Consider the following 72089-nt stretch of genomic DNA (forward strand, 5'->3'; position numbering starts at 1 on the left):
TTGACATTGTCGTAGCCTTTACTGTAGTCCAAATGGGATGTTTGTTGATTTTACACATATGGATTTCCTTTGCTTTAGATTTACCAAGCGCGTTGAACACATTTTGATCTCGTCGTAGCTAAGTTTTGTGTACATTAGTTTGCATCTCTTTCTTGTCAGAATGTTAGTGATTGAAACTCTTCCTCTCTATTTGTAATTTTTTAATAAAGTGCAAAAACAGACAACTGTATTATTTCTTTGTTAAGCTTTCGATCGAAAGATCTTTTGATCTAAAGATCTTTAGATCTAAAAACCCTCTATATAAGAGCAATGTTGTGTGATCACATAGCATCTCTCAAGTAAACAAGAGATGAGTAAGAAAATATAAATACTAGCAAAAAATTAAAGAATAAAAAATAAAAAAATTAAAGTTTTAATCAATATTATATGTAGTTAGAAATTAGATATAAAAGTTAATATTAAAAATACAATTGTTTAGGTCAGAACCAAGTGAATAGAGGGCCTTGAGGAGTCCCTTGGGTCTCTATTTGCTTGGTTTTGACCTCATGAAGCTTATGAGGCCCTATGCTTAAGATATAGCATTTTTAAGCCTTAAGATGCATCCGGAACATCTAAACACCTTAGCATAGCACTTTAAAACGCTGAAATCTGACGTCTCTAGCTCTAGATATAGCATATTAAGCATAGAGCCTCATGAGGTCAAAACCAAGCGAATAGAGGCCCTTGAGACCCATCAAGGGCCTCTATTTGCTTGGTTCTGACCTCATGAGGCCCTAGGCTTAAAATTGCTCTATTTTGAGCTAGAGACGTTAGATTTAAGCGTTTAAAGTGCTATCCTAAGGTTTTTGGACATTCCAGATATGTCTGTAGCTCAAGATACATAGTATATTAAGCCTAGAGCCTCATGAGGCCAGAACCAAGCGAATAGAGGCTCTTGAGGGGTCTCAAGGGCCTCTATTTGCTTGGTTCTACCTCATGAGCCCTAAGTTTAAGATATAGCATTTTTAAGCCTTAGGATGCATCAAAAACATCCAAAAACCTTAGCATAGCACTTTAAAACGCTTAAATATGACATCTCTAGCTCAAGATATAGCATATTAAGCTTAGAGCCTCATGAGCTCAGAGAGGCTCTTGAGGGGTCTCAAGGGCCTCTATTCGCTTGGTTCTGACCTCATGAGGCCCTAAGCTTAAGATATAGCATTTTTAAGCCTTAGGATGCATCCGAAACGTTCAAAAACCTTAGCATAGCACTTTAAATGCTTAAATCCGACGTCTCTAGATCAAGATATAGCATATTAAGCCTAAAGCCTCATGAGGTCAGAACCAAGCGAATAGAGGCCCTTGAGGGGTCTCAAGGGCCTCTATTCGCTTGGTTCTGACCTCATGAGGCCCTAAGCTTAAGATATAGCATTTTTAAGCCTTAGGATGCATCCGAAACATCCAAAAACCTTAGCATAGCACTTTAAAACGCTTAAATCTGAAGTCTCTAGCTCAAGATATAGCATATTAAGCCTAGAGCCTCATGAGGTCAGAACCAAGCGAATAGAGGCTCTTGAGGGGTCTCAGGGGCCTCTACTCACTTGGTTCTAACCTCATGAGTCCCTAAGCTTAAGATATAGCATTTTTAAGCCTTGGGATGCATCCAAAACGTCCAAAAACCTTAGCATAACACTTTAAAACGCTTAAATCTGAAGTCTCTAGCTCAAGATATAGCATATTAAGCCTAGAGCCTCATGAGGTCAGAACCAAGCTAATAGAGGCCCTTGAGGGGTCTCAAGGGCCTCTATTCGCTTGGTTTTGACCTAATGAGGCTCTAAGCTTAAGATATAGCATTTTTAAGCCTTAGGATGCATCCGAAACATCCAAAAACCTTAGCATAGCACTTTAAAACGCTGAAATCTGACGTCTTTAGCTCAAGATATAGCATATTAAGCCTAGAGCCTCATGAGGTCAAAACCAAGCAAATAGAGGCTCTTCAGGGGTCTCAAGGGCCTCTATTCGCTTGGTTCTGACCTCATGAGGCCCTAAGCTTAAGATATAGCATTTTTAAGCCTTAGGAAGCATTCGAAAAGTCCAAAAACTTTAGCATAGCACTTTAAAACGCTAAAATTTGACGTCTTTAGCTCAAGATATAGCATATTAAGCCTAGAGCCTCATGAGGTCAGAACCAAGCAAACAAAGGTTCTTGATGGGTCTCAAGGGCCTCTATTCGCTTGGTTCTGACCTCATGAGGCCCTAAGCTTAAGATATAGCTTTTTAAGCCTTAGGATGCATCTGGAACGTCCAAAAATCTTAGCATAGTACTTTAAAACGCTGAAATTTGACGTGTCTAGCTCTAGATATAGCATAGTAAGCCTAGAGCCTCATGAGGTTAGAACCAAGTGAATAGAGGCTCTTAAAGGGTCTCAAGGACCTCTATTCGCTTGGTTCTGACCTCATGAGGCCCTAGGCTTAAAAATGCTATATCTTGAGCTAGAGACGTTATATTTCAGCATTTTAAAGTACTATCCTAAGGTTTTTGGACATTCCAAATGCATTTGTGGTATTCATATTGTATTTTGAAAACATCTCCTATGTGTTTTCTCTCATCACACATCACATCACTCATTAAGATTCATGACATAGATATTTGTGTACACTTAAGTTGGCCCATGATGCAGCACAAACTTCATCTCGACATTGATGAGTGAGAAGTGCATCATATAAATGCAAAGGCATTATTCACTGCATGGTTATGGCACAAACCCTAACAAAAGAACATCTCAAACCTTGCACCCTGAGTGGTCAAAATACGGTGCATGAAAGCTCTTTCTAAGAGCCCAACCTCCTTTTTGCGACAACATATCTCCAACAAAACTGTAAATAATCAAATACCAAAAATGCTAAATGTTTGCAAGTGAAATCGACTGAGAAATAAGATCAGCCTCAATGGATAAGAAAAATTGGCTGGCAAAACAAGACATCATCTGGCAACAACCCATCCATGACTCTCACAAAAGGTCAGTTACAGTGCCATCCAGTTAGAGCAACTATAGTCCATAGAGATCGTACACACTTTATAGGAAAAATACATCAATTTTGTAACTAAGCTCATGACAGATTGGCAGAACAACTTTTCAAAATCCAGATGTAACGCTCACGCACGATCAAGCAAGATGCCATCCAAAAAGATCGGCTTAATAGCCCAAACAAGGTAAATAGTCATCACCCGAACATGTTGGAAGTCTGCACATGAAATCAATTAACAGCTGGCTCCCAAAACAACCCACCAAAGATAGTTGCAAATGGGCTCACAAGTGCCTGCCCAACGTTCACAAACTGGTCATCAGATTAGACCAACAAATTGCATAAGAGAGAAAGAAGCTGCATGCCTCTCATGTAGAGAGAACCATTCGCTGCTGGGATGCAAGGACTGCCTCAAGTACTGACCCATCAAGCAAGCAGATCGTGAATCTTCTCTCTTCTATGGGATCCTCGCCAGCTTTGCAAGAGACAATCATCCCTTTTTGGATGCTCTCACCAAAGAGGGTGACATGACGATTAAGCAAGATCGACTCTGCTCCACCCGGGGCATGTCTAAGCAATAACGGAAGGAGGGCATGGCATGTATGGCATGAAATGCTCTCCAATGGATCAAGTATGAGAGTTTTGCTGCAACAATGAGGACAATGTATTTGAGGCTTTCTTTGAAAGCGGACTCAATTCCGTCCATGCTGATGCTTGCATCGCAAAACACCAGTAGTGGGACCTTTAGATGGTGGCAGGTGGCCTCGAGAACCTGTTCCTTGCTGGCTCCGCTTGATTCTATGGGCATCCCATGCCCGAGTCGAGTTAGAGAAACATGAGCTTGGACTTGCTTGATCGAGCCCTCTACTGGTAGCTCAATCTCCTTTGGGATGATCAAGGCAGCGAGACTATTTCGTGAAAGAGTTAGTTGCGTTAGTATGGCTCGCTTCAAAGAGCTATCACATTGCACCAACTACTCTTCTAGACTCTGCGACATGCTTCTCATGTCATAGATGTAGCTACCAATCTCATCGTCTATTTTCTTGACAAATGTCTCAGCTACATCTAAATTGTCATGCTCTAGTGCTATATTGTCTTCCCCTGCTCCAACTATGGGTTGTAGGTCCACATGGCTCAAAGCTTGAATGCTATCTACGATGGGGATAACTTCATGAAGATGTGGAAAGTGCCTCTCAATTATCAGTTGAAGGCCATATATATGCTTACATTATGATCCCCAATCCGCACAATCGCAGTAGTTGGATTGCATGCTCACATGATACCAGTTTGAGGCCAAAGTAGTGCTAAGGACTTTGAATGCAATTGTCCTTCCTCTATACTTCGACGGTGCTTGGATCCGCCTCAAATTGCTTAAGAATTGATTCGCCTGCTGCTAGCTTGGCTGTATGTTGCTTGCTTGATCCAAAACGACTAAAACGCCTAGAATCAGCTGAACGATTGTCAAATTGGAAAAACATGAGCTCAACATTTGGCAACAACAAAGGTATACTCTCAAGCGAAAGAGAGCCGCTCTTACCAATCTCCTATTTTTTCTTGAAGAACTCGAGAAACGTTCCCCCAATATATGTCCCATGCATTGAATCACCCACCAGCGCATTCAACAAGACCAACAAAGACGTGTTTATCTTTGCATTTAGCAAGGTATACTTGACATATTGCCAAAATTGCTCAACCAAGTTTGTAGTATCCACATTCCCATGTTGAAATAGACGACCGAATCTTGGCCAACGGCTTAGCACATACATGTGCTACCATAGGAGCCAATGGATACAGATACATACCGTCAAATATTCTCATGTGCATGATACACCTACAATAGCTCATTGTACCTTGCATCAAATATATCCTCGCTTGTTGCATGCATCAAATTCGACAAGCGATTGTACATATCATCGTGCTTGTCCTTAGGGAGCTATCACAACAATGCCATGTGAGTACGGCAGTCAATTCGTAGACATGAGATGACATGAAGAACACATAAAAGAAATGACCTACTTGGGGCAAGAGGTTCTCAGCCCATGCCTTCTTGACATGAAACCAGCATAGCAAAACTTTGCATGCGACTTGTTGCCGCCTTCCATCCTCGTCTTCTCTCCAGCAAAAGGATCTTGATCCACAACCTTGAGGATGGCTTCGAGCTCTTGTTGGCTCTTATCAATGACAATGGCTGTGGTCCGAACGTCACCTAACCTTGCAAAGATCATCTTGAATGTGAGCTCTAGGGCCACCTTTTCCTGGCTGGTACCCACATCATTGCTGCTGTTAACCCTCACGGCTCACGGACACCCTATTACCTACGACGGACGTTGTAACCTACGGTGGAAATTGTATTATTTATTTGGTAGAGTCAGGTACCGGGCTTGTCGGTCCAATAGGAAAAGGGTAAGAGTGATCGCCGATGAGAGGCGCACTCTAACTGGAACATTCAAGGGATTGGTTGGCTAAGCATGGGCGCCCAAGTGTGAATGGGGCGAGCTCATATAAAATTCAACTAAACCTAAAATTCACTCATTTCTCTCATTTGTGCAATAGAAGAGTGCTCTTGCTCCATCTCCATCTCCATCTTCTTCTTCTTCACCTCCTTGTGTGTGTGTGTGTGTGTGTGTGTGTGTGTATGTGAGATAGATAGATAGATTGGATTAACGTCCACGGAGGTCATATATGACCTATGGGACCAAAAACACCGACATTACAACGATTCATTCTCAGTGTGGGCTGATACATATCAGTTAAGGACTGAGGGTCCATCAAGAGAGTAGGGTAGGAAAAAAGGAGAAAACAAACAAAAACCTGAGGGTCGGCTGTGGAGAGAGCTGGTTTGGGATTTCGGAATTCTTGGATGATCGTTTTGCCTCCTCGATAGACTGCCCATTTGCCTTGCTTACGCGCTTCATGCACCTTCTTAAGCTCGCTCGCTTTACTCTTGAGTTGATTCATGGTCAGTTCTTCTGCAATCCAAAGCTTGGTTTCTTTGAGAAGGCGGGATTGACGTAGAAACTTTACCCGCTCCTCTTTGTTCTTGAAGGTAAGGACACAATGCTCGGGACGTACATGACGATGTGTGTCATTGATCCAAGCGACATTCTCTGACTTGATGTTGACTGGCTCAATAATATTGTTGAGTTTGATGATTGCCTCTTCAAGGGTGTCCTCAACAGTGCACCACTGCAAGGGGAGCCCACCGATGCGTACCTTGAGGGCATTATCTTCTTGAGATTTTTGTTCGGAGATTTCCTTTGTTACACACGTCCTTACTTGGGCGATGGTTGTTGAGTGAACTTTGTTAACCTTTGCCTCTACCTCCTTTACATTGTCGGTGGTGAGGTCAGCCATAGAGTTGAATTGTTCTTCTAATTTGCTCAAGCGAGATTTGAGTTCAACGTTTTCCTCCAAGACTTGATCAAGAGTTGCTTGCAACTGCGTGATGCGATCAAGTTTGCTAGGGGCTTCCAGTACTGTTGCAAAGCTCGGTCTTGCTTTGGCGGGGGTCTTTGGAGTAGCCATCCCTGTGCTTGAGGAGATCGAAGGGAACCGACCACTGACTCGCAAATTCCGGAGGGAAAAGCCTTTGAGAAAGCTTGAGGCTTCACCCTTTGAAGAAGTTTTGAACTCCTGTCCTCGGCCGAGTATCTTCTGAAGGGCACCACAACCTGTTGTACTTCGCAGGGCTGAGGCCAAAAACAAGTGCCGGCACCACAACCTATTGTACTTTGCAGGGCTGAGGCCGAAAGCAAGTGCCAAAAATGCCTTAAAGCTTTTATGAATGCTAAAAGCTTCAACAAACCTTTGAAAAAGCTCTTGTTCTTTTACTGTGTCGTAACCTACAGGACAAGGGGTCTCCTGGCGGGCGTCGCAGGCTGCTGTACTTCGTAGGGCAGGAGATCTACTGGCGGGCGCCGCGAGCCAGGGGCCGAGGCCAATGTTGAGGCCATCGCAGGGGCTGAGGCCACTGTTGCAGGGGCTGGAACCACTTAAATGTGCGGGGCTGGGGCAGGCTTTGCCACAGAGCTAGGGCTGTTGAGGGGGGCTAGGCTCAAGCTTAACGCCTCCCCCAGGGCAGCCCTTCGCCCAAGGGGGGCTGAGGGAGACGATGCTAGGGTTACGGTGGACCTGAACTGCTCAGGCGAGAGAGAGAGAGAGAGAGAGAGAGAGAGAGAGAGAGAGAGAGAGAGAGAGAGAGAGAGAGAGAGAGAGAGAGAGAGAGAGAGAGAGAGAGAGTGGGTGATCGAGCATTACGAAGGCACGACGGCGGCGGAAAAGCGGTTGAGTGCGGCGAAGCGGCGGCTCCTTCTTCTTCGCGGTGAGGAATCCTCCACGAAGCAAGCGTAGAGCGGTGAGTGACACACCATCGCCTTCTTTGAGCTTACTAGTTTAGGCTTGTTGTGTGCTTGGAGCCATTTGTGGCTCGCACATGGTGTATCGAAAAGTTCCTTGCATTGACACGTGCGACATACGCGCACAACTGCATAACATTAGCCATATTGGAATCCCTATGCCATTTTGGTTTGGCAAGACTGCACCATCGAGTGGTAGACCATAAATGTTTGTCTTGAAAGTGCTATCCATGGCCCATGAGTTCTGATGAGAGAAACGAAGAGCGACTTGTAGCATCCACTCATCTTGAATGAGGAGGATAAATGGCCGCTTGTTCTCATCAGGGTTTTGGGGACTGTAAGGCTACACAAAGATTACCTGTCCATACAAGAAGTATACTTGAGGATGCATGCTTACCCATCCAACTTAAGAAGTTGAGAATGTAGTATTACCTTCTTCAATTCTTGCAAACGTAGAGCCTTTACAAGCATCGCACCCCATTCACTACCTACAAAGTTACCTACAATCAAAAGAAATGTTGGACCAAATGCTATCAAAAACTCAGCAGAGGAAAGGCTTCTTAAAAATTCCAATGGTAAGTTAAGTACCACGAGTGCACATTTGATGAAACAGCATTTGCACCTCTTTTGGTATCATAAAACATTTGTAGATTACACGATCCAGCTCAGATGCATTTGCCATGTGAAACCTTTCCTTGGAGATCGACATTTTGGTGACATGGCGGCACATCCCAACATCAAAAAAATCATCCATACAACATGCAACTACAGCTGAATGCACCGGGAAGTGGTAAAGGTCAGCACATGAGCTAGGTATGTGCCCAGTGTGATCGCCATGGACTGCGATAGTCACCCTATTACCACCAGGATAGTGTTGAACCACCACCCTAAATAGGCACCCGAACCTCTTGGACTACATCTAATACACAACATCTCTCTCCCTCTCTCTCTCTCTCTCTCACACACACACACACACACACACTCACACACACACACACACACACTACATGGTTCAAATCCATGTTGCCTTTGAGCTTCCAATCTCCTACAGAGTCTTCATATGATTACTGATTTCTCATTACCATCTCAGCTACCAGCCTCCCCTTCTTGTGCTCTCATCTCACCTTCGATTATTGATTCCTTATATAATCATTGATTTCCTTATCTAATCTCTAATTACACTGCATTCCCGCGAGGCAAATTTGAAAATGGGTTGCCCGCCCGAGGCTTATCCTGGTGGCCATCTTTTTGTAGCCATGTTGGCCCATCAGTTGCCACCTAGGACTCCACCTCAGCCCATTCTCGCCACGTTTCCAGCCCATGTCACCCTCCTGTCTCCGAGTTTACCTCCCGACACCCCCGTTTACCAAACCCCATCCAAGTTTACTTTTTTAAGCCACATGTAGCGCCCCAATGGCCTCAATCATGGCGCCCCACTTTCATGCCCTTGATCCCACCGCCTCCCGTGCCCCTTAGTGTTGAGGGAAAACATGTCATGGTTTTCAATGGACTAAGGATGCATAGAAAGGCTTATATCAATTGCCAAGAGTTTGTTCACAAGACAATGAAGACGCTTTTTATGTTTCTACTAGTAAAACGGCGACGCCTTCGGTGGCGGCATGGCCTCTCCTCAAGCTCTTTGCTCTTGGCAAATTTCATAAAAACAGATGAACATTTACTCTCTCTCTCTCTCTCTCTACACCGTCAAAGGAGTTGAAATCTAGTATAGCCGCCCTCTTCTGGTGCCCTCTCTCTCTCTCTCTCAGTCATCAGGGCTATAGGGCACTCTTTCATCAGTCCTCCTTCAAATTTAAAATGTAGAGGTAAATCTCAAAGTTTGTAGGTGGGATTACACTAAACCTTGGTGTTTTTCGAACATTTTCCTTTGTCTACATACTGGGTGGATTCTCTCTCTCTCTCTCTCTCTCTCTCTCTCTCTCTCTCTCTTTGTTGTCCATGTACTGGGCTCTCTCTCTTTCTCTAGCTAAAGAGACAAATAGAGCTCTCTCTCTCTCCTTTCCTCTCTCTCTCTCTCTCTCTTATTAAGAGAGAGAGAGAGAGAGAGGAAAGGAGAGAGAGAGAGAGAGAGAGAGAGAGAGAGAAGAGAGAGAGCTCTATCTCTCTCTATCTCCCTTTGTTGTCCATGTACTGAGCTCTAGAGAGAGAGAGAAGAGAGAGAGCCCAGTACATGGACAACAAAGGGAGATAGAGAGAGATAGAGATCTCTCTCTCCTCTCTCTCTCTCTCTCTCTCTCTCTCTCCTTTCCTCTCTCTCTCTCTCTTAATAAGAGAGAGAGAGAGAGAGAGAGAGAGAGAGAGAGAGAGGTACTGTATGTGTTTGAAATTTATAAGATGGACAACATTTGAATCTTTGCAAAAGTCATCACAACATATTTTCAAATTAACTTTGCACTAACATATATAGAGTAAGTGATATTTCCCATGTCAAAAAATATAACATGCGTAGAGACTTAAGATTTATACGCTCAAAAGCGTAGCCTACGACATGCCCTGCTGCGGTATCGAACCACCCATGGCCCACGACATCTACCAATCACTGGAGGAAGAGATCCTAACACAAAAACACGTAGGAACCAAGCACCGAGACTAAGATTCTGAGCAAACATAGCATTAATTGGACGGGTTCTGCCTAACTCTGCAATGGTGACACGTGCTCTGAATCCTCTCTGAATAGCAACCTGAATGTAGCACAACAAGCTCGGATCATATGAAGCATGATATATACCCACCATCAAGAATTCTGGGTAATATTGTGATCTATAGCCAAAAAAAAAGCTATTAATATAGATAGATATTTTGATACACAAAAGCTATTACTTTACTATATCAACATCAACATTGTTACCTTGCTACATCCAAGTCCTTAAGTAGATGAATCACCTGCATGACTGTGATTGGACCCCTCCAAGATGGTGGATCTAATACATAATCGTTGACTGTGAGATTTAAATTCTTTAAAGTATTGAAATGTCACAAACACACATATACAATATTTTACCTCGGACATGTCGAGGTCGTCTCCCTAGTGTGTAAGTCACAGAGGCGTTAGGATCCATCTTCATTCATACATATATATATACATAAAGGATTAGAAATTCATCAAAAAGCACATGAATCATAAATCTCTCAGCACTAATAAATCTTACTCAATTGTTTCAGTGAATATACCTTGCTTGAGGCTACACCATGTTTCATAAGAAGATATACTAAGCTTATAAATGACAAAGAAATAGTTGCGAGTGTCACCGTGCTTTTTTATTGGATGAAACATATCCAACCACGTTAAACCCCATGGCAAGGGGGTGGCAGGGGGCAGGTCAATTGCAACACCTCTTTGTAGACAATGTTAGAAGTGCGTGTTCTTTGATCTCCATATCTATTAACGCTTATTAAGTGACTATCACCAACCACAACCTTGATGGCAGAAGAGGATCTCACGCGAGACATTGCCACATACAGTTGACCATGGGTGAAAACATGTGTTGGGAGATACAATCCAAGAACTCCCAATGTTTGGCCTTGCGCCTTGTTGATTGTCATCCCAAAAACACAACGTAGGGAAAATTGGCAGCGTCTCAAATCAAAAGAGAGACCTTCTCTGGATCCCTTGAGAAAATCAATCCTTGGAATGAACACTGCATGTGACCCTGTAATGATTTTTGCTTCAATCACTTTGCTGTGGAATTGCTTACAAATCAAGCGTGTCCCATTACAAAGACCACTTCTTGGATCCAAATTGCGAAGCAACATAACTAGAGCATTCTGTTTCAATTGTAAAACATGCGGTGGAAAACATCCCCCAAGATCTAAACTATTTACAAACTCACTTGTGAATAAAATGCTATCACAATTTGATTCACACACTAAATCTGCACTGACATATTCCTTATAAGTACCAGGAAATTGTTGCAAGACCAAATTTTTTATAGCATCCACCTCCTTGTTCGTGGAGCCAAAATTGCTCTATCCTTGAAAAAGGTTGCATTGCAAGTCTGTGTTTCAAGGTCTCTATATATGCAATCAACCAATGCTTGCAAATTATTTTGTGGTAGCATCATGCAGGCCGGCAAAGCCACATTATCAAGTATGTCCCCATCACAAACATGGCATTACCAATGTGCACGTATGTCGCATGTGTCAATGCAAGGAACTTGCCGATACACCATGTGCGAGCCACAAATGGCTCCAAGCACACAACAAGCTTAAACTAGTAAGCTCAAAGAAGGCGATGGTGTGTCACTCACCGCTCTACGCTTGCTTCGTGGAGGATTCCTCGTTGCGAAGAAGAAGGAGCCGCCGCTTCGCCGCGCTCAACTGCTTCGTAATGATCGATCGCCCTCTCTCTCTCTCTCTCTCTCTCTCTCTCTCTCTCTCTCTCTCTCTCTCTCTCACATACACACACACACACAAGGAGGTGAAGAAGAAGAAGATGGAGATGGAGATGGAGCAAGAGCACTCTTCTATTGCAGAAATGAGAGAATGAGTGAATTTTAGGTTTAGTTGAATTTTATATGAGCTCGCCCCATTCACACTTGGGCACCCATGCTTAGCCACTAATCCCTTGAATGTTCCAGTTAGAGTGCGCCTCTCATCGGCGATCACTCTTACCCTTTTCCTATTGGACCGACAAACCCGGTACCTGACTCTACCAAATAAATAATACAATGTCCGCCGTAGGTTACAACGTCCGTCGTAGGTAATAGGGTGTCCGTGATCTGTGAGGGTTAACATGCCCCCCTTCCTGATGTAGATTCCGTCCTCGGAAGCTATTGAGTTGAAGCTTGTTATGTCCATGTTGTAGAGCATCTGGATTTGAATCTGCAAGGCAAAGTCCATGTTTCAGCAAGCGGAATTATATGGCCATAAATCATGAGGGGAATGTAAAGTACATGTGGAAATGAATAAAAGCAAGATTTATGAAATGTTAGACTGCCATTAAGGACAAATAAATCGCACTTTGAGTAAATTAATTAATCAAGAGTTTTGGGCTTATGGGTGAGTCTATCAATTAGTTAGCTATGACTAAGGTTAAAACAACTACTCTAGTACTAGCTAAGCTAAGAAGATTATCTAAATGCAAGATTCCCTAATTGTGCTTTTCAGCTTTGATTAGCCAACTAGCTCTCACAACTGTAAACAAAAGCTTGAAATGTTAACTGTAAGCTCGATGGAAGTCTTTTAAATGTCATTCATTTTTTTCTTTTTCTCTTTTTTACTTTGGTTCACAATTCATTTGACGTGTGTGCTTATTTTGTATGTCCGGGGCTTTTTGCTTCTCAAAGAAAAGCGCCCACACTGGGAACCTCTAGGGCTCTAGTACCATAGACAATACATGTGAGTGAAGTACCAAATCAAGCCATGATTTCTCTTCCATCATTAGATTTTTCATTTGTGGCACTTATGTTTTTTGCTTCCATTTCCTTTGTATTCTCACTAGTGTTTTTGTTGTTTAAGTGAGCAAGCTTCTCTATGCCTTAAACATTCCTAAGGTCTCAAATACTCAGATAACTTTATCAGCTAGGCCTAGTGGTCAAGTAAATGAGTTAACCTAAAGTCACGGTCTCCTAATCTCAAGGCTCATCTATAAGATTAAACTCTAGTTCCATCAACTTAAGCAAAGACAAATTTATACATCTATAATGGCAGATAACAAACATAACTATTGCACTCAAACAAACCATAAAAAATCATTATTAGCAATTATACATATCCACCAACATGAATCATGGAAAGTAGTACACCTGGAGGTATGAAGTTGCTCATTTCGTCTAAGCAGATGTCCTCAGCCATGTGGATGGAGATCCATATAAGTCCTACCTAACACATCCAAAAAACAAGCACTATACCTCTAGGAGGCATGTCAGTGTGAAAAAATTAAAACTCCTAGAAAACAAACTCAAAACACAATCCAGACCCCTAACCTACCTATTTGTCATCCCTTTTAGAATCAAGGAAAGAGGATATTATATAAACCGGGTGGCCACCCTAAGGCTAGGCCTCTATCCTCATCATCTAGATAAACGAAATCATTTTTCGTGAGTCCATAGTCTTCCTCGGTCTCTATTATTTCTTCTTCATCATCCTCTTGTGCAAGCGTGTTAATCAAGAACCTCGCGATGCGTGGATACTCATCCTGTGCAAAAGAATAAGCATGTGCCACCGGAGAAACATTCGCTACTGGGTAGGGATCACTAGTTATCCATAGACGTATCAGCCATTCTAACTCCTCAAAATTTTGCTCACGTGCAAGTCTCTCTACCAAATCCCATTCGCAAGAAAGTACAGGGTAGCAGATGTGAAACACTTGAGAAAAAGAGAAAGGGTACCTTTCATAAAAAATAGAAGCACATGCCTCTGGTGAACTAGCCATCTCTGAGAATACAAATAGATTTGGTTAGGTCTTTAAAACATGAGTTGTTTTTGTGTGTTGCTTGATGTGACATGGTGAATTCAGACTTATGTGTAGGATCTGATAGGGTGCTCTCTCGTTGCTAGTCGCTCTTGCTCTTTTACTTTTTTATCTTGTTTTTGTGAGTATAAGGCTTTATATATACATTCCCTAAGATTGGAGATTAAGAGGTCAGGGAGAAAGGTTGAGAGGGAAGCAAGTGAATGATGGATGTCAACAAACACTCCCCCCTTCCTTGGGTAGATCATACCGTTTGAAATGATGTCGTCACCCGTTGAAACCAGTTGTTCCAAGTTGTTATAGGTGAAGGCTTTAACCAATAGTTTTCGATCGCTCTATGCGTTTCATCTAGTTGCAAGGGTGGTAAGGTACTCTCCCATGATTTTATTTGCAACATCGTTGTAGGTGGTGAACTTACAACGGGAGGTGTAAACTCTTTCTTGCTTGTATGGATATGTACAATGGAAGGTGGAGGTTGTATCGAAGCTTCCATTTTCGTATAGGAACTACATGAAGAGTAAGAAGCTTCATTTGATTTCCCTGTTCCTAAGCTAGGTGGAACAAATCGTTCTTTCTTTGGTACCCAAACTAGCTCTGGAGTAGGTGTGTCGCATTCTGTGATTTTTTCCTTTCCACGATCTTCAATTTGTTTTAGAGCCACAGGATTGAGCTCACATGGGCCCGGTGGGCCCGGTGACAAGTAAGAGCACAATTTACGTTTTGGCACCCAGATTTGATTATTTCCTTCATAGTAGCCTTGGGTTTCCAATAGTTTTTTAGGAATCCAACGTAACATTTCTTTACATTTCTTGGGGCGAATGGGACGTCTCTTACCAGGTTGCGGTCTTTTAGCATTGGCTATGGTTGCTAAAGAAGCTTTAGGGACCCACTTGTATGTTTTCTTTGTTATATTAGGATGGTTCTTGTGTGTCTCAAGCTTTCTTTCAACTACATCAGTTGAAGCTCTAGAGAGTTGGGCTATGGGGACATATGGTTCAACCTCTTGGACATGCAATATTTTGGGTTTTATTTCCTTAAGAGGCAATATTTCAGGGACTACAGCTTGCGTGGCAGGGCTAATAGTTGGTTTCTGTGTTGTGACACCCCCTGTCCCCCAATCAATAGTGCATTTGGTGGCTATCATCCACGTGCGTCCTAGGTTTATATTACCCTCCATAGTTCCAACAGGCATGACCAAAAAGTCTTGAGCTACAACCCCATTGTCATAACTGACAGAAGTGTGACAGATTCCAAAAACCGCAGTTTTTTTATTGTTGACACCCTTGACTTGGATAATACTCTCAGATAGAGGTGGCTTCCCTAACTGACACCACACCCCATATGATAGCAGATTATATTTAGCACCCGTGTCTAATAAGGCGTTATATAGCACTTTTCCATAGGTGCTATTTAGCTCAATAGGGTATCGTAGAGGTGTGTAAGAGTCCAACCAATCCTCGTCGATTTCAACGTGGAATGCATGTGTGACTCCAAGGTTAGCCTCTCGTTTTCATCTTATACGTTGTTGTCGCTCCTTAGCCTCAGCTTGAGCTTGTATCTTCTTCAATTCTATTTGTGCCTTGGCTGCCTTTTTTGTATGGATGGCACGCAACTCCTCTCGGCCTACTGGATCATAGTATCTTTTAAATTTGCTCCCATTGAGGAATCCAATGGTTTCAACTCCATCAAGAGTCTCCACATGAATGGTTCCTTGTGGGGTGATCTCACATACTCTATATGGTCCTTTTCCCGCATATTTCAAATGTTTCTTTTCCTTACGCACTCCATACATAAGGACTTTATCACCAACATTGATATCATTGTTCTTTAGATGACGGTCAAACCATTTCTTCCTCCTATCTTTCTCCACAAGTGAATTTTTCACAGCTAATTGCCTTTCTTCATCTAGCTTTTCAAGCATATATAATTGCTCAACTAAGGGGTTACCATCCCAACCTTCTTGAGAAGCTACTCGAAGACTAGGAACGACAAACTCCCATGGCATAACCGCTTCTTGGCCATACACCATCGATATCATTGTTCTTTAGATGACGGTCAAACCATTTCTTCCTCCTATCTTTCTCCACAAGTGCATTTTGCACAGCTAATTGACTCTCTTCATCTAGCTTTTCAAGGATATATAATCGCTCAACTAAGGGGTTACCATCCCAACCTTCTTGAGAAGCTACTCGAAGATTAGGAACGACAAACTCCCATGGCATAACCACTTCTTGGCCATACACCATCTTGAATGCTGTGCAGTTAATGGCAACTTTATATGCAGTACGATAAGCCCATAGAGCTGATGTAAGCTTTAAATCCCAATCTGTGCGATGAGCTTCCACCGTTTTGGTTAAGATAGAGATTAAGGTCTTATTGGTGCTCTCAGCTTGGCCATTTGCTTGTGGATAATAAAGTGTGGATTTATGGTGAGCTATCATAAAGTTGGTAGTGAGTTCTTTTATTACTCCATTTATAAAATGAGTACCATTGTCACTCACAATCTCAAAGGGACAACCAAATCTTGTAACAATGTTCTCAAAGAGAAACCTGGCAGTTGACCTTGCATCGGCCTTACGTGTCGCCCTGGCTTCCGCCCACTTTGTCACATAGTCAGTGGCAACGATAATATATCGAGATTGAGTGCTACGAGTTGCCGGACTAATTGGGCCTACAAAGTCTAAACCCCATTTTTCAAATGGTTGAGTCACTTTAACAGGATGTAAGGGCATCCTATCCTTTTGTTGTGTGATCTTGTAACGTTGGCATTCATCACATCCTATCCTTTTGTTGTGTGATCTTGTAACGTTGGCATTCATCACATCCTATCCTTTTGTTGTGTGATCTTGTAACGTTGGCATTCATCACATCCTATCCTTTTGTTGTGTGATCTTGTAACATTGGCATTCATCACATCCTTTTGTAAAAAGTGATGCATCCTTAAATAAGGTTGGCCACCAATAGCCTGATTGCAACACCTTTCTAGCTGTTAGTTCCCCTGAGAAATGTCCTCCGGCTATACCATTTGGGCTTCTTGCAGTATGTATAAATACTCATCCTCACGGGCACAACGTCTAAGAATATCATCCTTCTCTAGCCTGTAGAGAGTTCCTGCAATGAGAGAGTAAGGTTCACATTCTTTTAATAGTTTTCGAGCTATGTCCTTACAAAGCTCTTTGGGTGGAAAACCATTAACTAGAAAGTTCACAATCTTCTCACTCCATTCATGTATGATTTCGACTAGGAATAGAGAAGTATCAGGCAATTCATCATCGACTCCAGTAGGGGCTTCCCCATTGGGTATGCGAGACAAATGATCAGCCATGACATGTCTTTTACCAGGTCTCACCACAATGGTAAAATCAAACTCAAGGAGAATTAACAACCATCGTGTAATTCTTCCCGTGGAACAAGGTTTATTTACTAGATACAACAAGGCTTCATGATCAACATAGAACACAAACTTGTTGGCCAGAAGGTAGTAGCGAAATTTCTTCACTGCATAAATCATACCTAAACCTTCTCGCTCTGTAGTGGTGTAGTTTCTTTCGGCATCATTCAATTGACGACTTGCAAAGCTAATGGGGTAGTCCAGTTTATGTTCTACTGGTTGAGCTAGAACACACCCAATAGCAAAGTTCGATGCATCAATATGCACATGAAAAATTACATTCCAATCGGCACTCGTAGAATAGGAGCGCTAGTCAAGGTCTTTTTCAATGACTCATAAGCATGGTCACACTCCGCAGTCCATTAGAACTCAATAAGAAGCTTGTACAAAGGACGAGCTATCTCGGCAAAGTTTAAAATAAACCGTCGGTAATAATCAACATGGCCCATGAACCTTTGAACTTCTTTATAGTTTGTAGGTGGTGGCAATTCTGCAATGGCTTTAATTTTGCTTTCATCTGTGGAAATCCCATTTTTGGACACTATATGCCCTAAAATGACTCCATGTTTAACCCAAAATTGGCATTGGAAAGGGTTTAAGGAGATGCGATACAATCTACACTTCTCAAACACTTTTCGTAAGAATGATAGATGTTCTTTCCAAGAGGAATAAACACAAAGGTCATCTAAGAAAGCTTCACAAAACTCCCTCAAATATTCTCTAAAAGCAGTGTTTATTAATCTTTGAAAGGTAGCCCGGGCATTGGTTAAGCCAAAAGCCATAACACGAAATGCGAACACTCCAAATTCGGTTATAAAGGCTATTTTAGCTTGGTCCTCCAACGCAATTGTGATTTGATTGTAGCCAGAGTACCCATCCAAAAAGCTATAAGCTTCCTTTCCTGTAACTCTTTCAAGCACATGTTCTGAATATGGCAAGGGGTAATGGTCCCTCCTAGTGGCGGCATTGACCTTCTTGAGATCCATGCACACTCTGAGTTTCCCATTCCTTTTTGGCACAATCACTATTGGAGACACCCATTCTGAGTGCTCAATAGGGTATATGAATCCGCATTCCACAAGCTTTTCAATCTCTTCTTGAATGATCTTTGCATATTTAGGATTCATTGGGTAGGGTCGTTGCTGAACTGGTTTAGCCATGCTATTCATGGGGATTGTGTGCTGCACCACGGAAAGTGGAACACCTTTTATATCCTGATAAGTCTAGGCAAATATATCCCTGAATTCCTTGAGAAGTTCTTTAAGTACACACTCCTCAGTCTCGGTCAGATCTTGGGCAATGAAAAAAGGTTTAAACTCTTCTCCTGGGTATGCTAACTGTATTTCCTTAACTATCGCTGGACCATCATAGACTCCATTGCTCCCATCGATAGGTTTTCTTTGAGCCTTTGTATACACAAACTTACATTCCTCTGTGGTATAGGATTTGAAATGTTCAGGTGCAGGGTGTAAGTCTGTGGGGTCCTGTTGTTTTGTGGACTGTGATTTAACTTCTGATTCCTTTTGTTGTTGAGCTAACTCTCAACTTTTGCTTCTCTGTAGCCTCTAGTTGTGCGATGTCAATGGGTTGTGGACTACACCACATAACGCTTTGAAGGTATTCACCCCAATTATCTACCAACTTTCGATGAGCATCACATGCCCCTATATAATTAAGCCATTCTGCGGTAGATTTCTTTTCATTTATTCTAGGACGCACATTTGCTCGATATCGTCGCCTCTTATATCTCTTACTCTTCTTGTTTAATTCTCGATTACGGTCGATTTCTCGTGAAGACTCACTAGATGAATCACTACTTGTGTCTTCTGCTCCCTTGGATAGATTATCATCTAGGTTACCACTGGGCCTTGAATGGTTTGTCCCCACATTTGCACTAAGATTTAACTTAGATTATTTATCCTCAGAGTCAATTTCAACTGATGATTCTGACCCCAAATCGTGTGGGCTATAGTCTTGTGAGGCGCTACTGGTTTCAATGCCAGTCACTTTCATCTTGTAGATCATCAGAAGCTATATGCATTGCTTCTAGCATGTTTAAGGGTACAAGTGGTGGTATTTCATCCCCCTCAGGTGTTACCCAGGTCGTCCCCCTATTTCCCCAAGTGTCTATGGTTGCTGCTAGGTGGACCCAATCCACATTGTCCAACTCAGTCATCCCAGGTAGTACATCCATATAAGGAGAATCTTCCCCAACATCAGTGTCCGCTTTACACGTGTAACAATACTGCAATGGGGCCGAGTGAACTGTGGTGTCAGATTTATGATCAATTATAAACCTGTTTCCTAGAGGATGTGCTCGACCCGTCACAAGATCCACTCGAATGACAGAATCTTGGAACTGCAAGTAGACATGGTTTTTAGACCAGTCATGCACCATTTTTGCTTCCCTCATGAAAGGACGTCCTAAGATGATCTCCGATGCCATAGTGTGTTTGGAGAAATCCATAACAATAAAGGTAATCCTTATTTTATGTCCAAAGACCTTGATCTTGAGATCTTCTAGCATCCCAATAGGTTTAATAATAGACCCATTGGCCATCTTCACTACTATGGTTGTGGTCGCAAGGTGAGGTCTTCCCATAGTTTCCCATCAATTTTTAGTCACAATGCTAACCCCAGTGACACCATCAAGGATTCCCTTCACAGTTAATCCCTTAGTAGTGATTGGTATAGTCGCATTAGATTCATCACCCTCAAAGTATTGTCCCAACGTGTTAACAGGTATTTCTATAACAAGGTTCTCATCTAGGTTCGGTTGTGGATCTATGTATTCCTCCTCTATTGGCATCTCCGCAGATCCATCCATCTGTGCAAATTGTGGTAGCCCAAACTTCAGTTCTCCATTGAGGAAGGCTCGAAGAGCTGAGACTAGCTCAGGGTCTTTATATAGTTTGGACATGATGGTGGTTCTAACTTCGGAAGACATGAAATCCATCAATTTGGAAATGTTTAACGGCACCTTTTGGCCTTGAGTCCCTTGATGTGGGGAAGATGGGATCTCCATTTCTTCGATAGGATCGGGTAGTCCCTCTGTAAACATTCTTTTCATCAAGAAGTGAGTACGCCCACTTTCCCATGACTTTAAGTCACTTTCTTCTTGGATGACACTAGGTATGTCCAAGGGTCTATGGACTTGGTGAGGTTGTTGTTGCGTAGGGAACACGGTGTCTGTAATCTGGATCTTCCTAGGTGCTGGTTCTAGATCCCTTTGGGTATCTTCTACCAAACTCCTTAATTGATTGACTCGCTCAATCTCCTCTGTAGGGTTTGGGTAAGTTCCTATCTTCTTTTTGGATCCTGGCCATTGTGGCTCATGAAGATCTTCCTTGTTGGTTTCTATGTTAGTGGTCGTTTTGGTCTCCATGGTTTCACCTGAATTAGAATCTTCTTCAGCATCGTTCATATATACGGGGTCGTCACCAGTCCCTATGTTGGTCTTTGAACTGGGGTCTGACTTCGCTGCTTTTTGCGATCTCTTTCTTCGTGTTTTCTTCTTTTTCTGAGATTGGGCAATTGATGCTGTGTCTCTTTCCTCAAGAATATAATTTTGTTTTTGGAGCATCGATTGTGTGAGTACGTTTACTGGTACCACGGGTGTACTTGGTGATGGCTCCTCGGTAACTTTAATCAAGTTTAATGCCGTGATCTTCGGTGCATTTGGATTATTTGGACATTGGGCAATCAAATGATCTATGCCACATCGATTACACCTGAGTATTGGCATTGTAGACGTGCTCGCTTGATTGGTTTGCATTAGTGTGGCGTTCTTTTGTAGCCTAATAGGACACTCGGCTACACGATGTGGACCTCCACACTCATAGCATTGAAGAGGTGGTCTCTTAGTGGTGTAATTGATATTTTGGCCTCTTGCCGCAAGAGAAGCTACTTGATATACAGGTTTGACTTGGCCTCAATAGTCCTCCATGTAGTATTGTGGACTTTCTTCAAGCACATCCATCCCATAGGCGATATTAGGATCTATATCTTCCTCATAGCCTTCCAAACAAGAAATAGATGACTCACAACCCACTTGATTCACAGAAGTGATTCTCGGATGTGGTGGTTGCGGTCCTAGCACTGGAGGTGGTAAGGGTGTTGTTTGAACAACATTTTGGGCCCTAGGGACCATGTGTTGTGCTGTTTGTTCAAGAGGTGGGGACGGCATCAAGGCAGGCACTCGAGGTGTGTCTGGGCATGCTAAGGTTAGTCTATTGGCCATCGCACGCTTAAATACTATGCAATCCTTAGCTTGATGACCATACCTCCCACATGCATTGCAGTTCCCATTGAATTTTACTCTAAAAGTAGGGCATTCAATGGTACTATGCGGTCCATATCATACTGAGCACCATTGCTGCTCCCTTCTTGGATACATATGATTGTTTTGCGGAGCACGATTGTCTCTAAGACTCTCTTGAATAGCCTTGGTGAGATCTGCTAAAGTCATCTCAGATATCTTTGGCTCCTTAGCAATAGTCTTTAGGGTCATTGGCTGATGCCCTGATGCTTGCGAGCTAATAGATTTAGGCTCAACAAACACTCTTTCTCCTTGAATCATTAAATTATCCTCCAATTGGATCGCATTGGTGGTGACTGCTTCCCAAGTGGTGATACCTCTAATGACTAGGCCATTGTAGATATCCTCATGTCGCAACCCCCTAATGAATCTATCAAGCAATTGGTTATTGTTGAAGCGCTCATTTGGATTACAACGAGAATTCAAATGCTTCAAGCAACTTATAAAGTCTCTCACCGACTCTCCTTCCTCTCGTTGGGCTTTCTGGAGCTGAGAGGCTACACCCCAAAGCACTCCCTCTCGTATGTATTCCTTTAAGAACAGTCTCCTAAGAGTAGGGTAAATCATTTTTTCTTCCACCCTTAGGGTTCTATACCAATCCCCAGCCTTTCCACTTAAGGTTAGGCTGAAAGCATTGCTCTTATGTAGGTCATTGTGTTCTCCTAGAGAATCACATATTTTTTCAAACACTTCGATATGCTTTCTCACATCCCCGTCTCCACTAAATTTTTGTGTGAGCTTGGCTATTTGTACTGCCTTACTTCTAAGCTCTCTATCAGGCGTGTTACGCATATTATCAGCAATAGATCGACCTATAGCTTAAGCAAATGTTGCCAAGTCACCTAAGTGAGCAGGTACCGTGGGTGAAGGCGCTCCAGAGACTACATGTGGAGTAGGTATTGGCATTGGGCTTGGCGCATAGGAAGCCCTTGGGTTCCACGTTGGGTACGATGTTGTGCCATGTGGTGGTCCATAGTTCATATGGGTGGCCCTAGGCATAACAGACATTGGATGTGACATGCTAATGCTAGCAGGTATAGTCCCATGGAAATAAGAACTTGTGTATTGTGGTTGTGGAGCATAGGTAGTTGAAACAATGGGAGGGGTAGGGACTACATGAGTATGTGGACCCATAGGTGCATACGATTGGTACGCACTTGTAGGTACTATTGCACGCATTGAGCTACCATGTAGTGGTGCTTTACTAACAAACGAGGTCCATGGTGTGTTTCTTGGCATGCCCATCATTGGGGTAGGCATGGTATCCGTGGTGTCATCCAGGGAAAGATGAGCTAGACTTGGAAAAGTAAAGCTATCACTTGTGGGCTCAGATTGCATTGAGACCCCTGGCGAAACAACATATGGGGGATCGATGGGACTCACTGGGGGAGTCTCCATTTGTGATAGAGTGGGTTGTTTCCCATTGCCCGTGTCTAAAAATCGCATAGGACCCGTCGAAGGTATGTTTATTCCTCGATTTTGCTTCTCGGACTGGATAATCCTATGGATGACATTGCAGATCATGTGTTGTTGTTCCTCTAGACTAGTGGCACTAGATGTAGATTGTACAACTTCTAACCAACCCACATGGTATGTGTAGCCCATGTATAGGTCGGTCAAAGTCTCCGTGTGTAGGTCATATTCCCAATTTTCATTGAGAAATACCCCGTCCAAACTTGGTGTACTAGAGGGTTGCCGTGAGGTGGATGCAATGTTGCTTCCCGTGTTTTGACTTTTAGTCACCGCTACCTTAGAGGTGACTTTGGAAGGTGGTAGCTCGGTAGGGCCCTCATTAAATGAGGTAGGTAGAATGTCCACGTGGACACTCTGAGGGAGTGTGGGGTCTACAGGAGATGTGAATGGTGATTCTACTTCCCCACCCCCTTGTTTACTTCACTAGCTGTAGGTTCAGAGCGCGTTGCTCTACTAAAAGTTTCCATCAAACGACTAAAAACACTAGTTCCAGGTTGTTGGGCCCAGCTAGGTACGGTTTCATTTGTTCCCTCGGGGCTTTGTGTAAGATGCTCTTCCATAATATCGTAGTCAGAGGAAGAGTCGCTAGCCGCTATATTTGGGTCTTGGGTTGCCCTACCTTGGGTCCCCGCCGAGGGCGTAGACCCTAGCGTGGAAGGATAGTGAGTACCCCCGTAAATCGAAGCACTAGCTAGTTGTTTGGACTCTAGCACACAACCAGAGTGTAGATACATGTGCTTTGGGTGCCCTACAAGTGTCGGCAAGTACCCTCAAAGGTTACTTGCTTTGTTTTGTGGGTGTTTTGCACCCTGTTTTCTACTTGATTTTTTCTTGTTTTTGATGTTTTTTTAATGTTATGATTTTTTTGATTGAAGTGTGTGATAGCTCGAAATGAGCGTATCACTTAAAGGGTCGCTGTGTGCTTTACAGCACAATTTTCGGGCATCTGACGTTCCGTTGGTCCTCCAAAATCAATTTTTAGCTACGTGTGAAGCTAAAATTCATTTTTTTAAAAGGCGACTGAGGCCTAGGCCTGAGCGTGAGCTTGGGTTTGGGTATGGGCTTGGGTCTGGGAGATATTCCCGATCCCGGTCCTACCTTTAGTTTTTTTTAATTTTTTTAATTTTTTATTTTTTTTTTTAAAAAAAGGATAAGGTCGCCGCAGCCTGCGCGAGAGCACACACACTCTATCTACCTACTCTTACACACTAACACACTCTATTAACTCTCACTAATCTACTTCCTACTTACTATACACAGAAAACTAACTACCTTAATACATAGAGAATAAACACAGAACCTTTGAAAACTCCATTAACAAAAAAAACACACAGTATAACACCAAATCCCTCTTCTCAACACACACACACTCCTTCCTTACCTTTCCTACAATAGAAATTGCACCACGGAGAAGCACAGAGTGCTACTCGAGCTTCATGTATGGCAACGGCGCCAAAAATGTGCGCGTATGTCGCACGTGTCAATGCAAGGAACTTGCCGATACACCGTGTGCAAGCCACAAATGGCTCCAAGCACACAACAAACCTAAACTAGTAAGCTCAAAGAAGGCGATGGTGTGTCACTCACTGCTCTACGCTTGCTTCGTGGAGGATTCCTCGCCGCGAAGAAGAAGGAGCCGTCGCTTCACCGCGCTCAACCGCTTCACCGCCGCCGTCGTGCCTTCGTAATGCTCGATCGCCCACACACACACACACACACTCTCTCTCTCTCTCTCTCTCTCTCTCTCACATACACACACACACAAGGAGGTGAAGAAGAAGTAGATGGAGATGGAGCAAGAGCACTCTTCCATTGCACAAATGAGAGAATGAGTGAATTTTAGGTTTAGTTGAATTTTATATGAGCTCGCCCCATTCACACTTGGGCGCCCATGCTTAGCCAACTAATCCCTTGAATGTTCCAGTTAGAGTGCGCCTCTCATCGGCGATCACTCTTACCCTTTCCCTATTGGACCGACAAGCCCGATACCTGACTCTACCAAATAAATAATACAATGTCCGCCGTAGGTTACAACGTCCGTCGTAGGTAATAGGGTGTCCGTGAGCCGTGAGGGTTAACAACCAATATCAAGTGTCCATTGCACAAACTCTCTTTCAATAACATTACTAAACAATTGGCCACTCGCATATTCTGTGTTAGATGCATGATTTCTGTACGTTGCCAAATGTATGAGTGGCACAAAGATGCATTAACAATGTCTTCTCTTCCCCCTTTACGCACAATATGTAATATCTGTCTGAAATCACCACCAAGGAGGAGAACCTTTCCACCAAACAACATGTCATTTTTCATGACATCTCTTCGTGTCTTATCAAGAGCCGCAAAAGCGTATCTATGAGCCATTGGGGCTTCATCCCATATGATCAGTGAACTCATTCGCAACAGCTCAGCAAGCTGGTTGTTTACTTTAATGTTACATGTGGACTTAGAAGTTATATCAATAGGGATCTTGAATCTAGAGTGTGCAGTCCTTCCGTTGTCGAGAAGTTGTGCTGCAATCCCGGACGATGCACATGCAAAAGCAACTTTGGACTCTCCATGTATCCGAGAGAGCAATGCATTGTAGAGATAAGTCTTTCCCGTTCCACCTGGCCCATCCAAGAAAAAAACAGTCCCTCTGCTCATGCCAGCTGCTTGTAAAACCCAATTGTAAGCTTCCCTTTGCCCAACATTGAAAGATGATTCCATTCGAGCAGACAATACTCTTAGTTCCTCTCTGTTATACATGAACTCTTCAGCAAGCACTCCATGCTCACTCATAATTTGTAGTGTGTGATCCACCTGGGGCATTCCAGAATAATCCGAGAGCATCTTTCCATAGTGTTGAAGCATTGTCTCTAAGTTTGACAAAGCTTGGTTTTGAGCCATGTGTTCACAGATATTCGCATCATTTGTACGAACCCTCATATGATATACATGGTCCTCAGAAAGCTCCTTACAGAAGTGATTCCACAATGCACAAGGATGTATTGGATCAAAAAAAACCAAAATGACTACAAACAGTAGGCGCAATTGTTGCCCTATTTGTTGAAAAGAAGCTTCTTCCAAACAAAGAAACCATTTGTTGGACGGGAAAGACTCACACACCCATGAAGTGCATGCAAACACTACCTAGATCAACATAATGTCAATCGAGGACACATATGACACGATAGGCACACGGAGGAAATCTCTTTAGCTTGTCAGGCTGAGACCATCCTACACATACAACACTCTAGAACGCCAACTAAACCACAATCAAGAACCTCACTGCCCTCAACTACACCACCTAGCCACATACACACATGCGGAAGGTAACTCACCTAATCATGCCAGATTCATACGAAACTTAAGGAACACCATCCCCTCACTAGGATACACCTGTCCCTAAGCTTCTACACTCAAAGCCCTCACTCTAAACCCATCTGCGGAAAACGCGTAGGATGACAGAGCCGAATTTCGAAAGTGCCCGAAATTGAAATTTATGAGTACCTATGCGTAGCTTATGTCGCCACGATTCTATAGACTACTAGCACGTAGAAAACAGACATCGTTTGATACACTTACGGTCACAAATAGCTCGTAGATGCGTCGGTGTGTGCGCTTCGTCTCGCGTGGAATGCTTGGCGTCGTCGCATAGCTCTCTTTGAGCCTACAACAATGGTGCAGTCGGATCTCTAATGGGTTGAGTGAGCCGGGCGTAGCGAGAGGATGAAGCTCACACTCACTCTCTTTCTCTCTCCCACATAGTAGACGGCAGCGCTAAAACTTGATTATGATAAAAAGTCCTCTTTACAAAATGACCTAGGTACCTTATATACTAAGGCTACCTTAGGTTTAACCAAAAATGGGGTTGAAAAGGTCAAATGGCTTTGTATTTACAATCTGGAAGTGCCATTGCACCCCGGCTTCTGAAACTAGAATAACTACTCATTACAAATGACGTTTATAGCCATAATCCGCAGCATTTCATAACTCACAAAAGATAAGACTTTGGTACAAAACTTGAGTTATGTTGTGTTGTTGACCTAGCGGTCAACATTCCCCCCTTCCGCGTTCATGTCGTCCCCGACATGACCTGATTGTCAATGGCGATGTTGTCTTTGCTGTCGTTTTGTTGTTGGAAAGAAAGTCTAGACTATAGCCTTTGCAGTAGCTTGTCTTGTTCGTCCAATCCGATGTACATAGTCTTCACATGATTAAGGAAAATCATAATTGATGACGAACTTTATGTCTTTCACATCCACGCTCTGAGCTGCAGCATCTGTTTCTGTCATTATAGGTCTACTGCCAGATCTAAATTCAAAAGAACCCAATGTCGTTTAACTTGACTCTTATCATCATGGATAGAGAAGGATCCATCCATCACTTGCTCTAGCAAATCTGTCAATTCAGAGTATTTGTGATTCTCAGAAACAACTTCTACAATCTGTAGAATTGAGTGATTGGCTTTCTGATCTTGTGAGCCAATGACAACTTTGTAAGGATTTTGTAGAAATTGTATAGCTAAACCCTTAACTTCTTTAGGCCAAGTTGCACTCCAATGCAAAGTCTGTCTGTCAGGCCGAATCCAGGACTTAATTATTCTAATTTGAGGTTCAAAACCCTGCCGAGCATTCGATGCGCATTATCAAGGACAAGCTTTTGCGATCCTCTGATTACCCTTATGTCTGCTCTTTGTCATTGAGGACTTCTTTGTTCTTGAGTTATGTTGTGTTGTTGACCCAACGGTCAACACTTTGCTGTTGTTTTGGCTTCATCTGTTGCACTGCTTGTATCTTTGTCGAACCACAACAAGAACTATGATCCATTAGAGCGGACGTCTATCATCGTAACCATTCATCTTTTGAGATCCTCTGATTTCTTTTATGTCTGCTCTTCTTCATTGGGGACTTCTTTGTTCCTGTGCAATCATGTTGTTAGTGTTGTCTGCAGCTTTGTCATTGTAGGCCATTCTTCGACTCGCCATTGAGGAGAAGTATGCAATGATCTAAAATTGGTGCTCCAATTCATTTGTCAATTGATTTGAGTAGCATTTCCTTATTGTTGATGTAGAAGGAATATGTACAAGAGGATGGTGATAGGTGTCCTAAGATTAGGGTCTAAAACCTGGATGACCAAAGGGAAAAAAACCCGGTGGGAAAAAAATGCCTTTGGTATACGCTCTTATTGGAGTTGAGTAGTTGAATGTGAATTACATGTTCATGAAAGGTGAGTGCTTGGGTGAAACACGGAAAGAGTGCCTGATGCAAGTGCCAATTATGGGACACTCTATATGCATATGAGAAATTTGTCAACAAAAGCATGCAATGTGAAAGAAGGAGATGATGGGTGTTTCGAGGAATAAATGTAGCACATGTGACATCAAAAGATGTCTCAATAGCTTCCACCTTTCCAAGAAGGGTTTTCGATGTAGAAGTTTCTCCACTCGTATCTCACAGTGCTCAGTAGGTGAGTGTCTTTTAGACCTTCTCCTTCACTTCCCCAGACTTAAGTACTTAGACTTCAACTCTTTTGCTCACCTATACCAGCATGAGCGACACAAGGTAAATATGCTCAACTCTTCCAGCTTGAGCAGTACCTAGAATAGCTAAGACGCTTAGACCACAGAGAATATTACTTGAAGCTTTGGTACTAACACCTCACTCATTTTGTGGCTTAGCTGCTCGACTCTGACTTGTATGACTTGTCGGTTGCATGTTGACACTGCTTTGTGACAAGTTCTTCGGCTGTTGTAGTGGCTGCTGAGACATACTTCGTGAAGTTTCATCGTTTTCCTGTACCTTCTTCTCTTTGTAGTGCTCACGCCTCTCGTCAGTCGTTTCTTCATGTGGATTATGGATTTTTTAAATTTTTTCTTAATAATAAACAAAGAAAATCTTAAAACAACTCAACAAAAGAAAAATCATTCAAATAGAAATCCAAATGCTATGTACACTATACACATGTCCCTAGGGGCTCATATATGGATTTTGTCCCCATACTCCTCTGTAACACTACTATGAGGGCATATACTCTAAATTTTGTCAAAAAATTATCACAATAAAACGCAAAAATTCAATGCATCTCACAAAACATTGCCCTCTAATAGTCATAATGTTAAGTCCGCATTCAGAATGCCTCCCCCCATCCTATTTGGAGTCATCCTTTACGACAGGGTATCACAAAGGGTATGTGTTGTGCTTGGGCAATTAAAAGTTGTGCCTATGCAGGCCTTGTAATGTAGCCCTATTATGCATACACAGTCAATGCATGGAAAAGATTTATGTTGTGCAAGATGTGGGTATAAGCAATTTGCTTATTGGCATTTGTTGGCGAGGCTTCCTATTCTAAGCAATGTAATGGTCTTTGAAGCTCCTGTATCGTTGCTTGATTGAAGCGACTTGCTCTCTTCTAACTATACTGTAATCGTAGGAAGTTTTTTGTTCTTCTTTGGGACCCATTTCTTTGCGATTCTTGGCTGTTTTGTTGCTGGATCTCGTTTGGGAACCCATACTTGTCCGTGCTTCATTTGTGTTTGAAGAGACTTCTTTGGGATCCACCTTTTTGTTGTGTGAGTCAACAGTGGTCTTTGCTTCAGCCCTTGTACGCTTGGTTGGGGACAGGATTCAGGCTTTGAAAGTTGATACCGTGGTTGTTTTGGAATCCAAATGAATTCCTGACTTTTTTGTGCTTGAATCAACTTCTTTGGAGCCCAAACCTGATTTGTGAAAGCTTGCGACTTTGTGATATTCTTACCCGTTCGTGCATGCTTCCCTTGTTTTTGTTTTGGTGTTGGATCTTGTGATTTGTCATTAGAGATCTTTGTCTCCTTGATCCATATCTGTTTTTGGCCGATCTGGCTTTTTGGTATCCAGATTTGTCGAGCTTTTTGGCTTTGACTTGTTGTCCTGTTCTTTTGACCTGTCATGGTTGTTGCGGAAGGGGTTGGTGATAGTGATGGCCTGAGTTGATGATAGGGGATTTCGTAAGATTCATCACTATCGCTACTATCCTCAGCAAGGTTGACTTCTTGTACTTTCCCTTGATTTTTTTGCTGGTAGTGGAAAGTTACTGTCTGTTTGCTCGTGGGTGGTAGTTTCTTGGGGGACTTTTCTAGCCCATTGATTAGAGCATTGTTAGCTCGTTGCTCTGGTCGTATTCCTCCTAGCTGAGTCTTTGCATCCTTATTAGGAGCCATGTATGAGAATGCTTATGGTGGCTGTGTCTTCACCGAGGACTTTGGAATCCACTTTTGATGCACTTTATTCGTGTAGCGATGACATTGATTCTTGGGTCGTTGATCTTCTTGAAGCTCGAAGTGTTCTACAGAGTCATAGAACTCGTCGTCTTCTTCATCTTTTGATTCTCCACATTTATTTGTTTGCTCCTTATGTCGCGAGCTTGTTGATGTCTGGTTCTCTTCGTTTTCGTGGATTACACTCACTGCAAAATAAGGAACGACATCATAGACATTTTCATCACAAAACTTTGTTGTGGGAGTATCCTCCACGGCGCACACGTCCAGAGTAGCCAAGATGTGTTCCCATCCAAAAGGCTCTAACTCTTCTTCAGGAAATGGTTCTGGGATATAGTCCATATCCTCTATAACCCTCTCTAGGATACATTCCTCGCGTTTCAAGCTACCACATTGTGAAGCTCCACACATCCACAGTTCTTTAGGCTTACCTAACCAAGCTGGAAGTTCTGATCCTGCAACTGTGGCGGAATCAAACTCCTCAACCGGTGTTCTCTTCACATCCCTATAGCTATGGTCCCTCAAGTTTATCTTTGTTATGGTTTCCATATGTCTCAGGTATATATGTTCATAACCCCAATCTTGGACCATTTTCAATTGTCGCATGAATGGTCTTCCCAAAATGATTTCATAGTTGTTCTTCTTGCCAAAATCGACAACAGCAAAAGTGTGTTCATATTCAATGCCACAAGAAGTAACAAGTACTTTTTCTAGCATCCTATGGGCTTTTCCTTGTGTCCGTCTGCAAGCTGCAGGGTCATTCGTGTGGATATCAAGGCAGGTTTTCCCCATTTTTTCCAAACCTCTTTGGTTGCAATGGCCACACCAGCTCCAATGTCAAGGATTGCCATGGTTTTTACACCATTGAATTCCACAGGAAGGGTGGTGTTTCCATCTTCTCCCTTGTAATACTCGCCTACCTTATTTAATGGCACTGGCCTAGTATTTAGTTGAGGCATTTCAAGCTCTTTGATGCCTTCCTCGATTTGAGTCATTGGGGTGTTTACACCAAATTTCTCTAGACATTTACCCACATTAGCCCACATGTTTGGTCTTATTCTGAGCAACTTAGCTAACATTATTGTACAGGTGACTGGGGTAGATAGAATATCTACTAGCCCCTTTGAATCGATGGCCTTGTTGGGAGACAGTCTCCTTGATGGGACTGTAACCACATCTGACTTGGTCTCGTACTCTCCCATGTAGGACGGTAGTGTTCTTAGCGAATGGGGTTGACTATCCATAGATTGTATAGATCCTTTGTCCCCCCAACACGATTGTACGTCTAGATCCATTTGAGATCCAGTCTCAAATTCCTCTATTGGTGGTAGAAACACTCCTCATTCATCACCAGTCTTGTCTACTCGTCTTCTTAGGTCATCAGCTTCATTGGCCTCTCTAACTTATTTCCACAATTCGTCAAGACCATCAACCTCTTTACAATCCTCAGGTATAGCTTGGTGAAATCCCTCGGAAGAGTTATCCGTGGTATTCAGTACTATCCTTGGTTCTAATGCTAGGTCTTTGAGGTTTGGTCTGTGCTCATGACTAGAATCTGGCTCTTTTACTTCCTGGTTTGGTGGGATTACTTGTGTAGGCATGACACGGATCACATCCTTAGGTTTTGCAACTGTTGGTTCTAGTAAAGCTTGGGCTGTTTGAATCATTTTCTTGCACATTTCAAACCTTTGCTTTTCTAGTTCTGTATAGGGATATGTCATCCACCTGTGTTCTTGGGTTTGGTTGTTTTTGAGCCTCGCATCATAGGCTTTCAAGAGGGCATCTAATGTCTCATTAACCTTCTCTGCCAACACAAATCCTCCTGAACTAGCCCTTCTCGGTTTCTCATCCGTGGATGGTTCTTCTAGAGCTTTAACCATCTGTGTAAGAGAAGGTGCCTCCTTTTCCTCATGTTGTTTTATCTTCTCCTGAGCTTCGGTAAGCTTCTCAGCTAGGGATTTTTGATCTCGTTCCTTGCGTGCTTTCATCCTAGTCTTTCTAGCTTTCCAACTATTTCGTTTGCTCTTGGTTTTCTGACTAGGTGCGTCTGTCTTTGTTCCATCATCTGTCTTTGGACTCGTGTCACTTTCCGTGTTCTTTGTCTTTGGATTCTCATCAGATTTCTTTTGAGCTTGTGCTCTCGTAACCACTTGAACTAGCACGAAATTTTCATTTTCTGAGCTACTAGGGAGCTGAACAATCCCTGATACATTTGTCATGATTTTCCTGATTTGGTTTGGGTTTTTCGGGCAATCGGGGATCAAGTGAGTGATGCCACACTCAAGACAATAGGCATTTACTTCAGTGATCTCCGTATGAGGACATTGTTTGACCAAGTGGTTGTCACGACTTTTGTGACAATCTGTCTCTGGTTGAGGAGATTCTTTTAGCATTTCCTCTTGGCTATAAGCAAGCTTTGACCTAGATAAGCGGCTATTTGCAATGAATCGCAATGTCCTTTCGTCCATTTCATACCTTCTTTCTTTCAAATGAAACCCAGGAGGTGGAGGTTGTACCGGCCTCACCACTCCATGTGTTTCTCTCACATTTTGTTGCTCCGAAGGGTAGTACCCACTTTGGTTGCTATACCACATTGTAGCTGGTACTGGTGTTGGTTTATTTGATGCTTCCATCATTGGCATGTATCTCATGTCTAACTGCATTCTAGCGCCTGGCAGCGAAGGTTGTTGTCCTAAGACAAACTGTGGCCTTAAATCTCCTACTGGTCCTGGCGCATTCTCTCACCACTCCATGTGTTTCTCTCACATTTTGTTGCTCCGAAGGGTAGTACCCACTTTGGTTGCTATACCACATTGTAGCTGGTACTGGTGTTGGTTTATTTGATGCTTCCATCATTGGCATGTATCTCATGTCTAACTGCATTCTAGCACCTGGCAGCGAAGGTTGTTGTCCTAAGACAAACTGTGGCCTTAAATCTCCTACTGGTCCTGGCGCATTCCCCGTAATGTATCTAGGTGGAGTAGGTGCCTCTGGAACAAGTTGTACATACCTCTCCCTAGCATTTTCCATGCTATAATAGCACTCTTCCCCTATATGGTTCGTCTATTTTCTCTCAATTTCACACCACTTCGGCTCTCCCGAATCAGACCTTACAAGAGGAATCAACCTCTTGACCAAGTCGTCGATAAGCTTTTCTTGATCAATAGGTGCCGTTGGCTTGGCAATGGACTCACTTATCTATGAAACACTGTGCTGAGAGGATGTGTCATCTCCTTGACTCTTTAAGTCCTTTTCTTTGTATGCCTCACAGTTATCCACTAGATAAAGAGCTTCTTTGATCAACTCGTTTAGCGTCATCCTCCTTATCATATGCAGATCCTTCTGAAGGCCCTCATCTCTCATTCCCTGGATAAAGATCAGCATCAGTCGAGCTTGCGTAGGTAATTCCGCTCTCGGACAGAGCTTAACATATCTCTTGAGCCGTAATGATACTTTGTGTACTGATTCATCCTCTTTCTATTTGAATCTATGGATTTGCGAGACCGTGTTGTGAGCAATGCCTTTTGGTGAGAATTCTTCAATAAACTCCTCAAACAGCTCATCTAGGGTCTCAGAATCCCATTTTTCCACCGGGTCGAACCATGTAGCTGCATCATCTTCTAGAGTCAATCCAAATCCCGCAAACTGTGTAGCAAAATCTGAAACTTCCTCTGCTCTAATCACTCTTCTAAAAGCCGTTATGTGATCTCTCGGATCTTTATCTCCGGAGTATTTTCTGTTAACCCATTTCTGGACTTGGGATGGTCTAATTCGTGGATTGTCTACAAGTCTAACCAGAGACTCTCCCAATCCTTCTTTAGTTATCGCTCTTGAAGGGAATCCTAGTGGCTCTCTTCTTGGAACTCCTATAGGAATTCTCGTGTTTGGTGGAGGTATTTGTGGTCCTTCATTGACCAAATATCCACCTCTTTCTAGTACAGTCTGTGGATTTGTGCTTTCTACAACTCTGTATTCTCGTCCATACTTGTCGACAACTATAGATCTCCATTGACACTCGACTCCGTATGTGTAGACATATAAGAGCTTGTAATACGTTATCTCTTCTAGGTATGGATCTGAGCACCTATAAAGATTGACCTCATTGTCGTCAATGTATCTATATAGTCCTTCACTCTCATGACCAATCATCCAAACTCTCTCAACAAGATGGGTCTTTATCAATTGCAAGTTTGGAAGATCCATTGTGGGAGGATATTCCTCTATCGTCGGGATCTCCAAGCTTGTGTAAGCTGCGTTTGAATCTAGGGTAGACATGATTTCTAGGCTTAAGAGATTTTGCTAGGTTCAAGTGGACTTAGTCCACTGTGTTCAAGTGCTTTGGTTAGGGAAAAGTCGAAACTATGTCCAAAACCGCAACCGTTTCGTCACAATTCTCGCAAATTGTCGCTTTTAGACACCCCTAACTTGTGGATGAATTTTGAGGCCTCAAACGATGTTTTTTTCAAAGTTGAACTAAATGATTGCTGTAGGCATACATTTAGTTCATGTTTTGCTCTAAGATCTGTAGAGCCACTCTTAGGCTACGTTTTGATATAAAAACTTATCCGATCCGATACCGTTTGTGAAAGTTATGGCCAAAACAGTGAAATGCAGTTTCCAATTTCAATTTTAAAAGAAGATTTGGGATCTCTGTGACACTGCGAACACTCCTGTATGGTCAAAATTACAGTTGGACCCTAAAACTGGCCTGGACACATCCTACGCGTAGTATGTCTATATGCTCTGAATTTAACAAAATTTGGTCCAGAGACCCCCCTTAAGTCCAGCAGCACAATGGTATGCTCAGCATCTTTTTGCTCAGAATGACTTGAAATTTTCACCCCAGCTTCTCCTTGATGTTCTGATCACAGTGGTGTGCTTATAAGTTGGTTTGGAGTCCTAAATCAAGCTGGAGACATCCTACGCGTAGGATGTCTTTTTGCTCTGTTTCAGCTCAAACTTGCACTGTAGCTTCCCCTTGATGTGCTTAACTCACAGCTATTTTTACTTTTTGATTCTGACACCTATAGGTTGGTCAAATACTCAAGAATTTGCTCCAAAATCCTAATGTCTGTTCTAATGAATTCCCAAGTCAAATCAACTCCAAATTGGACCAAATTTGACTAGGAGGCTTGCCTAAGGCTATACAACACCCTGCTATGTCCACAGTTTGAATTTGGCCTCTAAATCATGCTTTAGAAATCCTACGCGTAGGATGTCTAACTGATCAGAATTGCCCCAAATTTGAACCTCAGACTCTCCTTAAGGTGCTGATCACAGGGGTATGCTCAACATTAAGTTTGAAGTGCAAAATCACACAGAAGACATCCTACGCATAGGATGTCTTTTTGGCCTGTTTGACCCCAGACTTGTCCCACAGCTCCCCCTTGATGTCAGTAACCCAATGCTATGCTTTGATTTTAATTTGGATGTCAAAAGACCCCAAAACTAGCTGTTCTTGCCTTTTTCAGTAAAAAATGCTAAAGTCTGCTTAAAACCCAATTTTCTCACCCAAATGAGCTGAAAACTCTCACATGCATTCAATACAACATTTAGAACATGCCTTTGGAGTAATCCTATGGCTTGGTCTCAAAAATTATGCCTTGGACACAATTTGGTGGCAATTCTCGTCTTTTGGCTTTGATCTGTCAAAATTTGGTCAAATTTCCACTTTGCAGGTGAAAATAGGGTAAAACCTACCTTCTAAACACACTGGTAACCTCAGATTTTCAAAATTTCCACCAGATCACCCTGTAGACATCCTACGCGTAGGATGTCTAAAGCTGATTTTTTGAGACTGAAGTGTCCCTAATGCTTCCTTATGCTCTCAGCAAGTGCAAGTATGCTTCACAATTGCAAAAACATGCAAAAATCACTCAATTTAAATCTTTTCTGAAATTTTGCGTTTTCTGACTCCGCCTTTTGGCTTTTGGTCAACAAAAATAGGGAAAAACACCCAAGTCAATATGTTACTAGGGTAAAACCTACCCTCTAAACCCACTGGTGCAGTCAGAATTTTCAAATTTGGTCTCCAGAACCCCCTTGAGACATCCTACGCGTAGGATGTCTATGTTTACAGAATTGCAGGTTTTCTTCACAGAACCCTTGCAAATGCTCTTTTATATGCACAACATCAGTCAGTCATACTAAAATATCCACAAAAGCTTGTTTAATGCATTTTTACCCTCAAAAGCACACTTTTCCGTGATTTCAAATGCAATCAAGCACTTTAGCAAATCATTCAATGCTGAATAACTCTAGATCAGAATCGGATCACTTACCTAAAGCTACTCCTACAAATCATATGGGGTTTTGCATCTATGAGTAGAAAAACGCTTCACTACCACACACGGACTAGTAAACGCTTTTATCACCTCACAAATCACTCGACCACCAACAACTACTCTAAACCACAAATCCTAAATAAACCTATCTAGTCGGAGACCCTCGGCAAGACACACGCTTCCTGGCTATCCACTTGATCACGGAATATCCTCTTCCGGATCCACTTAAGAAAAACGCTTTCTTTAGCCGAAACTAAATCAAGCAACCATCACACGAGTGTTAGTAGGAAACCTACTTAGGTCCTTGTGTCCCTGACAACGGCACCAATGTTGGACGGGAAAGACTCACACACCCATGAAGTGCATGCAAACACTACCTAGATCAACATAATGTCAATCGAGGACACATATGACACGATAGGCACACGGAGGAAATCTCTTTAGCTTGTCAGGCTGAGACCATCCTACACATACAACACTCTGGAAGGCCAACTAAACCACAATCAAGAACCTCACTGCCCTCAACTACACCACCTAGCCACATGCACACATGCGGAAGGTAACTCACCTAATCATGCCAGATTCATACGAAACTTAAGGAACACCATCCCCTCACTAGGATACACATGTCCCTAAGCTTCTACACTCAAAACCCTCACTCTAAACCCATCTGCGAAAAACGCATAGGATGACAGAGCCGAATTTCAAAAGTGCCCGAAACTGAAATTTATGAGTACCTATGCGTAGCTTATGTCGCCACGATTCTATAGACTACTAGCACGCAGAAAACAGACATCGTTTGATACACTTACGGCCACAAATAGCTCGTAGATGCGTCAGCGTGTGCGCTTCGTCTCGCGTGGAATGCTTGGCGTCGTCGCGTAGCTCTCTTTGAGCCTACAACAATGGTGCATTCGGATCTCTAATGGGTTGATCGAGCCGGGCGTAGCGAGAGGATGAAGCTCACACTCACTCTCTTGCTCTCTCCCACACAGTATACGGCAGTGCTAAAACTTGATTATGATAAAAAGTCCTCTTTACAAAATGACCTAGGTACCTTATATACTAAGGTTACCTTATGTTTAACCAAAAATGGGGTCGAAAGGGAAATGGCTTTGTATTTACAATCTGGAAGTGCCATTGCACCCCGGCTTCTGAAACTAGAATAACTACTCATTACAAGTGACGTTTATAGCCATAATCCGCAGCATTTCATAACTCGTAAAAGATAAGACTTTGGTACGAAACTTGAGTTATGTTGTGTTGTTGACCCAGCGGTCAACACCATTCATCATCAACTTGCAGTAATCCTCGTGCATTGCATGTTTCTTTAAATGTGTCATATACTTGTCCGTTGAAGGTTCTAATATCCTCAAAAGACTTACATCCTTTGCACATGTTGAGTAACATACGCAAATAGTACAAATCTCCAGCATTGGGAACAATGTGGTACATTCTTCCAATCATGTCACCAATCTGTCTTTGAGTCCATGTTCTACTTGCTGGCTTCCAAACCCACTTTGTTGGGAAGTCTATGTACAACAGATCGTTGGCCTCTGGATATTGTTGATTTGCAACAAACCACTCAGTGAGCGTTGTCTTTTTGTTGACCTCTCCCTCCACCACACTCTCTACAGTCGCTCTGTCTTCGCTGAAGATGACTTGATTTTGATGAGGCAAGTGAACTTGGAGCCGTTGTATGTCAAGTTTCTCATGATGCATGTGAAACCCAAGTATACGCCAGATAGCCTCAGATGCTGATACATATCGAGCATTGAGATAGTTTGTAACTTCATTTAGAAGCCCTTCACTATCTTGTAGAACAACAGTGGCCCTGATATGTCCCTTATACACATACTTGTAGAGATATTTCACAGCGGATATAGTGGAGCAAACCTCCACATTGATATGTGCATTGTACCTTATTGACAAAAATGGATTGTATGGAACAATCCATTTATTACTCATTTGCACTTTATTACGAACAGTGTAATTTCCATCATCCCTCCTCATGTACGTTGGGTATCCATCCCTAGCCACAGTAGTCGATGCACTGAAGCTTTGAGGATATTTAAACATGCACTTTTATCTTTCATACATGGAGCATTCTTATTCAAGTTTCCACACGGGCCATGCACATTACACCGACTGATAACATCATACAAATGTGGAAACATTACTTTATCAAGAAGCTCCGCACACACAATCTTATCATAATGCAATGTCTCTGTTGGCTTATGCTCAGATGCAAGTATCAATAGAATGTGAAGCCTAACTTGGTTAGGGCCAAGAGAGCGACTGCCCCACCTAATGCTTCTTGTCCATCAGCTCCATCCCTCTCTCTCTCTCTCTCTCTCTCTCTCTCTCTCTCTCTCTCCCCCCCCCCCCCCCCCCCCCCCCCCTTACTCATGTGTAGGCATATCCCACAATGAGTGCACTCCAAGAGACGACATCCCATAGATTAAGCTCATTGAAAGCACCTTTTGTGCTTTATGAAGTGCATGGCATTTGGCATACATGTCGACCAAGGCAATGCTAGAATTCAAGGTTTTTACACTAAATTTCTCTACAGGTTGTAGGTTTTCTCAAGTTCAAATTTAAAATTTAAAGGTAAATACCAAAATTTGTAAGTAAGATTACATTAAACCTAGGTTTTTTCTAGCTCTACGAGCCCCACCATCATCAGAGCTCATTGATTAAGCTCATTGAAAGCACTTTTTGTGCTTTATGAAGTGCTTTATGAAATGCTAGGGTTCAAGATTAAGGAAAAATCATATTTTAAACATAAAAAATTCCTTCCCTTGAATTTTCTAAGGGAAAATTTTAGAAAATTAGGCTATCATTTGAGTTTTTACACTATTTTTCTATATTTCGGGGCATAATTTCTCCTTTTTCCCTTGCCTTCAATCGACATTTTTAAAATTGAAAATGGCACGATATTAAGCTGACTCCGACCGAGACACACACACACAAAGGCTCTCTCTCTCTCTCTCTCTCTCTCTCTCTCCCCCCCCCCCCCCCCCCCCCCCCCCCCCCCCTCCTCATGTGTAGGCATATCCCACAATGAGTGCACTCCAAGAGACGACATCCCATAGATTAAGCTCATTGAAAGCACCTTTTGTGCTTTAAAGTGCATGGAATTTAGCATACATGTCGACCAAGGCAATGCTAGAATTCAAGGTTTTTACACTAAATTTCTCTAAAGGTTGTAGGTTTTTTGAAGTTCAAATTTAAAATTTAAAGGTAAATACCAAAATTTGTAAGTGGGATTACATTAAACCTAGGTTTTTCTAGCTCTGCGAGCCCCACCATCATCAGAGCTCCGTATCAATGCAAAATAGCGCATATAAGCTCCTCTTCCGCCCTGTTTATTTGTCTGCTGATCCGTCGATAATGAGTTGTAGAGCAATGCCTCAATTCCTCCTCCTCCTGGCTTTTGAAACTGAGTTTTCCATGTATTTTCTTGGCTTCAAGCCTAGTTCACCCCCGTAAGTAGATTGTTTTTGTCATGTGGGATTACATTAAACCTAGGTTTTTCTAGCTCTGCGAGCCCCACCATCATCAGAGCTCATTGATTAAGCTCATTGAAAGCACTTTTTGTGCTTTATGAAGTGCTTTATGAAATGCTAGGGTTCAAGATTCGGGATGTGAAACCGAGCGGGCTCCCGCACGCGCGCGCACACACACACACACACACACACAAAGGCTCTCTCTCTCTCTCTCTCTCTCATGCCAAATGTTGTGCATTTTGGAAAGCACAAAAAGTGGTTGAGAAGCTTCCTGTGTACGATGCCGTCTCTTGGAATGCACTGATTGCGGGATATGCCTAACTTGGTTAGGGCCAAGAGAGCGGCTACCCCACCTAATGCTTCTTGTCCATCAGTTCCATCCCCCCTCTCTCTCTCTCTTGTCTCTTCTCTCTCTCTCTTCTCTCTCTCTCTCTCTCTCCCCCCTACTCATGTGTAGGCATATCCCACAATGAGTGCACTCCAAGAGACGACATCCCATAGATTAAGCTCATTGAAAGCACCTTTTGTGCTTTATGAAGTGCATGGGATTTGGCATACATGTCGACCAAGGCAATGCTAGAATTCAAGGTTCTTACACTAAATTTCTCTACAGGTTGTAGGTTTTCTCAAGTTCAAATTAAAAATTTAAAGGTAAATACCAAAATTTGTAAGTGGGATTACATTAAACCTAGGTTTTTTCTAGCTCTGCGAGCCCCACCATCATCAAAGCTCCGTATCAATGCAAATTAGCACATATAAGCTCCTCTCCCGCCCTGTTTATTTGTCTGTTGATTCGTCGATAATGAGTTGTAGAGCAATGCCTCAATTCCTCCTCCTCCTGGCTTTTGAAACTGAGTTTGCCATGTGTTTTCTTGGCTTCAAGCCTAGTTCGCCCCCGTCAATAGATTGTTTTTGTCATGTGGGATTACATTAAACCTGGGTTTTTTCTAGCTCTGCGAGCCCCACCGTCATCAGAGCTCATTGATTAAGCTCATTGAAAGCACTTTTTGTGCTTTATGAAGTGCTTTATGAAATGCTAGGGTTCAAGATTCGAGAAAAATCATTTTTTTAAACATACAAAATTCCTTCCCTTGAATTTGCTAAGGGAAAATTTAAAAAAATTAGGCTATCATTTGAGTTTTTACACTATTTTTCTATATTTCGAGGCGGAATTTCTCCTTTTTCCGTTGCCTTCAATCAACATTTTTGAAATTGAAAACGACACGATATTAAGGTGACTCCGACCGAGACACATTTTTCCCAAACATTGGTGCTTTGAATAGTGCCAATTTGTTGAGCCCCTACCGATGCTTTGCAAATGTTCAAGAAAAATCATTATTTTAAACATACAAAATTCCTTTCCTTGAATTTGCTAAGAGAAAATTTTACAAAATTAGGCTATTATTTGGGTTTTTACACACTCTCTCTCTATTTCGGCTGTAATTCGCATGCGCGACGATGCGTGATAGTCAATAGGCATGTGGGCATTGGTTGGCAGGCCCCAAATAGGCCGATAAGGTACACCGTACAGAGTGCGCTCAAGGGCCAGGACATTTTCCGTTTTGTTGGTCGTGCGACCTGCGTAAAGGTGCACACACACACACACACACACACACACACACACACACACACACACACAGAGAGAGAGAGAGAGAGAGAGAGAGAGAGAGAGAGAGAGGATCTGTTGGCCGTGCGACCCTTTAGCTGGTCTCATAGGTCATTTTGGCCTTCCAAAGACGTTTAATATAACATTTCATTTCATTTCTCGGTGCAATACTTTCTTGAGCAACGTCCAATGACGATGATTTTAGTAAACGACGATGCATCCAGACATTGTAGATTGTATCAATTTTGGCCTTCCGAAGACGTTTAATATAACATTTCATTTCATCTCTCTCTCTCTCTCTCTCTCTCTCTCTCACTCACACTCACACACACACACACACCCACACACACACACACACACACACACACACACACACACACACACACACACACACACACACACACACACACACATATTGATAGACAATCAGGCTTCTTATCAAAACTTGCCAATTTCTTTATCTTTGGAGATATTTAATCTCAGAGCCAGGGCCATTTTAAGCTTCCCCTTTTCTTTTTGTACACAGACAGGATTTCCTTTTCTTTTTGTTCATTTCATTTCTCTTTCACTCTCTCTCTCTCTCTCTCACACACACACACACACACACACACACACACACACACACACACACACACACACACACACACGCACGTTTAATATAACATTTCATTTCATTTCTCTCTCTCTCTCTCTCTCTCACTCACACACACACACACATTCATTTCATTTCATTTCATTTCTCTCATTGCCGGCCTGGAGTCTTGGACTCTGAACGGACTCCCTCGCATGACCCTGCACCACCCGTCCACGTGCCCCAAACACCACCAGTAGTAGTTCATTTCTCTCTCTCTCTCTCTCTCTCTCTCTCTCTCTCTCTCTCTCTCTCTCTCTCTCTCTCTGAGACCTTCTGGACACAGGGAAGTCGCCGCAGGCAGTGCATGGCTAAATAAAACATTTCATTTCATTTCTCTCTCTCTCTCTCTCTCTCTCTCTCTCTCTCTCTCTCTCTCTCTCTCTCAGAGACGTTCGATATAACATTTCATTTCATTTCTCTCTCTCTCTCTCTCTCAGAGACGTTCGATATAACATTTCATTTTATCTCTCTCTCTCTCTCTCTCTCTCTCTAGACACAAGGCAGTCGTCGCCGGTAGTGCAGGGCTTTAGCAAAGCGAGCTAGAGAGAGAGAGAGAGAGAGAGAGAGAGAGAGAGAGAGAGAGAGAGAGCTACGCAGTACCTGCAGTCGGTGAGGTGAGGAGCCGTAGACGTCCGTGAGGAGCCGATGCGCAGGTGAGGAGCCGCAGATGTCCGTGAGGTGAGGAGCAGATGTCGCAACGTCCAAGTGAGGAGCCGCAGACAGTGAGGAGCAGATGCGCAATACCTGCAGCCGGTGAGGTGAGGAGCAGATGTCGCAACGTCCAGGTGAGGAGCCGCAGACAGTGAGGAGCAGATACGCAGTACCTGCAGCCGGTGAGGTGAGGAGCAGAGCTGCAGTCACCGCAAGTGTTGAGGAGTGCAGCCGGTGTGGAGGAGCAGCAGTAGCTGCCACAGGTGATGAGGACGTCTCTCTCTCTCTCTTGAGGATGACGAAGCCACATGTGATGAGGACGTCTCTCTCTCTCTCTTGAGGATGACAAAGCCGCAGGTGATGAGGACCTCTCTCTCTCTCTTGAGGATGACTAAGCCGCAGGTGATGAGTACCTCTCTCTCTCTCTTGAGGATGACGAAGGTGATGGAGCAGGACCTCCCCCCCCCCCCCCCCTCTCTCTCTCTCTCTCTCTCTTGCCCGCTTTGATCACCTCCTTGCCAAGCGTGCCTACTCAAGAGGCGACTGGCGGTGAATTTTCTAAAACTTTTGTTTGAACCTTCTCAGCATGAGCCCGCCTGAGGCCTCACAGCTTGACACGTGGCAAGGGGGGGAACCGGAATTCCCTCCCCCATTATCTATTAGTATAGATAATTGTGCCAAGAGTTTCTATAATTATGTCAGTTGCCAAAAGTTTGTCCATAAAATCGGGAATATGCTTTTTATGTTTTTATAATTGTGGGTACAATTGCAATTGGTGCAATTTTGTTGCAAAAATTAGGTAGATGCTACAAGCCTATCTATTTTGATAGCAAGGTTATAAGCCCAAGAGGCATGATCTAAACAAAAATTGAGGAGTGGGTTATGACTTTGGTGTTTGCATGCAGGAAGTTTAAAGTCTACCTTATCGTTCATAAGTTTTATGTGCTTACTTCCAATAATCTATTGCCTAAAGTGGTTCTACATTTAAAGCCAAAGAAGCGTATCATAAAATGGGTATTGAATCTACATGAATTTGAATTGGAATTTAAAATTGATTATACTAGCATGTCCAACTTGGTGGAAATTTTGATGAACAGGGATGCTTCTATAGATTTCTATGTGAAGCAAAGAGAGAACAGGATTGTTGAATTTAATCAAAGCTTGCTGAAAAAGATATATAGGAAGGAGACTTGGTGATAAAATATAAAATCTGTTTGGATTTTACTCCCAAAAGAAATTCAAGAAGAAGTGGTTAAGACCATACAAGGTACAAAAAGCTTTTCCTCATGGTACATATCAATTGGTTAGATAATTGTAGCATCGGGTAAATGGATTTCGTTTAAAGTACTATTTTGATAGGATATTGCTTTCTAATTTGAGTTAGGTGCAATTAAAAGGGGTGGGTAACCCACCTAATGGTGATCTTTTGGTAGCCATGAATAAAACATTGTATATGACAGAGTACGAGGGTTTTCCTCAAATAATAGATTTTCTTAATGGTATAGTTTTTAGGTTCAATAAATAGGCTTGTGGTTGAATACAAATGCTCAACAAGGGGGTTTGGCAATGCTAGTTCAACTTAAAGCAATAAGGGCTAAAGGGATGGGAAGTCTGTTTATGGATGCAAGTAGAAGCACGAAAATGGGTTTCAATGCATTGAAAGCAAGTGCAATCAAGGGAGATCAAGAGGTGTATGGTATATGTGGTTTTTTTAGGTCGGAATGTTTGATTCGGTCCTACATAAATGGAAGGTTTGGAGGTAATCAAAGTATTACGTGGCATTTGATGCACCCCCCAACTCTATCTTTACATCTCATCAAGCAAAGCTATGGTTGTATGGAATCAAGTTTCAAGTATTCTCCCCAATTTGGGCTTTACGACTCTCGCTTTGGAGTCCAAATAAAGAAGATATGGCCATTTGAATTTTGTTCCGAGTCTCGATTTGATATGATTTGGCCTCCTTTGGAATTCATACATTGATTAAAGGATTTTTTCATCTTTTTGGAGTTTCAAAGAGTATTGTTGGATGTGAGTCTCAAGATGTGCTTAGACCTCTATTTTCACCAACACAATTGTGGACAAATTTTTCTCCATCAGAGGATTGTTATCAATTCATTTATTTTGGACAATCTCAAGCATTTGAACTATGCTTTGTGATTTCACATATGTAAATATTAATTTGATTCTTGTAACCAATTCAAATAGAGAAAGAAGTTCACTTTAACTACTATTTTAAGAGAAAATAAAGTTTTGTTTTCTCTTAATTTTGTGGTGAAAACACTAAAGGCGAGTGAGCCACAAGGCACACTTATTACAGATGGAAGCAAGGAGTTAGCCAGTACCTCAACTTTGAGGCTAGGCATCTCATTTGCGAGTATAGTGCAAGGTCTTAATACTAAGAAAACTACTAAAGACACAACAATTGAGAGATCAAGAGCGGGAAGTTATGGTAAATTAAAGGATGAAAAAGAATGGTTAGAATGTGAGCTGAAAGAGGCCAATAGACACCTTGAGAAAGGTTCAATCAGTAACAAAAGATCTAGCTTAGAGGTTGAGAAAGGTGAGAAGTTAGATGAAGGGCTGGCAAAATGAGCCTATAGTGCACTAAAGAAATCTCTTGCTCAACAAGTGGAGGTAACGGATGCTATCACAGTTGCAATTCTGTCAGCACTTATTAATAAGAAACAACTTTCCATGCAAGCTAAGCTTACGCTTGTGTTTTGGTTTGGTTTCAGTGGAAGAATCGCGAATAGATATGAGCTAATTCAATGGATTTATGGTCCACAAATTCTAGGGTATGGGGGAGCAATTGAAAATAATTCTAACCTAGCCAAGGGCTTCTGCTCAGTAATATTCAAGGAAGAATCTGATGTCTCAAAGATCCTCGATAAAGGTCCCCTTGTATCTAACAAAACAATTGTTTGTGTGGTTCCTTGGGAGCCAATATTTGACTCAACAGAGTCTCTCTAGGGGATTCATCATGTCTGGGTTGGGTTTGTGGGTTTCACTTACTCCCTATGGACAATAGCAGGATGCTTTCCAGTCAGTTGGGGACCGCTCTGTTTGTTCCTCGATAAAGGTCCCCTTTTATCTAACAAAACAATTGTTTTTGTGGTTCCTTGGGAGCCAGTATTTGACTCAATAGAGTCTCTCTAGGGGATTCATCTTGTCTGGGTTGATTTTGTGGGTTTACCTTACTGTCTATGGGACAATATTAGGGATGCTTGCTAGCCATCTGGGGACCCCTCTATTTGTTCCTAACAAGAGGGGTCTAGGTAAGGCCTCCAACATGGTTTGTATAGGCTGGAGTGTGTCTAGGATGCCACCAAATATCATGGTGGTCAATGTTTGAGCAAGGCTCTTAAAAGTTCCTCTCAACTTTGGAACCTACTTTGGGGCATGCTTTGAATGTAACAAGTTTGGTCACTTTGCCAAGGACTACCTCATGAAGACTAAAGAAAATACCAATCACAAAGCACAGGATTCCACCATTAGGGTTGACAATCAAGTCCAAGCTAGGGAGGGACCTCATGCAGAGAGTGAGGAACAAATGGAGGAGAACCAAGAGGCAAGTCTCGAGGAGGGAACGTAGGCTATGATTTGCAACAAAGAATACATGAAAGTGCTAGGGAAGTCAGTGGGGAAGCAAAGTCTTACATAGAAAATCCGTGTAGGTCACGGGACTGAAAAGGGTTAAGAGGGTGAAGGCAGTGGCAAAAGAAATCAAGACGGTGGAGGTGGCCACAAGTGCTTTAAATGAAAAGGGCACCTCACCACTCCACGATCCTTTTAATGGGGGGACTATTGAAATTCCTCTTCACAATTCCTTTGAAGTGCGACAAGAAAGGAAGTCCCCAGACTCTGAAGAGCCTCCAACATCTCCTATGACAAGGGTTGTAGAGTGTGGACAAGCTTCGGATATTGAGGAGTTCTTCCCTCTCCCCATGATCTCCACACTCCAAGTGTTGTCTTGAATGTGAAGGGCATAAGAACAAGAGAGAAGCAAGAAAAGCTTTGTCAATGCAGGAAGAGGAGAAAAGATAAAAATTGTCGGTGTTTGCAAGAACACCACCTTGATGCCTCAGTGTCAAGAAAGCAGTCACTCAGTGAGATGATTCTCTTTTACAACTCTACTCTTGATGGTTTTAGTGGAGTGATGACAGGTGTCCATAGGGATCTAGAGCCATAAATTATTTTTCAGCACCCGTCCAGGAGGGCCCTAGGGGTGTATATTACATTACATAATAATCAGCTCACTATTGTTACCATCTATGCCCCTAATTATTCCAAAGTCAAGAAGTTATTATGGAACGACCTCTCACAACTACTAATAGAGGGGGAGTTTTGCTTGGTGGGAGACTTTAATATGGTATGTTCTAGACAAGATAGGTAGGGGGGCCCTTCAAGCATTCTGGATGGAGGTGAGCAAAATAAATGGGTCACCTCCAACGATAAATGGGCTCTGGTTGATGCATGGAAGACTGGCCCATGGAGGGATGACTTGAATTCACTTACCACAGTGTTCAATCTTTGAGTCTGCTTCCAGACTTGACATTCTATATTTCTCCCACAGCGGGGATTGGGTGCCTTCTTCACTATTTAATCAAGTCCTTTTGAATGAAAGTCTTTCATATTATTTTCCTCTTCTTGGTTCCTTGGAATCTATTTTAGAAGAAATACATCAATCGCAGGGTGCTAAGAAACTACTAATCACTTATCCAAATCTGTTTAAATGTGCACATTTTAAGGCTTTAGTGTCTTGTGACACGGAAGAGCTAAGCCACAACATCAACATGAAAAGGTCAGACTCCTGGAAAAGATTTAGTAACAAGCAACTTTCAACCTTCAAATCCAGATTTGAGGAGCTAGGCCAAAAGAAAACGCAAGGCAAGTCCTCTGACCAAGAACTCATGGAATGGTTGAAGATCAAGTAGAACTTGCATGAAAGAAAAGTGGAGGAGATTCTCAAATTTACAGGCCAAGGAGAGGAGCGTTAAGAGTGAGGAGGCCAACACAAACACACTGCTCACAACTATCAAGGTAAGAGAAAGATAAGCTACCATCTCTTCTTGGATTGACAACCAAGGAGTTCAATCACCAAGCCTAATCATATGGACAAAATGATATTAGATCACCTCAACCAAATTATTGGAAAGGAGGACTCTCCCTCTCCCACAATCCAAGAGGCTAGGTCTAAGATTTTTGCAACCACCTAGACATTAGTGGACTCTGATCATGCAAACTACTTGTCAATGCCCTTTAGCTGGGATGAATGTTGGATGACTCTCAAAGGCTGGGAAACGAGAAGTCTCCAGGATGGGATGGGATCATGGCCGAGTTTTGCCAAGAGTTCTGGGAATGTGTGGGCCCGTCTTTCTTACATATGGTCAACAAGGCATTTACCAAAGGTACGCTTAAATTAGATGTAAAGAAAGGGATTATCAAGCTCATTCCTAAGCAAGCAGCTTGCTCTTAGCTCAAATACTTGAGACCTATCACAACGTTGATGGTAGTGTATAAGGTAATAGCTAAACTTATTGCTGAAAGAATGGCACATGTGTTAGCAGATGTTATCTCTCCCCACCAACATGATTTATTAAAGGGAGATCAATTTATGATAGCATCCTAGCAACCTTGATAGGTATGGAATATGGGAACAAGGATGAATCTTACTGCCTTGGACCTAGATAATGTTAGGCTATGGAGGATGGTGAAGCCTTGCAGCCATGGCGTGGAGGGAGAAGGTGCAAAAAACAAAGAGAGAGAGAGAAGAGATGAGAGAGTCAATGCAGCTCGTGGACAAATAACGCTATGATTCATTATTTCCTTTGTAAATATATACATAGCTAACTTTAGCCATGCAAAAATGCATGCAATCTAGAGATTTAACTGATGCTATAAAAAGGCATGTTCCCATGGACAGTTGGGCTTGAAAACCTAACAATCCCCCCCTCAAGCCCGAACTAGATAGACCCTCTCATGATACATTGATACCTCGAGTTTGTGGTGTACTCTTCAACCGTGAATTTTAGGTTCTCTCACAACCAAGGATTTCTGGTTTATCAATAACCTGGTGCTATGATAGGAAACCCCCCTTGAACAGATAGGGTGTAGGTCCAAAAATTAGCTACCACTAAATGGAGTTTTTGGTTCACTGCCAAACCTTGGGTTTAAGGTGTACCCAATAACCTCATGAGAAGTGATAACAAAATGGGACTTGAGAACAAAAACTGATAATTAGGGAGGTCTTACCACTCATGTGTGGCAGTGTCTAGAGCCCGTACAATTTATTTTGACTAAAAACATGAAAAGAGTTTAACTAAAGAACGTCATTGTCAACAGAATATTGCAGGTTCGCTGTCTCCTTGAGTCATATGAATTTGATTTTTATCCTTTTGAAAACATCTGTTTGACGGATGATTTTGTTTTACCACAAGGAACACAAGGATTCTTCTTGAAACAGTCTTTTGTCTGAATATTGTTGCATCCACAAATGGCGCAACATCTGGTACTATTGATTGTCGAGATGAAGCTGAGGTAGAAGCACAATTAGTGATTGCATAGGCACTGGAAGTATCAGAAGAACTGATGGGTGATACTGCATTGGAGACTATATATGCACTCGGAAAAATAGTAGAATTGGTACTAGGTACCCTTCGTTCTTCTTCCTGCAAAGAATTGATGATACCATCCAAGGAGGGCAACGGATCTTTCTCCTTTAAAACAGTAACAATCTGATGAAATTTGTCAGGCAAAATTTTTGACAAAACGGCTATGAGATCTTCTTCTAGTAGTGGGGCTTCGACATAAACAAGTTGAGTTTTAATACTCTTCATCCGGTTAACTAAAGATGTAATACTTTCATCAACACATATAGCAAAAGAATACAACTCCATCTTTAGACTCATCATTGAAAATTTAGCTTTACTACACCAAAAACCTTCTCTAGCTGTACCCAGGCAGCGCTGGTAGATTGCATGTCATCCAGATAATGAATAAAATCATCTTCGAGAGATGTTAGAATTATACCTAATGCTTGCTTGTCCTTGCATTGTTGCTCATCAGATAATGCTCTGGTAACTACAGCGGATGTGCCTGATTCGTCGGCTGACAGCAGCTTGACGACGCTCCACAAATTCTTGTGCATTAGATATCCCTTCACTTTGATTTGCCAAGTGTGGAAGCCGGATCCATTAAACTTATCCACTTTCAATGCCATATTGACGCTCCACAAATTCTTGTGCATTAGATATCCCTTCACTTTGATTTGCCAAGTGTGGAAGCCGGATCCATTAAACTTATCCACTTTCAATGCCATATTGAAGCGCCTTTGGTTGGGTCCAATTACCATTGCCAAGCCAATTGAAGCATCTCAAGATGTTCTTGAACCGGTAGTAGTTTGTAGCAGTTCGCCACACCTTTGCTTGTCAAAGTTGCGAGTCACTTTTAAGATATGCTTTTATTTTAATGCCGTTCGGATTGTAGCTTGTAAATTCTGAGCAACAACTTGCCAATATACTGCAATTTGGAAATTTACAATTTGTTGAGCTTGACAGATAACTTCGAAGATCACTTGCTAGTTGACGAGCGCCGGACTGCGGGGTGTGAAAACCCTCTTGCTTGAAGGGTTAAATTATGTAGGACATCTTTAAGTAAAGACAGTGTGAACACAAAACCAAATAAAAACAAACAAGATCTCTGTGGCAGCGAATACAGACGATGCAAGCCAACTACGCTGAACGAGTTTTGCTCACCGCGGGCTGAGGAGCGCGTAGTAGCACGCAGTGATATGCATGCTTAGGAGACTCGTTTGATGTTGGTTTTGCAAGGATCTCTGCACGAAGACAGGATGGATTTCCTCTCTGCAAGCTCCAGTTCCTGCGAAGCGTTTCGAGTTTTAGGCCCTCGGCAAAGCTCTGATACCAGGTGTTAGGCTACGGAGGATGGTGAAGCCTTGTAGCCATGGTGTGGAGGGAGAAGGTGCAGAAAACAAAGAAAGAGAGAGAGAGAGAGAGAGAGAGAGAGAGAGAGAGAGAGAGAGAGAGAGAGAGAGAGAGAGAGAGAGGAGAAGAGATGAGAGAGTCAATACAACTCGTGGACAAATAACACTACGATCCATTATTTCCTTTGTAAATATATATATAGCTAACATTAGCCATGCAAAAATGCATGCAATCTGGAGATTTAACTGCTGCTGTAAAAAGGCATGTTCCCATGGACAGTTGGGCTTGAAAACATAACAGATAAAGCATATGATAGAATAACCTGGTCATTTGTGGATGAATCTTACTGCAATTGGACCAAGATAAAACATACGATAGAATAACCTGGTCATTTGTGCAAGACATGCTGCATACCTTGGGGTTCAATCCATGAATCTATCAAGCAGTCGGTAGTCTTTGTGAAGGTAGATCCTCTGAATTGCTCTTCAATTCAAGAATAGTTGGTTGCTTTGATGTCAAGAGATTTATTCTTCAAGGATGCCCATTAGCGCCACTTTGGTTCGTAGCTTGCACCCACCCTCTAATTGCTATGTTGGAGCAAGCGATGATAAGAGGAGAGCTTAAAGTGCTTCAAATCTAGAATAGTAATCAATTGTTGATTAAGAATTTTGATGATGATTCTTTACTAACTCTCCAAGAAGAAGGGAAAAACGTTAGAAAGGCACTGGGGTTAGTACATGTGTTTCCCACAATGTTTGGGTCTCAATGTAACATAGAAAAGTCAAAGATTTATCTCTTTGATAGAAGAAGACAATTTTGATTCCTCAGGGTGGACTGGAGAAATTGTTAAGAGAGGTAACATATTTTGACACTTGGGGGTGCCTATCAGGGAAGCAACTGCTCACAAACAAGATTTTGATTGAGTTTGAGCAAGAGTTAAAGTGTTATTAACACCTTCTTTATCCCTTACATTACCTTCACATCACCATTCTTTCAACTATCCCAAAAAAATTGGAATGCCTTTTTGAAAGCAATCAGGGGGTTCTTATGGAGAAATAAAATTGACAGCAGGTAGACCGTGTCAATGGGGTTAATGGTCGGCTATTGCTAAACCTAAGGCTCATGGTGGTCTTGGCATTCTAGACCCTATCACTCATGTTTGGCATTATGTGCAAATTTTTTTTGCATTCTAGCTAATTTAGAAGGGAGCTAGGCTTGTATGGCAAGGGAAATGGCTATGGAAACCCACATGGAGTCTAAAGGCGGGCTTTGGTTCAACCTTAGCATACAAAAAAGGCTTATTCCCCCATTTGATGTAAGGGATAAATTAGACAGATTTAGTGGGAAATTTATCAATAGTGTTATAAAGCTACAACTTCACTCATGTGGAAGGAAGAGACCAGGTACAAGAAGGGAATGGCTAGGCATTGGTCTCCTTGGGGATCGATTGTGGAGGGCTTGGTCCTAAATAAGCATTGGATTGAAATAGCCAGGAATCTCAAAAAAAAGGGCTTTTTGAAATATGGATGCTTTTTGGGATTATCAGAAAGGGGACTGGCAATCCTTGGAGCATCTAAAGCTGAGTAGCAAGCTCTCACTCCACGAGGACATCCTCATCAAAAGAGTTTTGGAAACTGTCTCAAGCATAACCCTTTATCCCTACTCCACACTTGTGGATTGGAAAGCTTGGAAGTGGCGTGGAGAAAGGCTTTTTAGTTCACCCAAGACTAAAACTATTCATGAGAGATGTGCATTACAGAAAATTGGATCGAACACCTCAACAGAATCTCGGCCAAAAAGTGAACAACAAGCAAATGGAGCCAAATAGTTGGAAACATTTGCAAGGTCAAATGCGATGAGAAGGACAAATTTTTCCTTTGGAGAGTGCTTTTTGGGTCATGCCAACCTGGAAAAGGGCCAAAGCAAGAGGCTTATGTGAAGGCACCTATGTCAAATGTAAACACCCAAATGAGACCATCACGCACCTATTCTAGGGATGTCCTGCAATCAGAGGCTTCACTGGCTCAGTTTGTAGATGGGTGTACATGCATTCCAACACTCCCTTCTCTAGATGCAACCTTGCATTGGGCTCTAGATTCATCGATAATAAGGATCTCCTGACAAACATTTGTAGAGTAAGAGCTATGGTATGAAGAATAGTTTGCAATCCAGAAATGCACTACTCTTTCAGAAGAAGTGTGAGACTTTGGACAAAGAACTGGTTCTGGAAACTTACTGATGGAAAATCCTTACCATAAGAAATCAGCTGTGCAAGCTCCACAAGAAAGAGCATAAGGAATCCGTAACGAGTATTTTAAAAATTTACGGTTTGTATATGGTCAATGGTCTCAAATCCCTCGGGGGGATTTGCACCCATTGTATGAACTTTTTTGTATATGCTGGAAGTCCCTGTGCAAAGGATATGCCAGGGTTTGCATGTATTATTTTGAGTTAATTCAAATCTAGCTCGAATGAACATTCAAAAAAAAAAAGCAACACAAAATAAAGCACTCACAAGGTCGCACACATGCAATTTTTTTTAATCAAACATGCTCTAGAGACTTCACGAGCAAGATGACCAATGTAGAAGCACTAAAAGGACATGACATAAAATGTCCCTTTCAAATCCAATGGAGCCCTCAAAAGCTTCATTAGAGAAATGATTCAAAAGTTACATTTTTGGCTCTTTTGACTGTTCTCTACTTCTATCAATCTTCCTTTGTACCCTCTCTCTCATCTTCTCTAAATTCCTTATTTATGTCAAATAATCTATTTCTTCTTGTAAAGCTGAACCAATTCATCAAAATAAGAGGTGAATGAAAAATACTTACTCTATTGATTGAGGGGGATGGTAGGTATTCAATCTTGTGCTGAGTTGCAATCTTTGTTCTGGTGTGTAATCTGCAACTTGTCTAGTTTCAACATCAAAATTTGAAATAGTTACCAAAATTCTTGATTTAGGCGAGCTTCCCACTTTAGCCAATTAAAAATACAAAATACAATCTTTTGCGAAAAAGAGAGAGAGAGAGAGAGAGAGAGGGGTATATGAGTATGCGTGTGTGTGTGTGTGTGTTTGTGTGTCCATGTGCATCTATGTGTGTAACCTCTCCAATGAGGAGGTGGGGCTCTTGGTCGGCCGGCCCAAGACACACAATCTAACAAATAGCCTTGAATACAATCGCACATGTATGTGAAGGATTTTACATTGTATCGTTTTGGTTAGATTATCTATTTTCCATAATGGCATTTGATTTAGATGTGTTCTTTTTTTTTTTTCCAAAACTCACAGTTGTGAGTGGTAATGCTAATCAACCAAAAAAATGTACATGACACGCCCTGCTCATAACTCGAGCCAGGGCACCCAAGGATCACAAAGACAACCCACCATAAGTAACACCCAAAAAGAGACACAGAACTTACAGAGAAATCCCCTCTACCGGACATGAAGTACATCGGCTAGTAGGCTGGGAGCCACCCACTAACCAAAACTGAAAAAGGAATATCGTTGCAGCTAGGGGGAGCTTGGATGCTCCATCACCACAAAGCACAGGAAGAACCGCAACAACACACCAATCCAAAGCATGAATCAACCATCGTACATGCCTTTGAGGGGGGCCAAGCACCTTCTAAGAGCACGGGAGAGAGCTCGAGGTTGACACGATCAAGTAGGGAATGCCACCCCCTGGTTCGACCTCCTCCAGGACCCATGAAGAGAAAGGAGCTTTGTTGTACGCACGCTCAAACGACTATGACTCCAACTTGTAATCAACATAGCTAATGATTGGGTAATCCATTTTTAGTTTTGAAATTTACATTGTGTTCCTCTCTCTTTGCTCTTTCATTCACGTGTAAGCATTGTCAGTTTTATTGAGATTCCTGACTACGTGTGTGTGTGTATGTGTGTGCACACGCACATACGCGTGCTTGTGTGCATACATGGCATGTGTGTGTGTGTGTGTGTAAAATTATCATTCAAAAGAAATGAGAGGCTTGAATGTTTCAATATGCCTATGTGATCACCTTGTTCCCTTTAGTATGAAAATCAACAAAGATAACCATAAGGTATGGTCTGCAATTGAATTTGGTGAAAGCTAGCAGCGAATACATACTTTCCTTCAACAAGTAACTTGTATCTACAAAAGGAAACACAAACAAAACATGGAGAACATGGCTCTAGAGGTATACATGGACACACACACACACACACACACACACACACACACACGCGTGCGTGCACGCACATATGTGTGTGTATTAGTGTGTACATACGTACACACACACACAATAGGAGAAAGTGTGTAGTAGCATCTAAGGGAACAAGAACTAGAGGGGAACGAGCAATTTTTAATGAGCGCTTTTTGGAATCGGACGAGCAAAAGAAGGAGGACACCATTCATGTTAAAAGCCATTAGTACTTACAAAGGCCTCATTTGCCACGATGAATTGTATTCATTAGAGTATGGGCAATGTATCATTGTTGTTTGTAGCATTGCTTTAATAAACACAAAGGAAAGAGAGACAAACATATGATGGATACAGAGGCTATTATCAACTTTCTACTAGCATGGGGACTAGCATCGATTGTATGAGAAAAGAAGAGTATGAAAAATCCAGGAAGCTTAAACATAGGAACATATGTATAAGTGTATATTTAGAAGTCTCAAAATATTACCAAGGTTAATATAATCAACTCACAATTGTGACTACTGCCAAAAAAGAAAAAGAGTCTATTTTTTAATGTTAATCAGTCCAATTGAAAGATGTACTCTTTTTTAAAAATTTTGTGAGTGATAAAGCTATGTATCAAAAATTTCAAGTGAATTTTCTATGATAGCTACATAATCCATGAATTCATAGATTGAGGTCTAAGCCATATGTTAATACATTTAAATTTTTAAAATCTTCGCAAATGCCGCTACTAGAAACAATATGACCTCAATAAGAACTCTCACTACGATGAAACTTTTGAGGGCTCCGTGGGCTCTCAAATTGCTTGTCTTGCTCGTAAAGTCTCCGGAGCATAATTGTTGTCAAAAAAAGTTGTGCATATGATGCACGATTTTAAGAGTGCTTTATCTCGTGTGTTTAGCTCCAAAATAGACAAAGTAACTTCTTTTCTTCAAAAATAGTAGTTGAAGTAGATTTCTATCTGCACCATCGCAATATTTCTATTTGCACCATCACAATTCAGGACAATTGTTTCTCCATCAGAAGATTGCTATCAATTCAGACAATCTTAAGCATTTAAACTATGCTTTGTGATTTCACATATGTAAATATTCATTTGATTCTTGTAAACAATTAAAATAGAGAAAGAAGTCCACTTCAACTACTATTTGTAGAGAAAAGAAAGTTCTATTTTGTATTTTGGAAGCAAATATAGAAAATAAAGCACTCACAAGATCTCACATTGCACACATGCAGCTTTTTTTTATCAATCATGCTCCGGAGACTTCACGAGCAAGATGGACAATCTAGAAGCACTGTGAGGAAATGACTCTTTTCAAAGCCAATGGAGCCCTCAAAAGCTCCATCAGAGAAACGGTTCAGAAGTTACAATTTTGGCTCTTTGACTGTTCTCTACTTCTATCAATCTTCATATGTACTCTCTCTCTCTCTCTCTCTCTCTCTCTCTCTCTCATCTTCTCTACATATCTTATTTATGTCAAATAATTTATTTCTTCTTGCAAAGCTAAATCAATTCATCAAAATAAGTGGTGAATGGCAAATACTTACTCTATTGAAGATTGAAGGGGATGGTTGGTATCCAATCTTGTGTCAAGTTACAATCTTTGTTTTGTATTATTTTTGTTGTTTCTTTCATGTTTGGCGTGTAATCTTATTGTTGAATGATTAATTTGTTGAGTTTACTGTGATTAATGAGATTCAAATCTTGTTAGGAGTGTTTGGGAAGGACTAAGAAATTAATAAACGTGTGTGTGTATATATATGATAAAAATATATATATATTAATGAGATTCAAATCTTGTTAGAAGTGTTTGGGAAGGACTAAGAAATTAATAAACGCGCGCTTGTGTGTGTGTGTGTGTGTGTGTGTGTGTGTATATATATATATATATATATATATATATATATATATATATATATATATATATATATATATATATATATATATATATACATATATATATATAGAGAGAGAGAGAGAGAGAGAAGAAGACGTGCATATGAAAAAAAATTAAAATAAATAAATAAATAAATATATATATATATAGATGGATAGAGAGAGAGCATAGAGGGAGGGAGAGAGAGAGAGAGAGGGGGGGGGGGGGGGGGGGGGGGGGGGGGGGGGGGGAGAAAAAGAAGAAGCGAGGGGGAAAGAAGAGGGTCGAGGTTGAGATAGATGGAGAGAATGGGGTTGGGGAGACAGAGGCAGTGGCTATGTGGGATAGGCGGTGGCTCACGTAGGAGAAAGATAGATGGAGAGACTGGGGTTGGGGAGACAGAGGCAGTGGCTATGTGGGACAGGCGGTGGCTCACGTAGGAGAAAGATAGATGGAGAGAATGGGGTTGGGGAGACAGCGGCAGTGGCTAGGTGGGGCAGGCAGTGGCTCACGTAGGAGGTTGTCAATGAGGTCGAGAGTAAGTGTGTTAGAATTGGAGCCACTCATAAGCACAAGTAGGAGGTGGGGCAAGTCTACAAAGAGATGGTTAACCTTATTTTGAAAGTCTTTATTAAAAGTAATGTATACAAACCTATATAAAGGGTTGAGCTAGATAAGCTTTCGCATGCATGTTTCATGCATATTGGAGTTCAATTGAGTGATTTCTATTTAGCATGAATTAAGAGGATGAATCCATAGTGTGGATGACTTGATTTACCCAAAAATCCCTATATCAAGTGTTATCAACTTTTGTTTTAGTGGCTCACACAAGTTGTGGGCTTGTGCAGGCTATCAAACTTGTGAAGGCTTCCCCCTTTGATCTAATGTCTCTCTATTCTAATCTATATTTTTGTGTAATGTGAAGACTTATCTAGGTTTTGTGAGAAATTGCACAATAGGGTGGGTTTTATGCTGTGTATATGTTTTGAAGATAAGCGGGTCTTAGCTCCTCATGGAGCTAGTGTCAACCCTTTTACAAATATGACTAGAATGCATTCTGATATGCCATCCCACCCACCGGTCCTTGAGGAGAGTTCCATCTAGGAGTAGAGTGCCGTACCAATTTTGGGCTCTTGGGAAGAAGTGTGACAGCCTCGTACGAGCAAGGGAGGTTGCTCCATGCTTTTGGAGCAAGTATCACCTTGGATAATGGAAAAAAGAGAAGTACTACCCATTTTTCAACACTCATGTAAGGCATCGATGGAGAATTAACAAGATTGTCGTGCACTCTCCCACCATTGTTCCTTTAGTTTGGCGAATAGCTAGTGGTACTAAAATATAGGGGAGGAGGCTCGAGCTCTAGTGGCTGCTCGTTTTGATATTGGAGTGAGTTTTGTAGACCTAACAAAAGCTCTTAAAGATGCTTCAACTATTGCAAACAATGTAAACCCTACTCCACATGCTAGTATAGAGGAGAGATCATCTTACATGCCGAGTATATCACTCGCTTAGTATGCACAAAGCACTCAAGCATCAGTACTTTCAACTAAATTTCTCAGTGGTAATACCTTTGAATCTATCATACAAGCGATACATGAATTAGAGTAGTGTTCAAAGATAGGAAACATTTGAATAGTCGAAGGAAGTGGTTCAGGTCCTCATTCAAAAATAGCCAACGTGTTTTTGTTATGAGTTCCAGTAGAGAGTCAGACTGAACAAGAGATATATTGCATGTCCATATATCTAATACGTCTTTCTTACAGTGCTCGGGCAAAATGCTAACAATATTATGCATATCCATCAAGCAAAGATACCTCAACATATCTTTTTTTTTTTTTTTCAAAACTCACAATTGTGAGAGGATAGTATTAAGAACAGAAATATACACCAATCCTCAAGCTCAGACCGAGCCTTGAGGGTCAAAGGATACCTCAACATATCTTAACAGACATGCTTACACAAGTAGTGAAGAGCTAGAAGGGAGACTATATGAATGCCATTCGATGTGATTCCACTCGTGCCTCTAATTTTTGTTTCTATCATGCAAGTTATCGAAATGCCTAAAAATTCGTTACGAAAATTATTTTCATTTGAGACACCATCTAACCGCATGTCTTATTTTTGTTTGGTTTGTTATTGTATTTAATTTGGTTATAGATAATCCAGCTAGTCTATGTACAAGGAATATTGGACCTACATGCCACATGTCTTCTAGTTGATTGGTTTGCTCGACTGGGTCCATCTTGATGTCACTAGTGTGGCCGGTCGCCTTCGGCCGCCCGCCCCCCCCCCCCCCCCCCCCCCCCCCCCCCTCTCTCTCTCTCTCTCTCTAGTTGCACGCGCACTATCCTCACTGTTGTCGAAGATGCAGAGCCACACTGCCGGATGAAGCAAATTGCACCACCTGGCCCCCTGAATGTCTCTCTGCTTAATACATAGAATATACTAAGTTAAATTCAGAACTCGTGTCAATATTGTCATGCTTGAATAGTAAAAGATTAATTTTCGATGCAGGGTTGTTGGATGTACCCTTGCAAGAAAATTATGTGCATGCATGGCTCAATACAGTCTATCTGTTAATTATGAGATTGTGAGACACGTAGTTCATTGTTTAAATATGTGATAGATAAGTATACAAAAACTATTTAAACAATGAACTAAGGTCACTAAGGCTACTAAGGCTTCACTCTCACAAGGATCTTGGAGGTGCTACAGGGTCTTGAAGGGTTTCAAGACCCTGAAATCATTGTGCACTTATGTGCCCTTGTGGAAGACGTAGCGGTTGTATTTAGCTCGACAACCGCTACGTCTTCCACAAGGGCACATAAGTGCACAATGATTTGAGGGTCTTGAAACCCTGTAGCACCTCCAAGATCCTTGTGAGAGTGAAGCCTTAGTAGCCTTAGTGACCTTCGTTCAAGATCCTGATATTGAGCATCTCTGAGCAACATTAATTATGAGTAATAGAACATGACATAGTCCCCCCCCTCCGCTCTTTTATATAAAGGCTATGGGACAAAGTCGAGGGATCATCAACGGAGATTTAATCCGTTGTTGATCCCATCTCCATGATGACAAAAAATTTAGGCTCCCCATCGTCGCGTCGCGTCATGTCTCTAACCCCCAACCTCCCACTTAGCACTCCCACTCCCTATCCAACCCATCTATGGAGACTGACTGAAAGAATGGTGACAACAGTAATGAAATTGACGGTCGGGGTTGAGGGGCAGGATCACGAGGCACACTAAACCTGGCCAGCGAAAAAACGAGGTGCGCTGCCAAAAAAGCGATGCGTATTAAACTTGGCCAACGAAAAAAACGAGGCACAGTGGGAAGATTTGAACCCGCCACCTTGTTGTCCGAGCTTAAGGTCACATTGGCTAACCACTTCACCCACGCATGCATTGTGAATCCACAATCGTTTTTACAACATTATATTGTAAGTTAACATGCATTACCCAAACTGTCCAAGTTTAATTTTTTATTTGATTTTTATGACTACGATCATTTCGATTTTCGTACGTGAGCTTCTCCGCCTTTAATCCCATTGCCTCCCGCTCTTAAATATGGGTGTTACTTAGTGGTGAGGCCATAAGCACCAACATATCTAGTCCTTACGTGAGACTTTGGTTTTCCTATAAATGTATTTAACTTTGTGCACATTGTTGTTGCAAGGGAAGCACTACACCTATTTATTTATTTTTCTATATTCCCTCCCAATACCTCCAAGTGTCCTTCGTAAAAATTATGTCCTTTAAAAAAACCCACATCATTTAATTTAATTAAAAAAAACCCACATCATTAATTTATTCACAAAGTTTGGTTTTATGCTTCTAAATTAAAAGATATCAAAGAAGTTTACTTGTAGAGACTAGAAGCTCCTAAGTTTCAAGGTATCAACATCATATTTTTTTTGGTACGGTAAGAGACCCCATGCATATTAAGAAGCAAAGGACGAGAATTAATTTAGTCATTTGCTAATAATTGAGCTAGTACTAGTCGTTTTGGAAGCTTCATGTATGCCTTTGGGTAGGCTAGTCCAAGTGGTTGGGGGGCAGCCACATGTTTAGCTTCAAGCAATGCTAGTGGCATTAGAATTGCATTCCAAAAGAAACACGATATCAATTCTTGCACTTCAACGTTGTGTGTGTGTGTGTGTGTGTGAGAGAGAGAGAGAGAGAGAGAGAGAGAGAGCACAAGAAGTTTTGGACAAATTCTCACAATATTCCCACATTGTGTCTTACCTTGACATCATGAGCTAGCTAGGTACGTTTGGGGGCAGGGACCGCCGGCCCGGTGGGGGGGCCGGCGATCCCCTGCCCCTAATCGTTCCTAGCTAGGTATGCGATGCCTCTCGAGTAGAAGCTTATGATGTTATGCATTGTATGAAAAACACTGAGAAAGACTCCATTTTTCTACATGAGAAAATTTCTAAATCTTCTTGTGGATGGAGAGAGAGAGAGAGAGAGAGAGAGAGAGAGATTGCACACTGAATGGGTTAGGCAATGGTCACGTGAGGCTTAGTTATCAGTTATTTGAACAAATAACTAAGCCTCATTTTTGGTCACACGCAAAAAGGAGCAAAAAATGAGTTACTAAGTCTACCCTTTGTAACAATGCCGATTTTTTCATAGTTGTGAAGTTCAAGGCATAGTTGGGAGGATGAATGAATAACTAAAGCCTTGCATGACCATGCAAGAGGCTTAGTTATTCATTTAATACTTTGTCTTGGCATAGTTGGCATAGTTATCAATAACTGATAAGCTTCGCGTGACCATGCCCTTAATATAGCACGAACCTCCAAGATGTGTGTGTGTGAGTGAGAGAGAGAGAGAGAGGAGGAGGGAAGGAAGGGACGTTCCATCCTCAAGAAAGCTAACCTCGAGGTATTGAAATGGATTCGGTATGAATCATGCACAATTGCTAAACAAGTGAGAAGCCAACTAGGCTAAGCATTCTCAAGCGCAAAGGCATGGATCAAGGAGAGAGCCCACATGAATATGAGAGAGAGAGAGAGAGAGAGAGAGAGAGAAAAGAAAGCCTTGCTTTCAGCTGATTAAGGTTGACGTTTGCAAAACCGTAGTCTGGGCCAAAACATTGAGCACGTTGGGGCATGTGCGAGGTGGCCATAATATACATGGTCCTCAGGGGTTTCGAAACCCTTCATCAACAAGGCACGCACAGCTACCTGTAGGAAGCTCTCACCCACAGACACAGAGAGAGAGAGAGAGAGAGAGAGAGAGAGAGAGGAGTTGACTGTTCTTTAGAATAGTGAGAGATGGGCAGCAAGAAAAGCGACTCGAGACGGGTTGGAGGGAGACAAATAGCCAATAATCTAATAGCCCCAATTTGACACGAAATTGGAAATGTAGGTGAAACCCCAAAGGTTTGCAACCAGTAGCACCATAGGCATATGCCCACTGTGGCAAATTCCTGTGTGCTGCCATGCCCCTCCCTCACCTGCTCCTCCTCCTCCTCTGCTACCTCCTTGGCTGCACTCCGCTCCTGGAAGCCCAGCCCGTGGGCTCACCCGCTAATGAAACAACGCCGCCTGCAGCAGCACCCATCGGCGCACCTGCTCCATTGCCACCACCCTCCGCGGGAACACCCTCTGTCGCCGCCCAGCAGGCTGCCCTGCTTGCTCTGAGAGCTGCCTGGGAAGATCCTACCGGCCGCCTTGCAACCTGGAGCGCCTCCAATGGTGCTAACCTATGCTCTTGGTGGGGGGTCACATGCACTACCTCCTCTGTCACCTCTCTCTCCCTCAATGGCCTCTCCCTCTCTGGCACCCTCTCCCCTGCCATCGCCAACCTCTCCTCTCTCTCTACTCTCAACCTCTCCCACAATAACCTCACTGGGCTCATCCCACCTGAATTGGGCTCCCTTCATTCTCTCACTTCCCTCTACCTTGCCCGTAACTTCTTCAATGGTAGCATTCCCAGTGCTCTCTTTCTCTCCTCCTCTCTGCAGTTCCTGCTTTTGGATACTAATAACCTCTCTGGAAAGGTGCCCCCCACCATAGCCAACCTTGGCGGACTCAAGTACCTCTCTCTTCAATCCAATGCCTTCACAGGACCAATCCTCTCCTCCATCACCAACCTCACCAAGCTTACTGCTCTCTATGCTGGCTCCAACAAGTTCAATGGAGTCATCCCTCTCCAAATCGGAAATTTACAAAGGTTAGTCCATCTTGATTTGGGTGCTAATCTCTTCACAGGCTCCATCCCCTCCTCCATTGGATCTCTCACTCTGCTGAAAGAGCTTGTGTTGGGAGATAATCAACTACAAGGGCCCTTGCCTCCAGAGCTTGGCAGCCTTCATAATGTCACAGCAATGAACCTCTCCCACAACTCCTTCAGCGGAACCATTCCTCCAGAGTTTGGAAGCATGTCCTCGCTACAGGTACTTGACCTCTGCGCAAACGACCTCGAAGGCAGTGTCCCAGCATCGCTCGGTAACCTGACGATGTTGAAGTCATTCAATGTGTCTTTCAATAATCTGGCAGGAGAGATACCCATGAATGGGGTGTTAGCCAACTTCAACTACACATCGTATATAGGGAATGAGCTTCTATGTGGGGATCCATTGATGGGCGCAGAATGCAATAGGCTGCCCAAGGAAAGGCCGCCGGAGCGAATGAAGCACGAGAAGTCAGACAACAAGAAGGAATCAGAGCTGAGCAAGGATGGGAAGGTGACCATAATAGTGGTGGTGGGGGCTTTTGGGCTAGTGCTGATCTTTGTGTTTTTGGTATTCTGCTGTTGCAAGATAAGGCAAGAAGAGGCTATAATGGAGAGGCCTCTGGAGAGAGCAAGAAATAGCTTTAGCTTGGATGTAGCAGACAGCATGAGAAAGGCCAAGTTGGAGATATATATGGAAGGCTTCCCACACAACTATGAAGAAATAGTCTCCAATGCAGGCTACTTTGACACAGCCCATGTTCTTGGCAAGGGAAGGTTTGCCACCGTGTACAGGTCAGATTTGCCAAATGGCAGACACCTGGCAGTAAAAGTGTTCAACAACCCAATTACCCAATCAACTTTTGAGAGGGAGGTGGCACAATTGCATGAGTCAGCAAGCCGCGTCAGCACGCTTTTGGCTATAAGAGGCTACTACTCTAACCCCATTGAGAAGGCCATTTTCTATGATTTCATGCCTAAGGGCACCTTGTATGATGTTCTTCACAAATCTCCCACCCTTTTGGATTGGTCCAAGAGAATCAACATTGCCCTTGGTGTTGCCCATGCCCTTGCCCATTTGCACAGAGCCTGTACCTCCAAAATCCTTCATATGGACTTGAAATCCTCCAATGTCTTCCTAGATGATGATTTGAACCCACTTGTTGCCGACTATGGCCTCATCGCCCTCGTCTCTAAGACAGTAGTGGAGACACCCGGCTATACACCTCCTGAGTTCACATCTGTTTCATATTCCGTGAGGCGGTATACAGAGAAGGTTGATGTCTATAGCTTTGGGATCTTGCTTTTAGAGCTACTCACTGGGAAGACCCCTGTATCTCATGAGGAAGACAATAGTCGGCGGACTTCACATGATGAGGAGGACAAGAGCTCTATTGCAAACAATGAGGAAAAGGAGAAGAGCCCTATTGCAAACAATGAGGAAAAGGAGAAGAGCCCTATTGCAAACAATGAGGAAAAGGACCCTATCTCACCCCATGAGGAAAGGAGCTCTACTCCACACCCAGAGGAGGAGAATTGTGTCTCACTTGAGGAGGAAAAGAGCCCTGTTTCAAACCAAGAGGAAGAGCTTGAGGTAAAGCCACATTTGGTGACTTGGGTGCTAGGTTTACAAAAGGAGGAACGAGGCCTACAATCGCTAAATCCTTTTGTTGTGGAAAGTTGTCCATCGCTTGATCATCAAGTTCAAGCTTTCAATCTTGCCATTCTTTGCATCGATGACGAGCCTGCGCAAAGGCCATCCATGACAGAAGCCATAGGCATTCTTGAGAGACTATCTTGCAGTGCATCTCCCATGAAAGACCCTGAACATCAATCAAAAAGGCCCCTCCTCAAATAAGATGTTTTTCTTTGGCATCTACAAAACAAGATTCTTTTATTATAAAAAAGATCTAACATTAAAAGCAAGAAAGGGTTGTCTTGCTTATAGAAACGCTTGTTCATAATTTTCATTTGTTTATGTATTCCATGCTCTCTTCCGGAGAGACTTGCTCCATCTTCTAGGAGATTCTTTGAGACAAGATTACAAGAGATTTCCAAAGAGGGAAATTAAAACAAGAACTTCAACAAGGGGAGTTTTCAAACATAAGCTTTGCATTTTATTCATTTTTTTCATATTAATTTGAATAAGCTTGCAAATGCAATCAGAATAGACATGGTCATGGTCTTGAATAATCTGACTATTGCCCACAATTGTCCTCCGAATTAATGGCCGCTTAAGTGAGGTATGAAGAGCATACCCGGTCTATCTATAGAACCACTTTGGTGGAACTTGTAAGCAATAAGCAATATCAACTATTTCAATGATATTTCTAATTATGACCTCCAAACACATTTGATTGCTTACATGCTTTATGAAAGGAGAAATTGTGCAAAGAAACATTAGGCTTATATTTATTTTAAGTCTTAGTTGTATTGAATTGTTTATCTATTAAAAAGTAGAGAGTAAGGCGAGTTAATTAGGGGCAAATCCTCCGGTCATCAGTCATCGCTGCTTTATTATATTAGATACATGAGGTGGTCACTTTTCAAAACATGTATCATATCACGTGAGTTAATTGGAGATAACTATTGATTCTAAAAAATGTATACTAGTATGCATACATAAAGGGGGATGGAGAATAAGTTCACATTGTTAATATAGTATGTATATGGTGTTATTGGGGTATTATCAATGATTTCTTGAATGCACATGATATAGAGAACTTTAAATGAGTAACTTCACCGGTGCAGATATAATAGTCAACGAAGGAGAGAAATGTTTTGTATGAATTAGACATTATTGAACTAGTCTAGCAAATTGCTCGACACCATAAGAGAGGGACTAAATTGCAAGAGAGGGACTAAACATATTCAAAGCCTTGTTGGGTAAACAAAAGATCTCAATTCATATATGAAAACCAGTTACTTTTCTTTAATAATATTATTGAGAGGTGTTATGCTTTTTGTACCGCATTCTAAGGATGATCATTAATGTACATGTTCCATACATAAACACGACAAATATGCAGCATAAATAAGTTGCCCTTGTGATCTTTCTTGAGGTGTGATTTCATTGAAGATGAATCTCTTAGCACATTTTGCAAGGTGAGAGCCATTGTTAGGATTTGAAGGGCTGCCTATTCTTTCAAAAGACAGGCTCTCAAAAGTAGTACCCTTCCCTATGAAAGGGCATATTTTCATTTTCCCTTTCAAGTGGTGAGATATCACAAAAATTTCAAGTCAATTTTTGTAAGCTAGGACATAGTTAGTGAAGAATATAAGAGGGTAGTGTGTTTCGTGAATAATATTAGTAAATTTATAGCTACAAACCTTTAGTTAGGTCAAGAAATTCTTGGCTAGAGTCTTAGATATGAGTGAAGACTAGAAGAGATGCTTAGTTTATGTATACTTTCCCATTCTCAAAACTATAGCATGTCCATGTTTTCTAAATTAGATGGGCATATAGATGAACTTCCCTTCCATTGGAAGATACCCTATTTGATACCCCTTTCCTATAAAAGAGAAATTTTTGAAGCACGCTCTTTCAATGACAGACTCTAGAATTTTGGACCTTCATACAAAATGCCTTAAGCAAGGTAGATGGCAATATTAGGATTTGAAGGGGTACCTATTCTTTCAAAAGACATGCACTCAGAAGAGTTACCCATAACTATGGAAGATGATATTTTCGTTGAGCCCTTCAAATGATAAAATATTAGAATTACAACTCAATTTTTGTATGCTAGGACATAGTTGGTGAAGAATATAAGAGGACAGTGCACTCATAATGCGATGAGCCCTCGTGTGAAGTTCTCTGTTCTCTGCTCTGTCCTGCATGCGTCAGGTGATGGGAATGGGATTGTGCTAGCTAGGTGGATGAAAGAGAAACATCATGCACACAAGTGAGTGTGTGTTGGCTAGATTATCACTCAAGCGAATTAGGTTCCAAGATCAATTAACTTGGACTCATAAACACAATCTTGAGTTGTTGCTAAGCCATCACAAGCTCACTATAAACAAGAGAGATGTAATGCAAAATAGACTTGGTTTATTCATTCATGAAATGAGCTTTAAGTAGCTCTACAACCTTGCACCACTGCATGTGGGATAAATCCACATTTCCTGTCCTTGACTCATACTCTAGTACTCTAGGACAAAGCTCACACCTTACAATCCTCCCCTTGAGGTTTGGACTAGGAAGAAATTGAAGAAATTGACATCTCTGGCGCACTCCAATCCAAAAGCAAAAAAGAACATCTCCAATCCAGGAGACAAACTATCTTTAATCCAAGAGATACTCAACACCTCCCTTCAAACAAATGTATAAAAATGAGACCAAGCTAGTCCAAGCTATCTACAAACAAATAAAGCTGAAGGGGAAAGGCAAAAACAAAAAAATAGAGGAATGTCCTTGTAGACTAGAAGGCTATTGCCTTTTTCTTCTTCATCTTCATCTTCGTCTTCTTCTGCCAAATAGCCTTTGGGCCTTGGATTTTTGCCGATGCTTCCTCTGTCCCTTTTGAAACACTTGGAAGGAAGCTGACCCTTCTTCCCACAAATGTTGCAAGTCTTTGATGCTAGACAGTCCTTTGCTATGGGCTCTTCTTTGCCACACTTGAAACAAGTTTTGTTCCTAGAGCTAACTACAAAAGCTCCTCCCTCTAAAGTAGCATTCATCCCTTGCTTCTTCTCCTCTGACATTAAAGAGTTAATTACATCTTGGAAATCTGGTGTTGGATCCTTCTCCTCAATGATGGTCAATATCTGGCAAAGCTAGGTGGTAAGTCTACTAGAAGAACTGCAATCTTGTGCTCCTCTAGTATTGCACTGTTTACGTAAGCTAGTTGTGTGGTCATGCTTTTAAGGTGATTGACCAAGCTTGCAACATCTTCGTTATGTTTCATTTTTAATTTGCATAGATCCTTCTTTAAGCTCACTTTGGTCTTCTTTTTCTTAGCTCCAAAGTTTTTTTCTAGTGCTTGCTATGCAGCTCATGAGGTTTCACAATCATCAGTAAAGTGTACATAATTGTCATGTAGTGCAGTGATTATGATTCCTTATGCCTTCTCATCCTTGGCTTGATTTTGAGCACTCATAGCTCGAGTTAGTATGTGTGCACCATCAGTAGATGTCGGATCAGTGATCGTTGGCTTGACTATTCCCCACAATTGTTTTTTCATTAAGGGGCCTTTCAATTTGGTTTTCTAAGTATGAAAGCCCTCCCCATTAAATTTCCTAAGCCCCTTCTCTTCCATTGCTTACTAGAGAGCCTAGCCAGTGTCTACCTCTTTACACGATTACAAATATCCCTTAGGAGATGATTGAAAAATTTATTTGCAAGTAATTGTGCTTGGCTGCAAGATTTTGAAATTTTAGAGAGAGAGAGAGAGAGAGAGAGAGAGAGAGAGAGAGAGAAAATTCATTTTGCGAAGCTCCTCTTCACCCTTGGTGCAGCCCCTCTTCACATTTGAAAGCTCAATCTCTTTTGATGATGAGGGCGTTTTGAAATTATTTAAATGCTAGAAATGAAGGCTTTCTTTGAATGCTACTTGAAGCCCTCTTTGAAGCTTTTGAACCTTTTGATCTTTCGAGGTTAGCTTGTATGCAGTGCTGTAGGTGGGAGTACCTTCTTAGGAGGTTGGTACGAGTTTTGAAGCAGCAACCCATGGGAAGGTGCTCTTAAGAGGGCAAGACTCTTCAAGTCTTTGGGCGTCCGCGTGAAGAGGGTCCCATTAAGGGCAGAACTGGCGCTTTGAAAAAATTGGGTGAAGCGTGGACCTCACATCCTCTAGCGGAATGGGGAAGCTAAGCGATGGTCAATTGGGCGCCGTTCGCAGGAAGTTGGCCGGTCAATAGCGAGTAGCCGCTCGTAGGCGCTTTGGGAAGCCACCGGATGGCAGCTTGACAAGTGACAGTCGGTGACAGTCCGATCGGACCCAAAAATGGATTTCACTTTAGTTTTTCACCAAGTTGAGATCTACCGTGGGCGACTGCGTGTGTGTGAGCGTCCTTTTAGGCTTTGACTTTGGCTTGCATAGGTTCCCACCAAAGTGGGAGCCAACCTTGGAGCTAGTTGGAGCTCAAACACAAAATGGGCATTGAATGCACACACACACACACACACACACACACACACACACACACACACACACACACACACACAAATTGAAGTTTTGCAACAGAAATCCCACAGAGTAAGCTCGATTAAGCAAGACTCAATTTGGGGCATTAATCCTTGAGACCTATCCCAAATTCGGCATGCTTATACTCAAATGAGAGCTCTCCGGACAGGCTATGCACACATCATAATTGCAAGTGACAATTTTGCTCAAATGAGGAGATTTTATTGATGCAAGATGAGGGCTTGAATACAATCACTCAAAATGAAAAATTAGAAAGTGATAATGTAATTATGTATATACACTAATTCACTAATCAACGTCAATTATCAAGAAGGGTAGTGGCCGAAGGACTTAATCCAAGAACATGCCCAACGCTTGGTAATCAAGCAATGATTAGAGGGATTAAGAAATACTAATTATTATAATGGAGATGCTAATCACTAATAGACAAATGCATAACAACAATCCTAGCTACTACAACATAGCTCTGATACCACATGATGGGAATGGTATTGTGCTAGCTAGGGTGGATGAAAGAGAAACATCTTGAGTTGTTCCTAAGCCATCACAAGATCACTATAAACAAGAGAGATGTAATGCAAAATAGACTTGGTTTATTCATTCACAAAATGAGATTTAAGTAGCTCTACAATCTTGCACCGCTGCATGTGGGATAAATCCACCTTTCCTCTCCTTGACTCATACTCTAGTACTCTAGGACAAAGCTCACACTTTACACTAGGGAGGCCTCCAAACAATTGTGGAAAGGGTTTGCAGGGCCTTGTGTACCAGGGGGAGGTTGGGTTTGGCGACTCCGCCAATGAGAGGACAAGATCTGTAGCATGCAAAGGAGTAGGGATCTCCTCAGGGAGGGGCCCCTGGCCATTCCTTGCCTTTATTCTTGTGTGAATTCATTGCGTCCTCATTTTTTCCAAAACAAAGTATGGTGGCAACCCTTCCTCATCCAAAGGTAAATCTTGCTCTCCTAGGTCTGCACTCGTGCTTCATTTGGCCATGGGGTGGTGGTAGGTGATTATCTAGGGTAGTAGTGGTTACTTGGTAGCACCTCTGATGATTGAAACTTGTGATGGGGCTTAGTTCCTCTCTATAGCCTACTTCATGGTGGTTCAATCCATTTGTTCTGCTTGGGACTCTCTAGGTGGTGCCTTAAAGATGTCGATCGGTTGGGGAGCGGCAGATCGTCATCTTCTCATGGGTCTCAAGGGCGTGGATATTCGTGATTTTTGCTAGTGATAGTCACTTTTAGAGAGTGCGTTTCTCATTATGTTGATCATGTTGGGCACTACTCGGTTCTATGTTGTTTTATGTACTGATAGCCGTTTTTTGGCTTTCCATAATTTCCATAGTAAGCTACCTCAGCCTATCAAATCACTCAAACATTTTGGTTATCCCTACCATTTCACTGTACATAGGCGTGTGTGAGTTAGGGACTTTCTCCATATTTTCTTAAAACCCTCAGCTAGCTAGTCACTGGGCTAGTTGAGCCAAAAAAATAAATAAAATAAAAAAATAAAAAATATTATGGCCCATTTGTGTGTAAATATTTCATTGTATATCGGACCTAAATAAAAGAATTTTTCATAATTATTTTGGTATTTATTTAAATATTTCTACCTATGGTGTGTTATTTATGCTATGTACATTGACTCAACATTACCATATTTTTTCTTACCATTTTGCGTACTTTTTATTCCATATAAAAATAATTTCATGCAAGCTTCTCTTATTTTTGGTGTAACTCCATCCCAACAAAAATCCAAAAAAACTAGTTTATTTATGTGTATATTTTTTCACTATTGTCCTTTTTTCCTTCCTGCATCTATTCTCTATTACTCTCATAAATTAGACCACCAAAAATATTCATATTTTTATGGTAGACTTATAATGAGAGGGATTTATTTTGACCCCTTTATATTTTTTCCACCTATATTATTTATATTTGACATATACATATTTTTTTAGACCCCTCAATATTTGATTTTCTTAGTTGTACTATTCACTTATATCATGATCTCAATAATATCTTCAATTATAGACCTACCAAATAAGGTCAAGGATATGTGGCATGCATGCATGCACCATGGGGAGCTCACTCTTGGAGGTATTCAAAAGAATCATCCAAAGAAGGACCTCACAAGGACTTTGTGCAGTGGAAAAAACAGTCGGTTTTGCTGAATTTTTAAAAATCAAATGCTCCCCGAGTTTGAAAAGGTGATACAAACAAAAGTTGTAGCTCGTGAGCTGAACTTTTATCTCAATTTTTTTCATATTTTTTTGAGCTACGAGCTGTGAGCTATGATTTTATTGGTGGACCCCAGTTTGCCCATGCTATGCAGCCACACTCCTTCTTCCACTTTATCATTTTCCTCTTTCACACACACTTCTCCACTCATCATCCCTACCTCTCTCACCACTCCTCTCTGCACCCTACTCACCTTCTTCTCAACCTTGAATAATAAGAGAAACCATGGTGAACTCATGTCTCCTACACACACTTCCATTCCAAAATTGACCACCTAGTCTCATTTTTCCTCTTCCATATTACCCATATCTATCCAAAAACCACAAAATTCAGCCTCTTCTCTTGAAAGACAGCATCATGGTGATTGATTACTCATGTTCACTTACCTTGGCTCCCAAGGAAGGTCAAGAGTGGAGAAAAAACGTACCGTCAAAGCTAGTGGACCGTCAACAAGCGTCAAAATTGACCCTACTCAAGACACTTGGAGCATCAACATTGTAAGAAATCCATATTTTCTTACCTATTAAGAGTTTTTTCTTCCTTATTTGTATCCTATATGGATACTTCCATTGTAAATATCCAATTTCATTTGTAAATTAATAAAAATACTAACTCTACTAATT

The 72089-nt window shown here is 42.0% G+C and overlaps 1 protein-coding gene and 1 pseudogene across 1 annotated transcript; one reads left to right on the forward strand and one right to left on the reverse strand.

Moving 5' to 3' along the window:
- Positions 1-3090: 3090 nt before the first annotated feature.
- On the reverse strand, positions 3091-8070 carry LOC147461629 (uncharacterized; annotated as a pseudogene).
- Positions 8071-61960: 53890 nt separating this feature from the next.
- LOC147461630 (uncharacterized) lies at positions 61961-65188 on the forward strand. Its single transcript, XM_086509119.1, has one exon. The coding sequence runs from the start codon at positions 62348-62350 to the stop codon at positions 64937-64939; it is 2592 nt and encodes an 863-aa protein (XP_086365245.1). The 5' UTR covers positions 61961-62347; the 3' UTR covers positions 64940-65188.
- Positions 65189-72089: the final 6901 nt, after the last annotated feature.

Source organism: Adiantum capillus-veneris, chromosome 3 (assembly GCF_014529385.1).
Source record: "Adiantum capillus-veneris isolate H3 chromosome 3, ASM1452938v2, whole genome shotgun sequence".
NCBI lineage: Eukaryota > Viridiplantae > Streptophyta > Polypodiopsida > Polypodiales > Pteridaceae > Adiantum > Adiantum capillus-veneris.

Excerpts from the sequence above, each read along its gene's own strand:
- LOC147461630 (XM_086509119.1), top strand. The coding sequence starts at position 62,348 with ATGCCCCTCCCTCACCTGCTCCTCCTCCTCCTCTGCTACCTCCTTGGC.